Source organism: Dasypus novemcinctus, chromosome 7 (genome assembly GCF_030445035.2).
Source record: "Dasypus novemcinctus isolate mDasNov1 chromosome 7, mDasNov1.1.hap2, whole genome shotgun sequence".
In the NCBI taxonomy this organism is placed as follows: Eukaryota; Metazoa; Chordata; class Mammalia; order Cingulata; family Dasypodidae; genus Dasypus; species Dasypus novemcinctus.
In genome coordinates this window covers 258,395-330,271 of record NC_080679.1, presented here as the reverse complement: position 1 = coordinate 330,271, position 71,877 = coordinate 258,395, and positions in this window count along the sequence as shown.

Sequence of the window (71,877 nt, the reverse complement as noted above, 5' to 3'; positions counted from 1 at the left end):
TAGGACGACAAGCAAAACGAGCGAGTAAGAGCACGGCAGGGAAGGGGACCGGCCTCCAGCGCCAGGCGCTGCCCCATCCTCGCCTGAGACCCCCGCCCAGCTCTGGGCCTCGCCCTCCCAGTGCCGCCTCCTCTGCGTCATGCACTGCGCATGCTCACGCTCCGGAGGGCAGTGGCTTCTCCGCACCCCGGAATGTTCTAGCAGCACTGTTCCTCGTCCCACCTCTCATTCTGCCACCCAGGTGGGCGCCCAGCGCCTCAGGGCAAGGTCTCCTTCCTTCCCTACTCCTCCTGCCCGCCGGCTCCGTTGTGGCTTCAAGCCCTTCCACGCTGGCCCGGTCCTTGTGGCCACCCAGTCGGTGACACTTTTCTGGCCTCCTGCTTCCCCCACCCACAGAAGCAGCCCAAACTCACGCCTCTTGGCCAGCACCCATTTAGAAGGTGACGAGGCCGACGAGACTAGAGAGCCAGCACCTCGGCCGGCGTCTTGGGAGAATGTCTAGGCTGGCGCTGCACCCACGTGATGATGGGGAACCCGTGAGCCCCTGCGAAAGAGTCGGAGGGGGAGGACACCTGCTGGAGCCAGACTGGTCCACCCCGGAGGAACTCCCGAGCGAGCGGTGGGTGGTCAGAAACGGGGGCCGAAGAGGCAACTGTGGTCGATCCCCGCTGGCTGGGAGAGGGGGTCACTGAGGAACCTCCAAAATGCCTCAGGTCTGAATATCTCTACAGCTCGTAGAATTAAACACACCAGGGAAGAACATGCCAAGCTTAGGGGAGGTTATTTATTTTTAGGAATTGTTTTGTGTGTGTTATTTTCCATGTCCCTGGCTGGTGATTCTAAAGACTTATATTTGAATAAGAATTCACTGGTGTTTCCTTTTTGAACAGCTTTGAGAGACCGAAGGAACTACTTAATACTTTAAAACAAAGAAAAAGAAGCTGAGCCTCTGTCGACGTCCCCGGAGCAGGCCTGGCCCTTGGCTGGGACACGCAAACAGGGAGCGAGGGCACAGCACCAGGGTGGTCCCGCCACCGTGTGCTCGGCGACCCGGGTGGGCCAGGGGGGCTGCAGCCGGGGAGCGTCTTTCCATGGGGGGGGCTGCTCCCCTTCTGGCCAGAGTCCTGGTCCCCACCGTGCGTCCTCTGAAGTCCCCGCATTTTCCCTCTCCTCATTCGAGAGCAAACACCAAAGCATATGCTATTATCATCTTTAGCCTGTAGAATATCTCCACCCATAGAAAATAAACTAACCAAAAACTGCAAGAAGCCCCAAGAGGCAAAGTGAACGGAAGGACAGCATCAGGAGTGGAAAGCCGCAATATTGTAATGATGTCAGTTCTCTCCAAATTCATCTGTGGGTTCCCCCCAGCACCCACTGCCAACCAAAACCCCAGCAAGAGTTTTTCCCATAGAAATTGTCAAGCAGAATCTAAAATATATTTGGAAATGAACAGAGACAAGAACAGGCAAGATCATCTTGAAGAATGAAGTTGGGGACTTACAGTCCTGGATATCACCCTTACCGTAGCACTCTGGAGTGTCCAGGCACACAGCACAGCTGAGGGTCCAGAACCATGTAGCAGAGTAGAGCGACCAGAACACCAGCAGAATGGAGGGTCCTGAACACTCAGCAGAATGGAGGGTCAGAACACACAACAGTTGGAGGGTCCAGAACACACAACAGATGGAGGGTCCAGAACACACAACAGGTGGAGGGTCTAGAACACATGACAGATGGACAGTCCAGAACACATGACAGATGGAGGGTCCAGGACACACAACAGCTGAAGGGCCCAGAACACTCAGCAGAATGGAGGGTCCGGAACACACAACAGTTGGAGGATCCAGAACACACAACAGATGGAGGATCCAGAACACTCAGCAGAATGGAGGGTCCAGAACACACAACAGATGGAGGATTTATAACACATGACAGGTGGAAGGTCCAGAACACACAAGAGCTGGAAGGTCCAGAACTCTGTATGTAGCAGAATAGAGGGTCCAGAATCCTCAGCAGCATGGAGGGCCCAGGACCTTTAAAGGCTTGGCAATTCCATGCCAGCCACAACATGCACACGTGTATTTGTTGGAGACCTGTAGATTGGTAGTCATAGTGGCACATTGCCTGATTATAGACCAAACTGGGAATCATTCCTAATATGGATGAAAAGCAGCATGGATCATTAAATTGTGGTATATTTGTTTGCTGGGAGACTATGGAGCAATCAAAAGGAAACGACTGCCACATGTAATGCTATGTCTGAGTCTCACAAAGACAGTGTTCGTAGAGAGCTGCTGGCCATGCCAGGACCCACACGGCAGAGTTCCACCGGTGAGGTTTAAAGGGAGGACCAAGCTGCGGGGGACACAGAGGGACTGTGATGTGGCAGTGGGGTGGAGGTGTCTGGTCCTGGAGTCTTGTTTTCCAGCTTGGGTCCAGCCTGGACCCATGGTGTTTGCCCTGAGATCCTGCACAAACTTTACCTGCACAGCTGTGCAGGTGTAGGGCATTGTCCCAGCCTTGAGACATGGTTTCCCCAAAGCAGAACAGAAGGGAAGTGCTAGGTGTGGTGGTTTCTGTGGTAGGTAATCCATGGAGGGCTTGAGGAACGGGGAGAGGCAGGCAAGGAAGAGAAGAGAAGACGCTGCAGGTGGCGGGCTCGAATCCCAGAGCGCCGGGTCAGCACGGCCCTGGGCTGGCAGCTCCTGTCTGTGGCCCCAGCCTTGCGGGAGAGGTGCCCAGGGGGCCAACTCCTTAAATTCCAGGAGGAGCTTTCCTGTGGGTGGAGAGGCCCAGGGCTTCTGAGACACAAAAGCAGACACACAGAGCCCTCCAGAGGGAGGGCTGTTAGCAAGGCCGACGCCCACTGCAGCCGCCTCTGAAGTCAGAGGGGTAAGTGCTGGCGATGGCATGTGGAGTATCACTTAGGCCCACCTTACATGGCCCGGATCCACTGCTCGTGGGCCTCCTTCACCCGGCTCTGCCCCCTGAGCCTATGAGATGGAGAGGGACCTCCCAGAAGAGGGAAGGGAGGGGGAGGTGAGGGCAGGTGCACGTAGGAGAGGGCAGATGTAGATAGCCTGGGGGGAGAAGGCAGCATCTAGAGCGTGTGCAGGGCTGAGCAAAGTGCTGACAGGTGTGTAGGGTGCAGGCAGGTGTGGGCATGGGAAGGCAGGTAAGAATAGGTGCACACAGGAGAGGGCAGGTGAGGGCAGGTAAGGGCAGGTAAGGACAGATGCACACAGGAGAGTGTAGATGTAGATAGGTGCAGGCAGGTGAGAGCAGGTGAATATAGGTGTGGGCAGGTGAGGGCAAGTATGGACACGTGAGTGCAGGTGCCTGCAGGAGAGGGAGGATGTAGAATATGTGCAGGCAGGTGAGAACATGTGCAGGCAGGTGCTGGGGTGCACACAGTGAAAGCATCTAGTGCAGGCACTGCCACTGCATACGGCTGCAGAGAACAGCAAGTAGAGGGGCAGTTTCTGACAGCTGGGTGTGGACACAGCACACATACTGTCTAGGGGCAGGAATTGCACACTGGGGCTTTGTAGTGCTGTGTTAGGAAGCTTTGCTTTCCTCCTGGAGGTGGAAAGGGAGGGTATCGGCGTTGTCAGGCACTGCGTCTGGGAAGACAGTCATTTAGACGAAGGCTCACTGCCGGCAGAGGGGTGAGGCTGCGGAAGGCAGTTCTGCTGTAAACGCACGGAGGACAGGCAATCCTGCCTCGTGTCACACCTGGACCCCCTGGCCCTCATCATCGTGTCAAGCACGTGCGCTGTGCACGGCCCCGCACGCAGCCCTCTACATCTTTGAAATGCAGTCACAGCTGAAGGTCTCGGTCAGGACTGTGTGCTCGCAAACAGTGGAAACTATGTGACGTGAGCACATAGGGCTTATTGGCGGGAGGATGTTTAGTTCAGATAACTGAAGAAAGGCATAGCAGCCTAGGCTTGCAAAAGACAAGACTGAGCCTTCTCAGAAGCCGTTGGGGTGCTGGCTTTGGAATGACTCATCTCCCACCATCTTACTCAGGTGAACGCCGAGGAGTGGGGTTGCTGAGTCTGGGGACGCATGGTGAGCGGGTCCCTAACTGCATTAGAAGCTTCCCAACCGGTGGTTTGCATTTCTACCAGCAAGAGTCCCAAGGACTCCACAACTGGCAAACTTACTTTTTTTAAGCCATTCTACTAGGGGTGTGATGGTATCCCATGGTGGTTTTAATTTGCATTTTCCTAATGCTGAAGATGAGCAAACTCTCTTGCTCTTATTTGTCAACTGTATATCTTCTTTGTTGAATTGTTCAAATCTTTTCTCATTTCAATTGCATTTTTTGTTTCATTTTTGAAAATTCTTTCAAAACATAGTGGATACTGGGTCTTAGGTGAACAGAATTTTGCTAACACTTTCCCCCAGGCTGTGACTTCCCTTCCTTCCTTTTCTGAATAGTGTTTTTTGAAGAGCAGAAGTTGTTAATGTTGATGAAGTCCCATTTATCTTTTTTTTTTTTTTAGCTTCACACTTTGTCCTAAGAAATCTTTGCCTAGGCCAAGGTAATACATATTCCGCCTATGCGGAGTGCAAAAAGTGAAGCACAATGAAACGAGGTATGCCTGTCATTAAAGTGATCATCTTTGAATCATTAAAATTTTCAATTCCTGAATTTACTGAAGTTTGTTTTATGGGCTTCCTCCAAATAAGAAATCAGCATGTCTCTAATTACAGCTCAACATCCACTGAAATGTTGGTAAAGCAAAGGATATTGCACTCTCCGTAGAAAGTTTGAATTGAATTTGCATATTCAGAATGTAAATCAAAAGATAAGCAATAATAGTGTGAATTCATCTTTAAAAATGTGCTCTTCATGGGGAGCAGATGTAGCTCAAGCCACTGATTGCCCACCTCCCACCTGGGAGGTCTTGGTTTTGGTTCCCGGTGCATCCTCAAGAAGACAAACAAACAACGGGCAGACATTGTGCTAAAGCAAAGAGCAGACATTGAGCAAAAAGCAAAACAAACTGGGAGCGATGTTGCTTGAGTAGTTGAGCACCTGCCTCCCACTCAGGAGGTCCCAGGTTCAGTTCCCGGTACTTTCTAAAGAAAACAGATAACGGCTAAAAAACAAGGAGCAGACAATGAGCAAAAACAAGTAATGAGCGCAAACAATGAACAAGGGAAAAAAACAATGAGCAAACAGATGAGGGAGCCATCTCGGGGGTGGGATGGGGGAAATGTGCTCTGCAGCCAACTTTCGTCTAGACTCAGGAAAGCAAATTTGCATTGTTCATGGTGGCTTCACGAATTCCCCACTGAACCCTGAACCAACAGATACTTAAAAACTAAACCCTCAGCATGGCATGACAGGACCCACTGCCTGCCTCAGGGACTCAGTTTGCAGGAGGCCGGCTAAGGGGCCCAGGTAAGCAGGATGAGCCTGGAGGCAAGAAGAACTCGGCAATGCCCTGTCCCTCGGACACGGTCCTGGGTGGCAGAACTCACCCTGAGGTGGAGTGGACAGAGGTGTGTGGTCCCTTTCCCAGGACGCTCAGTGCCAAGCTGAGTCCCCGACCATCTGACTCATCTGCAGTGTCCAACCCACATGTCCACTCCTTCCTTCCTGAAGCATTGTTTTCTTGAAACCTGAAATATTACATTTTCCTGCTTTTTCTCCTCTTCCTTCATTCCTGGCTGCTCTTTCTGACAGTCATTTTTTAATGGAGAATTTCAATGAGATATCATTTCACACCCACTAGAATGGTTACTATTAAAAAAACAGAAAACTACAAGGGTTGGAGACTGTGCAGAGAAATAGGCACGCTCATTCATTGCTGATGGGAATTCAAAATAGTGCAGCTGCTATGGAAGAGTTTGGGCGCTCCTAAGCTAAGTATAGAATTACCATAAGACCCTGCAATTCTATTTCTAGGTATATACGCCCCAAAGTTGAAAGTAAGAACTCAAACAGAGACTTGCACATCAATGTTCATAGCGGCGCTATTCACAACTGCCAGAAGATGGCAGCAACCCAAGTGTCCATCAGCTGACGACTATAGAAACAATATGTGGCATGTACATGCAAAGGAGTATTAGTCACCTGTGAAAACAGTGATGTCCTGTTGTTCACGTGGCAACATGGATGAACTTTGAAGATGTCATGTTAGGTGAAACAAGCCAGACACAGAAGGACAAATATTGTACGATCTCGCTGATAAGAAATAATTAGAATAAGCAAATGCAGAGTCAGAAACTAGAACGTAAGTTACCAGGGGTTGGGTTGGAGGTGAGGAATTGGGAGTTAATGCTTAAATTTTATAGACTTTCTATTTGGGTCCATTATAAAGTTTTGAAAGTAGATGGTAGTGATCATAGCACAAAATTATGAGTGTAATTAACAGCACTGAATTATGTATGTGAATATGGTTAAAAGGGGAAATTTTAGGTCGTATATGTGTTACCAGAATAAAAATTTAAAAGAAAAAACATAGGACTGTATAACACAGAGAACCCTATTGTAAATGATGGACTACAGTTAATAGTACAATTTTTAAAATGTTCTTTCATGAACTATAACAAATGTACTACACTAATGTAAGTTGTTAATAAAAGGGTGGTATATAGGAACTCTGCATTTTCTGCATTATTTTTTTGTAAACCTACGACTTTTCTAATAAAAAATATTTAAAAATGAAAGAAAATGCGCTCTGCAGTGCTTTCATCTAAGTTATAATAGTGTAGCTCTTAGTAATTGCTTATTTTAACAATCCATCATACTTAGATTGTTTATTCTGATCATCTCTAGGTGTCAAGTCACTGGTTAAAGAAAAGGAGAAGAGGCAACTCTGGATAGACTGGCTCAACCATTCTAATCCCATGTGTGAGTAGTTCTGGAAAGTTTCATGTGACTGTCTCTCAGTTTTCTCCATCATTTATTCATTCATTCACTGAAAAAACATGAATGTGTTATTTTGTATGAGGAGCTGCACTGAGTCCTGCAGGAGAATAAAAAAGTAAAATAAATGGTTGCATCTACATTTAAAAATAGTCTATTTGTGAAATTTCCTTTGAGATCTCTAGAGCTAACACCAGTCATACGAAGGCACTGTTCTCATTTCTACTGAAGAACTCAGTTCAAAGGGCTGTTTATGAAAGTGCTGCTCAAGCTATCTGTGATGACTTTTTTGAGATGCAAAATTTCTTTGCAACTTAACTGAGACCAAAAGAGTAAGCACAGTAAAATGTGTCGTGAAAAATAACATTCTCAGGAAAAGCTCTAATTAGAATAGCTAAGACATATTAACTTTTCAATAAATAGCACAGATTGCCACAGAGGTCAGAACAATTAATTGCTTTTGCTCATCACTAACTGATAATTGCTGGTAATAGTTCTTATAAAAGTTATATACAACTGCAGAATTCTTTCCAACTCTGAACTAATATTTTCGTTTTCCACAGAGTGTAGAAGGATGGAAAATGTGGTTTGGATTTTCAGTGTGAGGTTCCGGTTGTCTGTACAGATGGTATGCAGGAATCTCTGAGATGTGCTCTCACGTGGTGGATCTCAAGAAGGCTTGTTACACAGCTGCCAGTGCTGGGCCACTGTCACCGTGACAGAATGCTGAGTGAAGAAGGGGTGTGAGCGGAGCCCGTCCTAGCCTTGGCATCTAGAGGTCTAACCCACGGCAAGCACACGGGGCATGAAGTTTGGGGTGATCCTCCTCTACCTCCTGTTTTCCTAGGCTGTAAGAACTCAGCTTATTTTGAGCAATGCATCTAGCTACCCAACTTTTTGCCTAAGTCACCACTATTAACTGAATTAGTATCACAATTTATTTTTCAGTTTACACTTCGCAAATAGACCGATGAGAACAACCAAAAGAAAAATTAGAATTTTGTGTTAGAGAAACCCGATCAAGCCGAGTGTGCCTTGACCGTTTGTTCCGGATGACAGGGGCTTTCACACACATTCCAGGAGTCCAGCGCCCCTGCTGTGTGGGGGACGGGACAGCCTGTGATGAGGACGCTCTGGCTTTTGTTGACCTCACATACTGCTGCCGCTTTCCGCTTCTGACTTGAAGGGAAGGATTGGCACATGGCTGATTCTGATTTTTGTTGCATTTTAAACTAATTTTGCCCACTTCAGTGATTCGCCTTTCACCATGCCCAGCAGACATCATCTGGACATCTAAACCGAGACGGTGGCTGAGGACACTGGCCAGGAGCGGGGCCCCAAGCCCTGGCTCCCGCGTGGCTGCGCCTCGGAGCTCGGGCTCCAGCTTCGGGTGTGCGGGGCCACCGCGAGCAGCCGCGTTCCTGGCAGGGGGCGTGGGGGCGCAGGTGCGGGACTGAAGCGTGGCCAGGACCCACGGGCCTTCCCTCCTGGCGGAGAGGACAGGACTGGCAAGCGAAGGAGGGAGAAGCGGAGGCCCGCGTCCCAGGTGGGAGGAGGGCGGGAAGCCCTGGGGAGGGTAGACTGGAAAAAGCAGCGGGGAAAGCCACCGGAGGAGGGGGTCCTGAGCGGGGGCGTGTCCTAGGAGGGGGCGTGTCCTAGACCGTCCTAGGAGCGAGGCGGGTCCTGGGAGGGGGGCGTGTCCTAGGAGCGGGACGCATCTTAGGAAGGGGGCGTGTCCTAGGCTGGGGGGGGGGGCGGCTGTTGGGGGGGGAGGGCTGTCCCTGGGGGGGGGTGAGGGCGCCTCCAGGAGGGGGCGTTGTCCTAGGCGGGGGAGGGCTGTCCTAGGCGGGGGGAGGGCCGTCGGGGGGAGGGCTGTCCTGGGGGGGGAGGGCGCCTCCAGGAGGGGGCGTGTCCTAGGCGGGGGGAGGGCTGTCCTAGGCGGGGGAGGGCTGTCGGGGGGGAGGGCTGTCCTGGGGGGGGGAGGGCGCCTCCATGGAGGGGGCGTGTCCTAGGCGGGGGAGGGCTGTCCTAGGCGGGGGAGGGCGCCTCCAGGAGGGGGGCGTGTCCTAGGCGGGGAGGGCTGTCCTAGGGCGGGGGAGGGCCGTCGGGGGGAGGGCTGTCCTGGGGGGGGTGAGGGCGCCTCCAGGAGGGGGGCGTTGTCCTAGGCGGGGGAGGGCTGTCCTAGGCGGGGGAGGGGCGCCTCCAGGAGGGGGCGTGTCCTAGGCGGGGAGGGCTGTCCTGGGGGGAGGGCGCAGGTAGGACCCAGCCAGCGTGGCCCGCCCCCACTCCCGGGACCGGTGACCCTGTGCGGCCGCCGGGCAAGGGGCTTCGAGGCCCCTAGCCAGCCGACCCCGCAGGGCGGAGGCCTGGGGTTAGCCCCCCGGGGCTCCCAGAGGAGGGGGGCGGCCGCCTGGGCAGGCCTTGGCCGCACGTGGCCCGAGGGGCGCCGGCGCCTGCCCCTCGCGGAGGTCCCAGCCCCGGAGCCCCCGCTCGGCGGCTGGCCTCCAGAGCGGGGTAGGTGTGGCTGCGTTACGCGCCAGGCTCGAGGCCTCTCCTGCAGCTCCAGGCGCCGGCGGGGGTGGAAGGAGGCTCGTGGGAGGACAAAGGCGGCAGGAGGGTGCAATGAAGGAGGGTGCGGCTCAGCCCGGCACCCCAGGCCATCCTGGGCCACGTCCTGGGGGGCAGGAAGGCGTGGGGAGGGGCTGGGCTGGCTTCTGTCCTACTAAGAGGGGAGGGCGGGTGGGGGCGCAGCAGGGGAAAGGAAGGCGGAGCATTAATTTAGAGCAAGAGGGGAATTACTGCAGGTGAATCCAGTATTTAGCCTCGAGCTCCTTTTAGGTTTCTCTGTTTCTCTACTTATTTAAGAAAAATGTGGTGGTAGGAAGTTATTTTTCGCTCAGCCTTCTCTGACACCTAAAAACAAGAGAGAAGGGAAACAGGAGGAGGACTCCAAGTTCACGCAGCCGCATTCCCGGCGCTGAAGGACAAGGCGCAGCTTTGCCGACGCTGGCTGGGGGCAGGGCCGGTGGGGGAGGGGGGGGAGGCCAGGTGGGGGCAGGCGGGCAGGGAGACCCCCGTCCGGCCTGCTGAGAAGCGGCGTCCCCGCTGCCCTGAGCTGCCCGCACGAGCACGTGGGCGCACGGGCGCTGCGCACGCTCCTCTGGGCCCTCTGCACTGATGCGTCCACCCAGCTCCTTTCTTAAAATGCCCTCGGACCTTCCTAGTTCAGATTGAGAAGGTCCTTCTGTAATGTCCAGCCCAGAGAGTACTTCATGAAACAAAATTTACAATTTTAGACCATTTTGAAAATTCGGTTTAATGGAAATGTTTACCGATGCATAAATATAAATACTATGAAGTGGCATCCTAAGGCACAACGCAACTGACGTCAGGTCACAGCTGGCTTTTACGAGTCCTCACTGCTGTCTGAACTTGTCCCGGGGCCTGTGTTAGTCACCTGAGACTGCAGCATCACCCCCCACTTCTCCATCTCTCAGGTGTCTGGGGACACAGGGACCAGAGCCAGGGACGAGGCCGGGCCAGGCCTGGGTGGTGAAGGCTGGGGGTCCCCCTCCTAAGACGCCCCTGGAGAGAAAACTGAGAACAGGCCACCCTGATTTCCCCTTTCCGCGAGTCCAGGAGCCAGGGCCCACGTCATGGGACGGGATGTTTGCTCTTGTGTAGGATAATGGTGGTTATTTTGAAATCTGATTTTTAAAAAGAAAATGAATAAGAACATTTAAATGTTAATCCTAAAAGCTTCTTTTGAACAACCATTTTCTGGCAAAACTGCAACAGAAAAAAGCCCCAAAGTTTTAAAGAAAGAGAACATAAAGCAGGCTCCTCTGGGATTTAAAATTATCACAAGGACCATATAAGTTTTCAAAAATTTTCCACTGGCCTAAGTCCATTTGTGTAATAGAAAAATAGGAAAATGAAACTGAAAAGAGAAAGTAGAGAACTTCAAAATGGAATAAGTATATATTTAATCTGCATACATTCCACTTAATACTTTAGCATTTTGTTCCTTGAAAAGTAGGATAAAATACTGACATGCATATTTTATTCACTTATTAGAGGTCAGCACTGCATGGAGGAAAGTGTCAAAGCACATGTTCTTTATAAATAATGCAAAAATTTAACTCCACACCATGTAGTGGAAATACATAATGAATAAAGCTACATTTTTCTTACATGTCTAATAACCTAAATACATAAAGACTCATTTTTCTTTTATAAAGGTATATATATATTTTCAAATATACTTTTTGAGGCTTTGATGTGGGCTATGGATGGGAGGCTGTTCATCTCTTTGTAGATAACCTAAGCTGTCTGTCCTGACTTGTGGGTGTGGGGCAATGAGAGGCTGCAGTCCTGCCCTTGGTGACCATGGCAACGACTCCGGTCCTGGGAGGCAATTAGCCGTGCAAATTCTATATACATGCCAGTCAGTCCAGGGAAACTCTGCTGGTGGTGATGCCGAAGCTTAAGGGAACTTGGACTTGGCCTCGAATGGGAAATATAATGTAGCCTGTGCATGAATTCAAAATCACCTAATTCTGTATCCAAGTGTGCCTAGTCTCTAGAAATCCAGTTAAGTGATATGGGCTTTGAATGTTCAGAAAGGACGTGAGACTGAATGTGTATTCAAAGTTGCATCCAGACAGAATGTGGGCAAGATGCTAATTCAAGCTCACCTGAGGTGTGGGCGATATGTTAATTCAAAACCTACCTGGTACTCAGGCAAAGACTTAACTAACAAAGAAAGTAGTTTTCTTTGATAAAAGCACCATTTGATTCCCCACCCTGTATAAAAAGAACTTGAAAATCTTGTTCGATGCTCGAGTTTGAAACAAAGCTCCCGAGTCTGACCGGCCGGCAATATGTCATTTTTCCTTCTCAAAATCATTCTTGAGTCCTGGCCTTTCTATACGCAAATAATTGAACTTCTCTCAATTTCTGCGACAGCTTAAGACATTTGCTATTTGAAACTAAGTGCAAGTTTATTAAAATAGAAAATTAAATATATGATCTTTTACAATGAAGTATTTATACTTGAATGTAACAAGAAACAATTTTGAAATGTCTAGAGTGCAGACATTTTACAGCATCCAGCCATAAATAGCTCCATAGCCCAAATAAAACCCACCTTTGAATTCTGTATGATATTTAAATAACTGCTGGAAATTCTCATTTTTCCCAGCTTGAGGACTTTTTTGATTTCTGAATAACTGATATATATGTCTGTGAAGTGCATATATATATAATTCTTGTGTTTCCAATATTAAAAGAAGTATATTACAATGGAAAATCTTGTGTCTAAAAATCATACAGATTTTAATGGAATCCGAAAGCCCACCTGCATTTTAGGTGCCTCGAGGTTGTTTCTAAGGAAGGAGCCTCATCCCTGACCAGGGCTGTGGTTAGGCCTGAGGCAGAGGTAGTAATGGCTGGAAAGGTGGGGGGGGGGTTGTTAAGGCCAGGGTCGGGGTGGGGCGGGAGGGGGCCAAGGTCGGGTGGGGGGGCTGGGCTCTTCTATGACTTGAATCCTTGCCTTAAGCCCCCCTATACATCCTCAAAAACCAGGGGCCAAGTAGCCCTTTTTCAAATTTTTATTCCCACCTCTGTATTTTATTAAATGTTGGCCACGAAGTGTCTTTTGGTTGCTGCTCTGAAGATGACGGACAGGGGGGTCCCTTGGGCCAGCCCCCACCTCACCCGCCTCCTGCTCCCTCCTCCTAATTTTGGGTTCAGAGAAGAGTGGGCGCCTTCTCCAGCCAGAGACCTTGACCCTGGCCCCCTCCCCATCTGGGCCTGCCTCTGACCCTCTGAGCAAGGGCCATCTAGGAACCTAAATGTCACCTTGGCTGGGGGTGGGCCGGGGGTGGGGGGTGGGTGAGGGGGAGGGGGGAAGGGGGCACCATCCCGCGTCCCGCCCACCTGCCTTTCCTGGACAGTAGCCAGTGCGGCACGGCCCTGCTGGGACCCTCCTGCCCCCGCTTCCACTCACGGGGGCCCGGGCAGGCAAGTGGCCTCCTCGCCTGCTTCCCAGGCCCTGCCCGGGCATCCAGGCTGCGCTGCGCTGGGCGCTGTCCCCCGGGGCACTGGCCTCACTCTCCCTCCGGGACCCTCAGGTCAACCCAGCGGGTGTCTCCCGGGGAGGCAGCAGGAGGAAGGGAAGCTGCTCCGGGTGGTCCAGTACGGTGTGGGGAAGCCAGGTGGGGGAAGCCCCTCCTGCCTCCATGCCCCCAGCCCAGGTGAGGGAGCCTCTGTGCCCCCAGGGGCCCGGGCGCAGGGGCCACCACAGGCCCCAAGGTGCCCACCTGGGCGGCTGCCTCTGACCTGCTCCCACACGGTGGTGGATGCTGCCACGTCCCAGAGCTCTCTAATTGCTCCCTGTTTGCACAAAAGCAGGACGTGCCCACGTAAGAGGGACGTGACCTTTCTGGATGGAATAAGCGCGGCTTTGAGGTACACCACCTGGGGAGGCACCTTGGGGCGGGGCCCAGGAGAGGCTCCAGGCAGGCTCCCTCTGGGACTCCCTCCGGCCCCTCGGTTCCTTCCTGGAAATGCGACCCTGTCCCCACCTCCAACAGTTTACTTCCAGGAACACCCCAGGTATTTGGGGCCGAGCACTGCTTGCTCAGAGTAAGGAGGTGCGCCCATCCCTCGAGTAAACACGCGGCGCCTCTCCCCTGACACGCAGCGGCTCGCCCCAGGATCCTCCTCGTGCCCCGGACATGCCCAAGCAGCTGAGAGAAGAAAGCGCATTTCGCGCCCCTGGAGTCCTGTGCAGAGATGAACTGGATGCGGGTGGCGAGGCCTGCGCCCCTTCTGCGACCCCCATGTCCGTGCCGGGCGCCAGTGGTCAGCAGGGAAGGTCCTGGCCCCGACGTGCTGCGGCCAGCTCCCTGCCTGTTACCACGCTGTGGGCTGCGCAAACACGCATTTCCCCCAGGCAGACAAGGGGAGGCCTTCTAAAACGCAAGCAAGGTAACGGCCTCGAGCCAGAGTGGGGCCGTGAAGAAGTAAAGCCGTGGCCGGCTTTTAGGAGGCGCTGGTCCTGGGAGGCAGGGACGCGCCAGCCCTGGGCACGTTGCAGGGTCCTTGCTCGCCCTCTCCCAGTGGAAAGGAGTGGAGCTTGGCGGGAGACAGAAAACCTGGATGGCCCAAGGTCCATTCTGGGCCCTGATTCTAGACACTTCCACCCACATCTCCTCTCCAGGGACCCCCTCTCAGGGGACCCCTCCTTCCCATCCCCACGGGCACTGGAGACACTGGTGTGGTTCGCTCAGGCTGCTGCCGGGCACCGTGTGGGGGGTGTACACGCGTGTCCTCGTGTTTCGGTTTGCATCCGTGTCATGTATGTAAGCTACACGTGGTTGAGCGCTCTAAGCCTCTTCTGCACTGCGGGTTCAGCATACAGTTTTGTAAAGCAGGCATCCCTTCCCGGCTGAATCACTTGCAGGTGGGACTGCCCACCGTGCCCATCCACGGGTGTCCAGGTGAGGTGCTGTCGTGGAGCCACGTGTGGTAGCCCAGTGGCTACACCTGGGTGGGGAGCAGAGCTGCTTCCACACACCGCCCCCCGAAAACAGGTGTCCGAAACTCCCGGCCCTCTGGGGCTCTCCTTTTGCTGCGTGTGCTTCTTTGGGACTGTGCACAGCACAGTTTGGGGAGTCTGAGCGAGTGTTGTGTGAGCACCTGGGACAGCCTGCAAACTGCAAAATGTGGAGCCTTCCATCTGCATGGGAGGTGGTTTTTTTTTCCATTTTTTTTCCTTCATTAAAAAAAATGTTACATTAAGAAAATATGAGGTCCCTATATACCCCCCTCTCACCCCACTCCTCCCACATTAACAACCTCTTTCATCATCGTGGGTTTTCAATGGAGAGACTCGTGAGAGCAGTTTCAGGAGGCGGCGCGGAGGTACATGCTGTGGAGATGACTGGCTGGGGTCGCCTGCCCGTCCTCTGCTCCCCATACAAGCGCCACCTCCAGGCTGGCCTCGGGGAGCAGCGCGGCTGTGGGGAGGATGGCGCCCAGATGGCCTGGCCAGGCGGTGTGGCCTCCAGGAAGGCTGCCTTCTCCTCGTGGAAGTTCGGGGCTCCCAGCCGCCCGCCAGGGCGTGGACACATTGGTCCTCGTGAGGCACCAGCTTGTGACGCCCGCGCTGGGAGCTGGCCGCCTGCGGCCAGGTGGGTGGCCTGCTGAGCTGCGCGTGCCTGTGGAAGCACAGACGGACCCTAACTCGGCTTCCACCAGAACCAGCCAAACAGCAACGATTCCTGCTCCAGCTCCATAAAAGGCTGCTCTTTGATTAAAATACCATATTGTTTTCTAAGACTGAGATGACTAGAATCTTAAATTGTTCTGGTTTACACTCAAGATATGTCTCAGTATAGCTCTCCAAATAGTCAAAATTAGGGAAAAATATAGTGGTCACTTTGTTAGCATCCAACTGTGTGCAGGCCATTTTCCTAACCATTTCACTGCTCACAATAATCTTCTAAAATAGATGAAAACACTGAGACTTGGGGCCTCGGGAACTTGATAAACCCTAAGTGTGGCTGAAGAGGTTTCTGAAAGGGCAGCTGGCCAGCTGGCTTCCAGCCGGGTCTCCAGGGCAGGGGCCGCACTTGCTGCTTCCGGTCTTTGCTGTTCTTTTCTGTTTTCTCCAGGACTAAAAGTAAACCATGATTCTCTGCAGCTCAGCAGGCAGGTTGAGAGGGATGTCATTCTACCTCACCTAGATTTCCAAGGTGTTTTCTATGGTGGGAGAGGGTCTGATCAGGAAACCTGGCCTGCGAGGCGGCAGTTCATAGCTGAGGATGAGGATCAGACGTCTTCATCCGCTGTACCCTCCCAGCCCAGGGGGCTTGCCACCAGCCAGCTTCATTTATCACAGAAAATATTTTCTTTGGTTTGGTTGTTTTTGTTTGCATTTGTTTGATACAGGTACTATTGCAGTAGAAGGTGTGAAGGAAAGATTTTACACAAGATCTGGAGACGCAGGTTCTTTTTACTAAGCAGGTTAGAACAACAATGGTCCAAGAGTGGGAGGGATTCCTCGGTAATCAGGGGGCAGAAGTCCTGGAGGCGCCCAACGCCCCCGGCAGGTGGGGCTGCTGAGGCTGTCCAGGCTTGTGGGCAGCAGCTGCACTGGCCTGATTGGAACCCTGGGAATGCGTGGAGGGATGCAAACAGGGGGCCGGAGCAGGCTCTGCACTGGGAAGGCGTCTGGAGACCAGAGGGCATGAAGTGGGAGGTGGGGCTCCTGCCTCAGCCTGTGGAGATGCACAGGTGCAGCACGGCTCTGTGGCGAGGCTCCTGGCTGTGCACCTTCACCTTCTGCCCTTGGGAACCGAGACTCGGGCATCGGCCAAGCTGCCGCGCCTTCCAGAAGATGCAGGGTGCAGCCTGCCACCCAGTGTTAGCTCAAAGACTAGCCCTGCCCTTCAAACGTAGAATCCCACCGTACTGGTGTTGTGTGAGGCTATAGAAAGTTAGACTCTTTATGAGACTCATTAAAACACAGGTGTCATCTCCAAATCCTTGTTTTCCACTCAGTCCTCCAACAGCCCTTCTCCTTTGCTCTCTTATGTTCCATTTTTAAATTTTTCTCCCCATTCTCTCAACTTTCCCACGGGGCTGTTATTTCATATGTTATATTGTCTTCCTCCTCATTCTTCAAGTATTTATTGAGAGCCCACTGTAACAGCAGAACCTAGAGGGTATTTTCTTGGAAATCATCTGACAAATGATTGAGAAATGTAAATAGAAAGATAAGGAAACAATGAGAAATGTAATATTAATGACGTGGCAAACAGAAATCATCATGTAACAGGAGGAAACTGAGGAAGCGCTGGCGTCTGTCCAGCGGCCAAGCAGGCGAGTGGCTGTGACAAATGCGTCAGTGGGTCAGCGTGGACTGTGCCACGGCCACGGCTCACCGTCTTTGGAGCCCCCGGTGGTGGGGAAGGGGCAGCTGTGTGTAACATGGGCCATGGATTTACACTAGAATTAGAGAAAAGGGAAAATGATGGTGGAAATCCCTTCTGTACAGAAGAAGCCAAACCGTATGCCTCCATAAAGGGCCTCTCAGGGTCGCCCGCTGTTTTCATTCCCCAAATCCAGGGCGGAGACGACCCTTTGGTGACAGTGACACGAAAGCCCGTGACCCTGGGGGACGTCCTGTGCAGGCCACGCTTGAGTGTGCGGTCCAGCTACATGGCGACTGTGGGTGGGGCAGAGAGAGCAGAGACCCCTGCCCTCCCCAAGCCACCCGGAGCTGCCTACGGCTGCGGCCACCACTGTGATCTGCTTTGGGTATGCCGTTTAATTCATTCTGAAATGAAAAAGAAGACAGGCCTGCCAAAATGGAAAGAGGGGTTTGAAAAATGAGCAAACTAGGTCTCGTGAAGGATTTACGAGTTAACGCGCTTTTATTCATTATTTCTCTGTTTTGTATGAGAATCTGCGGTCTTGGCTTGGCTTCTCCCAGTTGTTGCGCGCTCTCTCTCCAACACAGAGCTGCTTGCACAGCAGCTAAGTTTATGGCCAAGCATCCTCATGCCAGAGAGTGCTTTGGAATAACAAAGGCTAAAAGGGAAAATGGACAGCGGCCAGTCCCAAGGGCGTGGCCCCTGGCAGTGAGCCTGGACACAAGCGGGGCATGAACCTGTCAGGAGCAGCTGGCCGGCCCGTCCACCCGCACCCTGCCCCAGCACATGGGGCCGGTGGCCTCTTGGGTCTCGAGAGCTCCTTGGACAACCGTCAGCTCTCATAGCTGTTTCTGATTTGCTTTGCAGGATTAAAAATAAAAAACCTTGTGCTCTGAGTCAGGTGTCCAAATTAGGGGACAATGTGTCAGATACTGAAGAATGGAACTTGGCCTGTTAACCCACAGCCGTTGAGGGCAAGCATGCAAAAGTTTGGCTCTCAGAACTGGCCGCCTCCGAGGTCTGAGGCATGAAATACGCCTCCCTTGGTTGGCCCCTCGGGACGAGGTATGCACCTACGCCTCCCCACAGGGGAAACTCACGCAAGCCCCCTCACACCACCTCCGTCTGGGCCAACCTCAGGGCCTCCTACCTCGTAAAGACACGCCTGCTCTCTTCCACCTCTCAGCGAGCTATCCCGCTCAGCCCTCTCAAATTTACGCTCTCCCTAGTAACTACTGACCAGCCTAGTAGACGAGTTCCGCTTCTATGCCCTTATAAGGTAACAACAGCTAATCTAGCCTATCAGAACCCAATCACCCTCCACCAATCCCCTCTCTTCATACTCTATAAAACTGCTTGTACTTCCTCAGTAAAGCAGACCTGCGCCATCCGCCTCGGCTCCGCAGTTGTCCTTCGAGCCACTGTGTGTCCTCTCATGCCTGCGCCTCCCCACCCTGAGCCCCCTGTCTAGAGAAGCGGGGGCTCCTCACCTCAGCCGTGATGTCACCGGGATGGTGGTGACGTCACCAGCCGTGGAGGCATTTTAGGGAAATGCCCTCATTTTCACAAGGAGCACAATGAGAGGCATTTACAAAGGGGGAGGAGGACCTGGAGCCAGAAATAGCCCTGGGGGCGAGCGGGATAAGGTCGTCTGTCCCTGGCTTGGGAGTGGGTTTGCCCTCCCGGGAGAGCCACGTCAGGCTTCCGTGGACCAGCAGGGAGGCAGCGACCGGGCAGTCCTGCAGAGTTTGCGTGGCCTGAGCGGGCTGCGGCCGTTGTCCTGAGCGCCGGCCAGCTGCTGCCCCCGCTCTCCTCCTCCTGCCGCATCCCAACCCTCACCGCCTCCTTCAGGACATGGCCCCTGCCCGCCCTGCGGCTCCAGCTTTCCGTTCATTTGTTTGTTTTCCCGCTGGGTGCGCTGAGCTCACCGACCTCCGCTGGACTGCGGCTAAGCAGGGGCTGCTTTGGCCAGTTCTTGAGTGTGAGGAACAAGCCGACAGCACAGCTGGAAGCTTCGACTTGGAAGGAACAGTGAGGGGCTAAATTAAGAGAGAAAAGGTAAACCCGACCTGGACAGCAGAGGTACCTCCCAGGGGCTGCTCCTGCCGGCCGCGCTCCTTTGATGACCAGGTTGACTCAAGCCCCCGTTCCCGGCGGTTCTGGTGGCCTGGGAGCTCAGCACGATTGGAGGCGTTCGCTATTTCTGCTCTTAGTTTTACTTGCTTTATTTTTACACATTTGGGCCTAATTAACCTTGCCTCACAGCACACTTGATAGTTTGTTAAGTTTCCACTTATTTCTTCGCCTCATTAGAAGTACAAAGCTCTGGCTGGACGGTCTCCTGTCAGCTGGACAGTGGGCGCTTGGCTCCGGGCTGCCCCCCTCTTTCTCACGATCACCCCGTGCCCAGGTTCACGCTCCGATTCCTTTTCTGTTCCCTCCGGGCTGGTGCGAGGCCAGTTTCCCTGTAACGCCACGCGTCCCTTCGGGGAGCGCATCTCGCCGTGCCGGCGTGGCCCTGTGCCAGTGTCGCCAGCCGGGGTTTCGGGTTCCACTTCCTGTGTGGAGAGCAGTGATGTCTGAGGTGCTTCAACTCTGCAGAAGGACCCTGAATCAAGTGACAAACAAAGGGAACGCATTCGCCCAGGGTCACGCCTCGATTCTAGAAAGTTCACTCGGATTCGAAGGGCAGGCGCCGTTCACTATCCCCTGCAGTGCTTTGGCCGTTTGTAGTACAATACCAGGTCTGCTGTCCCACCTGGTACCCGCGGGAGACCCACAGCCCCTTCCCCGGGACTCGGGTGGCCGCGGGCGGCAGGCGCCGCGCTGGAGGTGGGGCAGGGTCGAGCGTGCCAGAGTCCACACGGCGTGGCCCTGCGCCCTCCGCGGACGCTCGTGTGATGCAGCTGTGGTCAATGCGTCACCAGTCGCCCTCAGCCGCGGGGCTGGGGCGTGCTTGTCACGGCAGCGCAGCCGCCTGCTCTGACGCATATGCCCCCGCCGCCCCTCCAGCACACGCGTGTCCCGGACCCGACACGCACGTGCCAGGTTCCTTCTCGGCACGAGCGCAGCCTCTGGCCCCGGCGCGCCAGGACAGCGTGTCCCCGTCCTCAGACCCCTCGGAGTCACATACTGACCCCGCGGAGCGCCGGCCCACCGGGGCCCCACGGCGCCCGGCGCACCACAGCTGCGTTCTGCTGTGCGCCTATGCGCCCTCTCCCGCACCCGAGGGCGAGGAGCCCGGGAAGGCGCCCTGCCTCCTCCGTTCACGGTTCACTCCCACGTGCGCGGCGCCGGCAGGGCCCTGAGGCCGTCCTGGGAGATGAACAGTGCGTGACGGCGTCTCCTCGGCGGAGGCGAGTCTCGCCGGTACCTCTTTATAAAACCCTAAACCGCTTTCTTTGGCTGACAGTTTTGCCTTCTGAAGTAAGGGAAACATTTAGCCCAGTTTTAATCGCTTTTCTGCTATGGTTCGCCTGTGCGATCAGCCTTTCCAAACCAGAATCTGGAAGGTGAAGCCCGAGGAGCTTCCGGAAGGCGTCGTGGAGCTGCCCGCGGCGGTCCTGGTGACCACGCGCGGCTTCGGTCTCGCACGGAGACCCTGCGGCGCCCAAGCGGCTTCTTGAACGATGGCTGAGCCGTCGCTCCTCGAGACGTTGGCGCGTGAAACCGCAGCCCGACATCAATTCCAGGAGGCTCTCATTTGCTGGGATGTCGTGGGTACTTACTGGCGTCATTAAATCTCACGGGGAAGAACCTGGAGGACCGCGCCGTGGGGCACGAGGGCGCGCCCGCCGCTCTGCCTCCTGAGCAGGTGTTTCTGGGAGAGGGCGAGAATGAGCTCGCATTGCTGGCTCTAACCCAGGCTGCGCGGGCCCGGGGTCCCTGCAGAGAGGGTGCCTGAGTGGGCCCGGGGTCCCCGCAGGGAGGGCGCCTGAGCGGGTCTCGGGTCCCTGCAGAGAAGGCATCTGCACGGGTTTGGGGTCCCCACAGAGAAGGTGCCTGTGCAGGCCTGGGGTCCGTGCGTTGCTCACTCTAGCCCTGGCTGTGTGGGTCTGGGGTTCCTGCAGAGAGGGCGCCTGCGTGGGCCTGGGGTCCGTGCGTTGCTCACTCTAGCCCTGGCTGTGTGGGTCTGGGGTCCCCGCAGAGAAGGCACCTGGGCACCCGCCTGAGCCTGGTGGTCTCGGCCCCTGGATTTTTGTGAGCATCCATTCCCTCTGCTGAGAAAGGACGCAGCTGGAGACGATGAACAAAGAATGGCATCCACTCCAAACCCTCCTGATTCTGCCAATCAAAACTACAGCGAGGTAACACCATTAAAAACACTGAAAATGCCACGTGCTGGCGAGGACGAGAGGACGCGGGCCCTTGTGCGCTGCTGGTGGGTATACAGTGGTGCGGCCTCTGGGGAAAGCAACACGGAGGTTTCTCAAAAAGTTAAATGCTGAATTACACGATCTGGCTCTTCCACTCTTAGGTATTTACACAGAACTGAGAGCAGGGCTCAGACCCGAGCACAGGGTTCAGCAGTGCTGGTCTCAGCAGTGTGGGAGGAAGCAGCCAAGTCGTCCACAGGTGACGGGAAGACGGAGCTGTCTGCACGCTCGGGATACGACTCGGCCGTGAAGAGAACGAGGTCCTGTTCATGCTGCAATGAGGACAAACCCCAGAGACACACATTGAGTGAAATAAATGGACACAAAAGGACAAGTACTGTATGGTCTCACTTACATGAAATATCTGGAAATAGCAAATTTGTAGAGACCGGAAAGTAGATTAGAGGTTACCAGATGAGGGGGGAAGGAGAATGGAGAAGTATTGTTGGGTGGGGGAAATTTTGGGAATTTTTAAATAAAAATTTAAAGGAAAACCCCTGCCCAATTCTGTGCTTTTAGACCCCTGTGCCTGAGAGCTGGACGTTCGAGCTGGACGGCACCCATGAGGTCATCACTTTTCGACTTGTGCCTGTGCAGGGCCCCGTGCCTTCACCCCTAGAGGGCTGGCAGGTGGGTGAGGCTGCCCCCCATATGAGGAAATGGGTGCAGAGAGAGTCCAGATGTCCAGTGACGCCCACTCTGAGGCCGCGTCCAGCTGCGTCCCCAGGGTGCCCGTTTGCCAGCACGTCCGGCTCAGGCCATGCCCGGGGACATGGCCACGTCCTGGCAGGAAGCCCTGGGGCCCCAGGTCAGTGAGCCTGCGGTGTGTGGGTCCCCCCGAGTGGGCACCACAGAGCTGCAGACCAGCACATCTGCCACCCTGAGGACGGCGCTGGTGAACCATCTCGAGCAACTGAAGTTGGAAAAGTTCACTCGATTCAGAGAACAAAAATAGCATTATGCCTTACTTTTAAAATGCAATTCTTAAAGGGGAAATGCTTTAAAATATATGGTACTGCAATTAGGCTTTCCTTAATAATAAGATTTGATCTGAGAAATTTTTAACATGGTACAGAATCCTCAAAATAAATGTTTATTTGACCATCAAACGAGGCGATGCCTCCGTTTACAGCAGCAGAGTCTGCTGGAGCTGGGGCTGACGCTACCACTGAAGCTAGCTCAGGTGAACCTAAAAATGCTGTTTTCCTCATGTCCTGAGCACACTGGAGAGTAAGAGAACTTGAGAGGAAAGTGACCAAGGGAAAATGGGGACCCAGAGGGAAGAGCCAAACACAGAGCAGCAAGGAACCTGGCTAGTCCAGATTCTCAGCTGAGGGATGAAGTCCCAGAAGGAGGCGGCTCGAAGGAGAGAGGAGGAGGCGGCTCACATGCAGACGTGATGAGACTCAGAAGATGGCATAAATACTTCCATATTTCAAAAATGAAAGACGGGGAAAAACTGGGAGGATTGAGCAAATTACTACTAAGATGCCCAAGCATGAAAAATATTTATAAGAAGTCTTAGAGAAAAATGTAATGAACATATAAAAAGCTCAGCGGATGGAGGAACAACAGATTAGCTGCCTAGAAAGGAGCATGACCAGAGGCCAAGGCACAGCCAAGACGGCTGCCACCCGCAAAGGCGCAGGCCCCCCGCAACCGCGCCGTACAGCTTCACGAGGAAATGAAACGGGTTGACGCTCCTTGGTTTAAACTGCTGTAGAATAAACACATACTAGTTTTGCCCTTGTTATTGTTTATTACTGACAGCCTAAGCAAGATTTAATGCCTTAACCCAAAGCTTTCAAAGGCCGCGGAACCATTTTCCCAGCGACCCTGAAGGTCACGGGGTGGGATTGGCGCACGCGGCCATTTGCCCTCTCACACCACCGTGCAGAGCAGCCTCCTGTGTACGCTTTAGCACGGACTCATCACTGTTTTCTGTTGGCAATGCCATAGTATAGCAATTGCCCTTTGGTTTCTTTTTAAAAATGTTAAGTTGAAGCTCTGAAAAAATGCAGTGAATGTATTTCATAGCTGTAAACCACAAAGCACTGAATTTGTAAGCTTTCATTACCTCCTTATTTCACGTCTTACACAGTTAGTCCATAGGTGAAGTCTGTGCTAGACACATGGACAAGAATCCATTTCAGCCTCCTCAGCATCGACCAAGACCGCAGCATCCACTAAGCTTGTTTGAAGCCTGCCTTCGCCGGACACGCAAAGCCCCTCCTGACTGTGGCACTGAGGGGCGGCAGCTCGATCCCACGGCCCGTGTGGCATGTGGGGCCGCCCATCCTCGCTGCTCCTGGGCAGTCTCTGATCTCATCCTCCTCCTCCGTTGGCTCGTCAACTCCACAGGGAAACCAGGGAGAGCTGCCCTATGCGGTGCCTTCCATTTATTTTTCTGGTCCTGTAACAACCATGTAAGTCATTTGTATGAGAATAATTAGAAATAATCCGAGCTACAACTTGGAGAGGCTCACCCCGTGAAGGTGACCTGATGTTTTGTTCATGATTTACCTGAGAATAAGCCTCTTCAGGCAAAACAGTGCCATCGGTTTTGCCGCAAACATGAACTGGACGGTAGAGGAACGTGATGGCAATAAACGTGAGGTTACCACCTACGGCTTTTAGTTTGCATCTTAAGGCACTTGCGGGCCCGCTGAATGCTCTCAGTCGCTTTATGACCCCTGCTCTGGCAGGCTGGCGTGTAGCTTAAACCCGTGGGTGCGTTCACCACCAGGCGAGCCTGGCCCTCCCCCTGGGGTCTGCCTGCAGTTAAGCGGTGGCTTTTCAGGGTGCTTGGGGCAGGCTCCACGCGGCTCATGAGTGACTCAACGGCGGTGACTGAGCTGACCAAGCCTCTCCTGAGAGCCCTGAGGGTCCCAGGGCAGTCAAGGGCTGCTCCCAGCCTGGGCGCCACCCTGCCTGGGGACAGGGACTTGAAGACGGGGCTCGTGCAGGGGGATTAGGTGGACTCTGATCCAGTATGACTGTCCTAAGAAGAGGGAGTCTGGGCGCAGGACAGACGGATGCAGGGAAGATGCCACGTGCAGGTGGAGGCAGAGAAGGGGGTGACGCCCCCAGTCAGGGTGTAGGAAGGCCAGCTGCCACGAGGCTGGAGCCAGGTTGGCCCGTCTTCCCTGGAGACCCTGCGAGAGCATGGCCCTGCTGACCCCCCACCCGGGCCTGCGGCCTCGGGGACTGCGAGACGGCAAACGTCCACTGCTTCAAGCTGCCCGTCGTAGGCCCACCGGGAAGCGAGTGCAGACGGCAGCTGGCCTCGTGGTCGACGAGGCCTTTGTCCTGGTCGCTTCTGAGTTTGCGCGACGGGTCTCAACACACCCGGAGGCCCCGCTGGCAGCAGGAGAGAAACGCGTCCTGCCCAATCCCCCGACTTCCCTGGAATCGCATCTCACGGCTAGACTGGCAGAAGCAGCACGGAAACCCCTGGGCAGGCTTCCATGTTTCATGGCCACGGAGGAGGATGTGTCAAAAGGACAACTCTGGGGAGAGGCCGAGCAACACAGACAAATTTCAAAATAACAAATACTTGAGAATGGGCAGTTTATATTGTTTTTATTTTTTCTTATCAGGTCCATAGACTATATAAGCAGATTTTTAAAAATTATCTTTTTTTAAAAGATACATGGATCACAAAATGTCACATTAAAAAATATAAGAAGTTCCCATACACCCCACTCCCCACACCCCACTCCTCCCTCATCGGCAACGTCTTTCATCATCGTGGTACATTCACTGACTTTGGTGAAACATTCTGGAGCACTGCCTCACCGCATGGACCACAGTTTACATTGTAGTTCATTCTCTCTCCCAGTCCATTCGTGCGTTATGGCAGGATATATGATGTCCTGAATCTATCCCTGCAACATCCTTCAGGACAACTCCAAGTCCTGAAAATGCCCCCACATCACATGTCTTCTTCGCTCTCCCTGCCCTCAGCAACTCCCGTGGCCACTGTCTTCATGTCAATGATACAGTTTCTTCCACTGCTAGAGTCACAATAGTTCTATAGTAGAACACCAGTGAATCCACTCTAATCCATATTGTATTCCTCCATCCTGAAGATCCTGGGATGGCAATGTCCTCTCCACCTCTAAATTGATAGGGGGCTTAGATCCCACATGGCTGATGGATGGGATTCTCCTGCTTGCAGCTATAGACTCTTTGCTCCCTGGTGTGGTGGTTGACCACTCTCACCTTCCTGTTAGCTGACCTGGGTAAGGCCAGCGAACATAATAATCTGAAATTCTGCCAGAATTGAAAGCATCTTCTGTTTCCTCAGGCACACAGTGCTCTTGTGCAGTTGCCCATTGGAACAAACATACAGATGATCAAATGACAAGCAGCAGGGAGCCTCGCCACGCTGTGGCCATGTGTAGGCTCAGTGTCCCATTGGTGCTCAGCTAAGCTCTCAGAGGAAACCGTCATGGGCGGGCCTGGCTGTGCCAGCACAAACCTGGGGACTAGGAGATACAGAGCAGGAGGGTGTGCAGGTAGAGAGCGGGGGGTGGGGGACATCCAGGTAGAGAGCAGGAAGGCATCCAGGTAGAGAGCAGGGGGACATCCAGGTAGAGAGCAGGAGGGGTGTCCAGATATAATCAGGAGGGCGTCCAGGTAGAGAGCAGGGGGGACATCCAGGTACAGAGCAGGAGGGCGTGCAGGTAGAGAGCAGGGGGGGCGTCCAGGCATCAGGGTACCGAGGGGTTAGGAGGGACCCCATGTGTCCCCTGACCAAGGGGTTAGATGGGGTGCCCAGGTGTGCCCTGATGAGGGGCTATAAGGGTGCCCGGGTGTCCCCTGATGAAGGGACTCCACGCCTCTCCTGACCGAGGGGTGTGGGAGGTGGGGGTGGCTGCTGGGTTGACCCCAGCTCTGGTCCCCTCTGTGGCTGTAGACTAGGAGCGCCGGCCGCTGAGCCTGTGGCCTGAGCACTGGTGAGATGACCAGGCCTCGGCCAGGCTCAGGGTCCGGGGAGACGGCGTCAAGCTCGGGGACACCTCGTCACTTAGGGGATGCCCCAGAGCCCCCAGTCAGCAGCCGCTCCGCAGTCTCAGGGCCATGGGGGCTGGCGGCGGGGCGGCCGGGCGCAGGTGCACGTAACGGCCGCTGGCTCCGCTCTAACTCCACGCGGATCCCGACGCAGGGCAGATGCGCTGGCGAACCCGGCCTGTCTTTCCTGAGGCTTGTGGCGGGGGTAGGGAGGGGAAGGGCATTTCCTGTGGGTGGGTGGGCGCACAGGAAGGCACTGCTGGGACGGGCTGAGCTCCGGGAGCACAGGTCGGACAAGGCACTCTGGTCCGCGGGTTGGAGCGGCGCTGGCTGGCTGGGAGGGCAGGTCTCGGGCACCTGTTTGGCGGCGGGTGTTCCCAGGTCTGGGCTCCAGTTCCTCACCCTGGAAACGAGGTGCAGCTTGTGGGACTTTACGTGCAGGGGCCCCACTTCCGGGGGACTCCCCTCCTTCGCTGCTCCCGGGCTCCTGGCTGGCCTTCCGCCTCGCTCAGCACCTCCAGCCATTCCTGCCCTCTGGCGCCCGCCGGGCCTGGCCGTTTTCCCTCTCTCCGTGGGGCTTTTCTGCCCGTGTAGGTCGTCCCCAGGGAGCCCGCCTTCCTGCCGGTGCTGCCCGCAGCGAGTGCGCTTCCCGGCCCGCAGCCCCATGGTCTCCCCTGCACGCCCGCTCCACCCGGGCTGGATGTGGCTCGACCCCCCTGGGGGGCCAGGGCTCGTCCACGCAGGGGAAGCCAGGCTCTGCTGTATCCACGTGACTCAGAGTCTTAGGGGGCCCAGTGGGGTGGGGGTCCCAACCGGCAGGAGCCGGCACGGATCTCCAGCGCTCTTCTCCGTGGGTCTCTGTTTCCTTCACGTCCATGTTGGTGGAGGCTTCTCCAGCCCCTCTTGTCCTGCAGAGGCCCAGGCGGGTGGACCTGCGCGTTCATCAGTTACCTCTGCGGGGACACTCAGCCGGGTGCTCCTGGGGCCCCGTGGGCAGCGCCTCGGAAGGCTTTAACGATATCTTGCTATATATCAGTTTCATCTTCGCTTTCTTTCCTGGGAGAACACGGAGTCCACGCTTCAGGGTGGGGCGGCGCTTACCTGCAAAGGTAAACAGACCGTGCATTGTTGGTGGTGGCTGTAGCGGACCCTCCCAGCCTGGCCAGGGGGGCCCCCAAGCCTGCACCTCGCTGGCTGGCAGGGGGTCCGGGTTGGTGCAAGGCGGCAGGTGGCCGCCAGGTGGGCTCTGCTCACGGTGCAGACCCCAGGGAAGTCCAGCCTCTGCTCTGGGGAGCAGGAGACCCCCACGCTGCAGTTCCCTGAAAACTGCTGTGCGACAGGGTTCCGCTAGCGCAGTTCTGCTGGCCACATGGCTGAGGCGGGGGCTTCGTTGCTTAAAGAAGGCTGGGGGTGGAGTCTTGAAGGTTAGATTAGGCTGGCTCTCCAGATACCATCAGTGAAAACGCTGCGATTAGACTCATGAGTAATAACTGCTTCTGGAAGGGTGGAATTTCTGCAGTGTCTGAGGCATATTACTTAGACACGGGAAATCGTTTTGCTCGTACTCCTTAGACGTCCAGTACAAAAGCCCCGTGTGAAGTGGTCCTGACTTGCCTTCTGGGATGCCCTGGGATGCGGCAGGTCCTACACCCACAGGGCGTTTCCCAGCTAACAGCTGACAGCCAGCGAAGCCCAGAACGAAGCAAATTCAAACAGAAAGTCAACAGTAAGAACGAGAGGCAACGAATATGAAATAAAAGTAAGAGCATAAAAGAGAAAAATGACAAAAGTAGGATTCAAGTGAATTCTTCTCATGTGTAGAAGTTGAAGTCCTAAATACTAAACAATGAAAATGACCTTAGAAGTTAGTGGGGGAAAACAGCACATTCTACTAATACGGGAAAAATCAAATTCCTCCCAGAATTGTATGATATTTAGACTACCATATATACACACACACACTAGAGAGAGAGAGAACAATACTTTTCTGCAGTTTGGCGAGGGGATGGCCTGTTCACAGACCGTAACTCTCCTGGGGACCCCAGGCTTGATGCCGTCGTTGGCCAGAATCGTCTCCAGCTGTGGGCTCAGTCCATCAGCACCCCAACCCTCAGAGGTTATGATTATTTTAAAAATATTTAATTTATTTATTTCCGCCCCCTCATTGTTTGAGCTGGCTGCTCGCTGTGTCTGTCTTCTTCCTCCTCCTCTTTTTTTTTAGGAGGCACCAGAACCAATCCTGGGACCTCCCACGTGGCAGGCGGGTGCCCAGCTGCTTGAGCCACAGCTGCTTCCCCTTGGAGGTTATTTTTACTGTTGTTGTTGTTATTATTATAGAACCATCACCATCACCTTACAGGTGTGGAGTTAGGGTCCAACTATAGAGTCAGTGGGAGGGCCCCCGTGGCTCACCTCTGACCAGCCCATTTCAAATTCGGGGTTCCCACAAACACCTCAGGTTTGATAATGTGCCTGCGCTCAGTGCTGAGTTTTCACCGGTGCCACGACGTGGATGCCAGTGACCGAGCTCGAGGCCTCTCCCTCCCAGGTGCCACGACGTGGACGCCAGTGACCGAGCTCGAGGCCTCTCCCTCCCAGGTGCCACGACGTGGACGCCAGTGACCGAGCTCGAGGCCTCTCCCTCCCAGGTGCCACGACGTGGACGCCAGTGACCGAGCTCGAGGCCTCTCCCTCCCAGGTGCCACGACGTGGACGCCAGTGACCGAGCTCGAGGCCCCTCCCTCCCAGGTGCCACGACGTGGACGCCAGTGACCGAGCTCGAGGCCTCTCCCTCCCAGGTGCCACGACGTGGACGCCAGTGACCGAGCTCGAGGCCCCTCCCTCCCAGGTGCCACGACGTGGACGCCAGTGACCGAGCTCGAGGCCCCTCCCTCCCAGGTGCCACGACATGGACGCCAGTGACCGAGCTCGAGGCCTCTCCCTCCCAGGTGCCACGACGTGGACGCCAGTGACCGAGCTCGAGGCCTCTCCCTCTTAGGTGCCACGACGTGGACGCCAGTGACCGAGCTCGAGGCCTCTCCCTCCCAGGTGCCACGACGTGGATGCCAGTGACTGAGCTCGAGGCCCCCTCCCTCCCCGGGGTCGGCTCCACCCAAGGCGGCTCAGAGCCCCAGGCCCCTGACGGCAGGTGGTCCCTGCAGGCCACCCCTCTGGTCCTAGCAGCACAGGCGCTCAGGCGAGGGGGCAGAGCGGGTGATGGGGCTGACCTCAGAGTGGACCAAGGCCGCACTCTGTTCTACAGAGAAAGCGTGAAGGCAGCGAGCTGGGGGTTCCTGGGCTGGTGGACCGGGGCCGGGGATCTCCACCTGGTCCTGGAGCCATCACCTTTCCTGCCCTCGGGACCACTCCCCACGGGGCAGCGTTAGGCTCCAGCAGCTGCAGCTCCCGACCCTAGAAAACGGCCTCCAGCTCACCCTGCTGGGCTGGCGTCACCATGGCGACAGCTTTGTAACCGCCGCCTCGAGGAGACCCCTTGTTCCCACTGCAGGACGAAATCACAGCTCTTGACCTCCCACCACGGCATTCCCACCTGGTTCACTGTTAGAATTCTGGTGGAACGTGCTTTGCCTTCCACTGTGAACCTGCATCGCAGCCGAGCCTGGGCAGCGCCCTCGGGGACAGTACTCTAGGCTGGCAGTCAGCGTGTGTCAGCGCGTTCCTGCGGGAGGTGTGACATGTGGTGGAGGCCACGGCAGGAAGCCGGACGTGGAAACCCACGGGCCGGTGAGTGACCACTGAGTTCAACATCATACTGCTGGCAAAACTAAAATGCTTAAAGGTGAGAAAATCATGCTTTCTAGCAAAAGCTCTAAACTACATAACCTTTCTACAGATATGTAGCCACTGCAGCATAGCACCTATCAGAAAGAAAAAAGATATTGCCAAAAAGCCATTCATTTTTCAAAGAAAGCTACATTGGATTCAAAAAATGAAAATTCATGTTCTTCCCTGGATTTTTAATATACAACATTTTCACGCCCAAACATATGTTTCAGCAGGGTAAATTAGCAATTTTCTATGCAATTTACTGCTTATAAGTGTAATTGCCCTTTCAATATATGCACTGTAAATTTGTCTGCAGGTGCAATGAATATTCACAGTTTCTTGAATTTTCCCACTGTGAAAATTTACTCACTGCAGTCAAATGATTATGGCATTAGGACTTTGCAAATGTGAATCCAAAGCAGATGCCTGTATTATTCTAATGAGAATTCAAAGAAAGCTATCTATAGAAACAGCCACAAAATTGAAAAAAAAACCCAAAACTCATGAAAGCACATTTGCTAATGAATCATTGTGCAGAAAGAGTGTTGTGCAATCTGTAAATACTAGTTATTCAGGTCTCTGGACAAATATGCAGATAGAATTTCGCTTAGCTGCAGATGTAACAGAAAGCAATCTAATGGCTGACTTCCTGGCGTGTATGAGTGCCTGCGGTGTTTACTTGTGTCTGTGTGTTTGAACAGAAGTGTAGCTTCATGTAAAGAATGGTTATTGCTATAAACCTGTCAGGCACATAGATGAATTTTCTTGTATATACTTCTAGTATGGCTTTCTTTGAAATGTTGATTTAATTCAACACCCCCTTGCAGCTTGTGAATGCACAGTGGCTTGCTCTTTCTTAAATCAGGAAAATTAAGTCAACAAAGTTGGGGGAAATCTTAAGCCAAGGGCTTCTAGAAACAAATGAACCCAACAAATGACCCTCAGTGTGGGAACCCACACTGAAGGGAAAAAGAGGAACAAATCTAACCTTAAGAACACAGCTCTTTGTCTATATGCCCCGATTCTGAAAAAGGAAATTATCAATAAGCCTTGAGGCTTTTTGGTAGATTTGATTTTCTTAGGCATGTGTATACCAATTCTGAAACTGTCAGGTGGGTAATATAGTACTGAGTAAATGAGGAAATATATCAGTCATGCAAGTTAGAAAAGATATAAAAATGTAGAATTTAGAAAGTTGAGAAAGAAACAACCCCTGGGGCTGGGTCAGCTTTGGAGGCATCAACACAAACTTGTGACACCACAGATGTCTTAGATTTTCTATTGAATGGGTCAACAAGCAGTGGCACCCCAGTAGCACTGAGAACACTGCCACCCAGACTTTAGTCTCTAAACACCATTCTCCACCAAAAGAAATAAGGGGTCCTTGGAGAAATGGCTGGTTCTGGAGCTGGGGCAGGAAAATACAAGTAAGTCTGAAGCATCTTGTTGTGCCAGAAAATAAGAAGGTACTCAGTGAATGATGGAGACTTGTCAGAGGGAACAGTAAACAGTATCAAGGGGTCCTTACGGCCGTGGACTTGGTCCAGGGGTTAGGGCATCCGTCTACCACATGGGAGGTCCACGGTTCAAACCCCGGGCCTCCTTGACCCGTGTGGTGAGCTGGCCCATGCGCAGTGCTGATGTGCGCAAGGAGTGCCGTGCCACACAGGGGTGCCCCACGTGCAAGGAGTGCACCCCGTAAGGAGAGCTGCCCAGCGCAAAAGAAAGTGTAGCCTGCCCAGGAATGGCGCCGCACACATGGAGAGCTGACACAACAAGATGACGCAACAAAAAAGAAACACAGATTCCCGTGCTGCTGACAACAACAGAAATGGACAAAGAAGACACAGCTAATAGACACAGAGAACAGACAACTGGGGTGGGGGGGGGGGAAGGGAAGAGAAATAAATAAATCTTTAAAAAAAAAAGGGGAGGGGCCCTTACTGGCTAAATCTGGGAGAATTTGGGCACCAACTTGAATTAGAAGAACTGAGTATTAGCTATAGAAAAAAAAAATTGTTCCTACGTCAATACCAAAATAAGTTAACAACAACAAGGGAAAAAGGAAAGCACTCTCTTGTAGTAGAATGCCAATTAAAATGTAGAAAAATTATGGAGATAGAATATCAACATTTGCAACAAAATTGAAGAAAGAAAATTTTGCTGAGGATCAGGATATGGCCTCAAAGGATCTCCCCACAAATCAATTACTAATTAAAAAAGGAAATAGTAACAGTGGAAGATTGGGCTGACACCACCCTAATCAAGTGAACAAAGATTACATCACCAGTGATTGTTCAAACCAACACAACGTGCCTCTCGATATGGTGCCCTGAGAAAGGCAGAGTCGTTCTGTTTTATTTCTGCCAGCGAAGCATGTATTGATTTTCTAGTGCTGCAGAACAAATGACCACAAACTTAGCTGCTTAAAAGGACACTGACAGTTAGCTCACAGTTCTGTGGCTCTGAGTTTCCAGCCTAGCCCAGCTGTGCTTCTGCCTGGAGGCTGTGGGGACACCCCACTTCCACACTTAAGACTGAGGTCCCATCTGCTGTCGCTGCTCTCAGACCTGGAAGCCGCCCCCACTGTGTGCCACGTGCTCCCTCGGTCTCCAAAGGCCGGCCTGAGTGCTCTCCCTTGTGTGGACGCCTGCCGTGCTCCCACCTCCTCCGCCAGGAAGCGCTCAGCCCCCTCCAGCCCAGCCGGGACTAGCTCCATTCTTAAGCCCGCTGATTTGGGCTCGAGTTGCATTTGCTAAACCCCTTCACAGGAGCACCCAGATCAGCATTTGGCTGAATCACTGGGAAGAATGTTGAAGACTCTTAGAATTATGACTCCCACAGTGCATGACCTGACTCTAATGAGGAGAAACCAGACAAACCCAAGCCAATATAAAATCAATATGTAACAACTGTAGTGTGCTTCTCAAAAATTTCAAGGTCAAGAAAGACAAAGGGGGAAGCAGACTTGGCCCAATGGATAGGATGTCCGCCTACCACATGGGAGGTCCATGGTTCAAACCCCGGGCCTCCTTGACCCGTGTGGAGCTGGCCCACGCATAGTGCTGATGGGTGCAAGGAGTGCCCTGCCACGCAGGGGTGTCCCCCACGTAGGGGAGCCCCACGCACAAGGAGTGCACCCCACAAGGAGAGCTGCCCAGCGCAAAAGAAAGTTCAGCCTGCCCAGGAATGGTGCCGCACACACGGAGAGGTGACACAACAAGATGACACAACAACAAAGAGACACAGATTCCCGGTGCCGCTGACAACAACCGAAGCGGACAAAGAAGAACACACAGCAAATAGACACAGAGAACAGACAACTGGGGTGGGGGGGGAAGGGGAGAAAAATAAATAAATAAATAAATCTTTTTTTTAAAAAAAAAAGAAAGACAAAGGATGAAAACCTGCTCCAATTAAATAAACATGCTGGTTGGCTGCAGTAAATGGTCCTGGATTGGATCCTGAACTGGAAAAATTACAGGTGTAAACACTTTACTGTGACAATTGATTTAATGTCACTAGGGACTGAGGATCAGGCAGATATTGTATAAATATAGACATCGCTGATTTTTATAATTGTACTGTAATTATGTAAGAGAAATTCTTTGTCTTCGAAAAATACATTGAAGTGTCAACTTATTCTCAAATTCCTCAGAAAAAAATAAAATGTGTGTGTGTAGATAGAAAATAAAATGAGAGAATGTAAACAATTGATAAATCTGGGTAAAGAGTCCATGGGCAATCTTTGTATTAGTCTTGCAACACTATTTCAAGTTTTAGGTTATAGAAAATATAAAATAACAAAATTAACATGATTAAAATTCATAAAGCAAAAAGTAACAAAATATAAGAAAATGTAAACTTAAAATTGTTTTAAGAGAATTCAGTTCAATCATTCAAGTAGACTTAAAAATAAATTAGAGTGAATTTAAATAATTCAAAATTTAGTTTTGTCTGTATTTCAAAGTCTATATGTTGCCAACAAAATACACCTTCCTTTTAAAAGTTCATGGAATATTTACAAAAGTGACCCTATATTAAAATAAAGTTAAATCAGCAGTAAAATCCAAAAAGTAGAAATAACACAGGTGAAATTCTTCAAACACAAAGCAATGACACTTGAAATGAATTTAAAAAGAGCAGTTACAGACATACCCTTACCAAATAGAATGCTTTAAGCAATGATGCTCTCATCACAACTCTCGACCCAATGAGGAAATGAAAACTTTATATATATATATATATAAAATTTTTTTTTGTTAGAAAACAGCAACTAAAGCGCTAGTTTTAGATACCAATTGCTTGCCACCAAGGTAGTCTTTGGAGTTACAGTCCGTGTGCGCAGTTGACTGTTGTTGCCAACTCCTCCCTCCTTCGTGGAACGCCGGGTCAGCCATGTTGTAAGGTGTGGTCTGCGTGGAGGCCAGTGATGGCTGAGCTGATTGCGCGGAAGCCACGTGGAAGCTGTCTGTGCACACCGTCTTCCTTCCTGAGACGTCTGAGCAGGTATTAGTTTGGCCACCTGAGCTAATAATTCCTGACACTACAGTACTGAAATCAGAAACCCACTCAGTCTGGGTGCTGTGCTCAACCAGGGAAGTAGCGCGTGGCACCTACGTACCTTCTCCAACCCTCAGTCCAGGGGATGCTTCCGGTGTCTGTGTGTCCAAGGCTCGGCCACAGGGACACAAGCACGTGGCTAGAGCTGACAGCGCCAGCCTCTGGAAGCACACCAGCTGCCGAGCGCTTGAAAGGCCTGCTGCGTGAGCTGGGCTGCGGTGCTTCCAGAGGCCTGTGTTGTCAGGTGTGGGGCCATTTCCTTCGTTCTCTGTTAATATCTCCTCAATGCCAGCTTTCTTCTTTCCTCTGTTGCTCCCTTCTGCGTCTCCAGACATCTAGCTCCCTGGGTTTCGTGGATCCCGCTTCTCCGTTCTGTTTCATCCCGGTGTTTTGTTCTCCTTATGACTGGTGTTGGGGATTGTCCTATTGACTTTTCATCCAGTGTTTGCTATTATTTATGTTTTGTTAAATCTTCAGTAAAATCCTACTACTGAATTTCTATTTTCACAAATAGGATTTTCCCATTCTATTTGTAAATTCCATCATTACTCACCTTTTTATCCATGCTTTGTTAAAGTTGTCCTGTTTTTAAAACCTGCTAATCATGATTCCCTCAAAGTTCTTTAACTAACACCAATATCTGGATCCCCATGGTTGCGATTCTAATATATGTGCAGTTTTCCTTCTGGTTTTAGGGCATCTGATTGTTTCTCTTGGCTTGCCTAATAATTTTTATTTGAATGATGGCTGTGATATGTAAAAGATTGTAAATATTCCAGATGATAATTTTGTCCATCCAGGCACACGTTTCCCTCCACTGGATAAATGGGCGCAGAGCATCTTAATCCCGTGGGGACTCGCTAGCCCTGGAGGCTGGGGTGCAGCTCGCTAAGTCTCATCTCACTTTCATTAACGTTTCTTTATATATACACCGTCTCTGGTTTCTAAAGATGTGGCTTATACCCAGCTCAACATTCCAAAACATTCTAAAACAATGTGTATATGGATAAACATATCTCTAACCGCAGCTGTAATCCGTGAATTTTAAACTTTCTATTATGATTTAGCTTTTAATAAGTTTTACTCACATAGTGATTATTTATGAAATGTTCAAGTCTGTGGGAGGTTTTTTTAGCCATCTTTATTTTTTGTTTGTTTACCTTTATTTACTTTAATTGTGTCCCTTTCTTTACAGGAGGAAGGACACCATCATACTGATTTTTAAACTTTTATACTTTATAGGTATCCGATTATGTGAGCACAGAGTTTAAAAAATAGATTCATATTAATCATCTCTTTCAGCTCCTGGAAACCAAATGGGGTCTCAAATGAGGTCTCAGGATCCATTATGGAAACTGTCACTCAATCCCCCTTTTGCCACGAGGAATCGGATCTCAGTTTTGACAAAAAGTTCATAGATCTTCTATCTTGCTCCTTCCAGTGACCTGACCTGCGATGGTCCCTGAGAAGCAGATGCTCCCGCTGTGAGTATCCGGGGCTTCCAGTGACTTGACCTGCGATGGTCCCTGAGAAGCAGATGCTCCCACTGTGAGTATCCGGGGCTTCCAGTGACTTGACCTGCGATGGTCTCTCAGAAGCAGATGCTCCCGCTGTGAGTATCCGGGGCTTCCAGTGACTTGACCTGCGATGGTCCCTGAGAAGCAGATGCTCCCGCTGTGAGTATCCGGGGCTTCCAGTGACTTGACCTGCGATGGTCCCTGAGAAGCAGATGCTCCCGCTGTGAGTATCCGGGGCTTCCAGTGACTTGACCTGCGATGGCCTCTGAGAAGCAGATGCTCCCGCTGTGAGTGTCCGGGGCTTCCAGTGACCTGACCTGCGATGGCCTCTGAGAAGCAGATGCTCCCGCTGTGAGTATCCGGGGCTTCCAGTGACTTGACCTGCAATGGTCCCTGAGAAGCAGATGCTCCCGCTGTGAGTATCCGGGGCTTCCAGTGACCTGACCTGCGATGGTCTCTGAGAAGCAGATGCTCCCGCTGTGAGTATCCGGGGCTTCCAGTGACCTGACCTGCGATGGTCTCTGAGAAGCAGATGCTCCCGCTGTGAGTATCCGGGGCTTCCAGTGACTTGACCTGCGATGGTCTCTGAGAAGCAGATGCTCCCGCTGTGAGTATCCGGGGCTTCCAGTGACTTGACCTGCGATGGTCCCTGAGGAGCAGATGCTCCTGCTGTGAGTGTCCGGGGCTTCCAGTGACTTGACCTATGATTGTCTCTGAGAAGCAGATGCTCCCGCTGTCAGTGTCCGGGGCTTCCAGTGACTTGACCTATGATTGTCTCTGAGAAGCAGATGCTCCCGCTGTCAGTGTCCGGGGCTTCCAGTGACTTGACCTGCGATGGTCTCTGAGAAGCAGATGCTCCTGCTGTGAGTATCCGGGGCTTCGAGGGCTTCTCCGGGACTTTGAGCACTTCCCTTCCTCTCTCTCTTCCTCCTGCAGGTGGCTGGGGTCAGTAGCAGCTATTCTCAAAAGCTGAGGAAAACAACACACTACAGATTGAAAATCACTGAGTGGAAGCAGGAAAACAGGGCAAGAGCTCTTTAAAGTGGTGGAATTAAAAACAAACCTGTCAACCCAGAATTCCCCAGTCAGAAAAAAATATAGTTCTAAGTGAGACAAACTAAAGCTGATTTGGATAAAGGAATAGCAGATTATAACCATCAGACTCACAATTATAAGAAATGACAAATGGAGATGATACCAGATATGAAATCAGTTCCTCAGAGATGAATCAGGATCATGGAAATGGTACATACTGGAACAATGCAAAATAGTAATTTTTATTTTATTTATTTCCTTCCTCCCTCTTGATTTCTTTATAGCATGCTTAATTAAAGCAAAAACATGAATTATATTGGGAATTAGACTATAAGTAAAGCATATAAAAACTATAGAACATTTTACCTGAAGAGATACAATATTACTTTGAATGTATTGAGAACAGTTAGAGATGCATTTTTTAAAATAACTGGAGCAAATGCTAAAAACAATGGTAAGTAATGTGGAAAACAAACAGAAAAATTAACACAAACCTCTAAAAATATGCAAATAATCATTTTTTAAAGATATGACAGGAGAAACAGAAAATCAGAGGGGTAAATATAAAACAATTAATGATTATGTTAACATTGACTAAACACTATGTGGTTAACGATGCAAGACCCAACTACATGTAGTGCAAAGTAGATGCATTTCAATTATAAAGGTATAGAAAACTGAAGTAAATGGACAGAAAACGATATACTAGAAGTCATAAGAGGTCCAAAGTGGCTCTGTTAAAAGAGAAAATTAACTTCAAGACAAAGACAATTTCAGAGGGGAGAGGGGAAATTTCATAATAATCAGAGGGTCAATTAGGAATACACACCAATCATAACTGTGTATGTGCCTAGTATCAGAGCTTCCAAAAGGGAAGTAAAATATACGAAATTAAAAGACATAGACAATTCCATCTTAATATTTGTGAATAAATTGATAAAGCGACTAAACCCAATCATTGAAGACAGAGGTTGTGAGTGACGCTCGGCGCTGTCTCTGCCTGATCAGAGGATGGGACAGTCCTCCAGCACTGCAGTATGTATGTTCTCTTGACATGCTCGTGGCACAATCATAAGGATGGCCCATATCCTGGGTCATAAAACAAATCTCAATAAATTTTAAAAAATGAAGTCATACTAGCATTGCCCTCTGAAGACAATGGAATATAAAATGGAAATTAATAACAATAAGATAACCAGGAGCCCCCTTCCAAAATACGTGACTCTTAAACAATATACTTGTAAAAGAAGCCATGAGACAAATAATAAACATCAAGGGAAAAATGAAAACAATGTATCTGTATGTGAATTAGAATACAACATATGAAAAATTATGGAATGTAGCAAAAGCAGAACTTAGAGAAAAGTTTAGAACCCTAAATTATTATATTAGGTAAGAAGATAGGTCTAAAATAAATGGTGCAAATGCCAACTTTAAAATTTAGAATGTGAAAAGCAAATTTAACATTACGTAGAAGAAATAAAGTAAAAATCAATGTAATAAAAATATCCAAAAAAACATACAGAATCAGTGAAATTAACAAAGATCAATAAAATTGATAAAACTAAAGCCTAAGTGATAAAAATTAAAAGACACCAATTACAAATATCAGAAATGAATGGATATCCCTGCAGAACCTACAGATATTAAAAGCATAACAAACGGTATGAAAAATTTTGTTCCAAAAAATTTGACATTGTAGATGAAATGAGTTCCTTGAAAAACCTTAATTATCAAAACTGACCCCAAAATAAATAGAGAACTTGAGTGACCTTATATCAATTAACATATAAGAGTAATAATTGAAAACTTTCCCACAAGGAAACTCTAGGCCTCAATGGCTTCAACAGTGAATTCTATCAGATATTTAAGGAAGAAATAATATCAATTCTACAGAAGCTCAGAAAATAGAGGTGGAGGGAACCCTTCCCAATTAAAATCAATCAATTTACCATACTGGGAGAATAAAGGAGAAAATAAACAATCCTTTCAGTGGATTCAGAAGGACCATTTGGCAGTATTTAGCAATCATTTACAATGAAAACTCTCAGCAAACTAGAAATAGAAAGGATACCCTTATCCTGATGAGGTTCATTAACAAAATATCTACAGCTTATATTATAGTTTATGGTGACAAGTTCGATGTTTTCTACCAAGGTCAGCAACAAAGAAGGATACCTGTGTGTATTCTTTTTATTCAATATTTTACTGCTGATCCGCACCAATAAAAAGGCAAAAATAAAATAAAAGGCTTAAAGATCAGAAAGGAAGAGTTAGAACTATTTTATTTGTAACTAAATGATTGTGTATATAAAATCCTAAAGAATCTGGAAAAGATTTGCAAGGAACTAATTAGTGAATTTAGCAAGGTCAAAGTACATGAATCAATTGTATTTATGTATACTAGCAATAAACCATAGAAAATAAAATTACAAGAAAAACAGCCCAGTTATAATATCATCAAGAAAAGAAATAAAGGACTTAGGAATAGCTTTAATAAAAGATATGCAAGACCTTTGCAGTAAAAGCCATAAAACACGAAAAGGAAAATAAAAGAAGTCCTAAATAAATGGAAAGATAAGCTGTGCTACTGTATTAGAAAACTTCCTATTATTAAGATTTTAATTCTCAAGTGCTTCTATAGATTCCATGTAGATAGATATATTTTCTCAAGTCTATAGATTGAACAAATATACTTGCATGGATTTGAATCTTTAGATTTTGGTTTTGATTGCCTGGAAAGGAGAATCCTGGACTTTCTGAGATTATGGACAGATTCTGTATCTTAATTGAGATAAGACATTTGTACATTTGCCAAAATGAAAGCAGTTGTGTATTTAAGACCCCTACACGTCACTGTATTTAAATTATACCCTGTGGTAGATTTTCACAAAATGTCCCTCAAGGACTGGTGCCAATTTCAAGCCCTGTGCAGTGACCTGAACTTAAGAGTTGAATTCTGTCAACAACCAGAATGCTCTTGGAAGCAGGTTTCACACCAGAGCCTGCACGTAAATGCCCGGGCAGGGGATTTCTGATTTCAGCCTTTTGGACTCAGTTGAGCTTGCAAGGACTTTGGCCTTCAGAGCCACTAGCTCCTAAATGGGTGTTGTTTCAAACTGTGATGTTTGTGATCATCTGTTATTCGGTAATAGAAAACGGATGCACATACGATCATAGGAGATTGTCAGGTATTTGGCTGAGAGTATAATGCTGAGAAAACTTTTTCAAAAATATAATAAGGAAGGTTACCTGTTGAAGATGCTTAAAGGGGATAATCTGATGCAGGACAGGCTTCTTGGGAGTGTGTGAGTGCTCATTTTGCCATACTGGATTATATCATTGGACAGAGACCATATAATGAGAGTGAAGGTAGGCTCACATCCTGGGGAGGACTGATGTTCTCAAATAGAGGGAACTGTATCTCTCAAGAGAAATGGTGGCTCCCAGTGCATTAGGGCAGTTGAGCATGTCAAGCCCTCAGCACTGTTGCAAGTATCTCTGAACATGGCCCTTCAAGCAATGAAGATTGACTGTCACTGTGGGCCCTGAGGGGAGGGGAAAGAGGTATTGAATAGATGGAATCGATGTAACTGTGTGGGCAATAGAAGTGTTCACAAGAGTATGCAAGGATGGATATAAGACATGTTAAATTACACCAAAAATGTGTAGGGGCTGATAGGCTAACATGTAAATCATAATGTAAAACATAAGATAACTAAAACTTTAGAAAATTGTCTAGTCTAAAATATAAACCACAATGTAAACCCAAATGTTACCTTGTTTGAAAGCTATTGTCTCAATATCTATAATCAGTTTCAGTAAATACAGTATGAACATGTAAAAAGAAAAAAAATGAATGCAGTGGTTATTAGACGGTGATTTTGTACTTTCTCATTCCTTCTAGCTCTACTAGCCTGCATTTTTCTGCAAAAAAATAGCTGTCTCATTTCCCCTCTTTCCTCCTGTTTTTCCCCCCCATTACTATGGATTCACAGGCTTTCAATACTGCTTTAACACGTTACTGTGACTATTTGAAGTGTTGAATAAATTGCCCCAAATTTAGCCACTGGGAATGCATTTAATCTGGTACTCACTACCTTTTAACATGGCTCCATCTAAAAGTTGTACTCACATTCACCCAATTCTCTATTCTATACCTGGAATTATCCATCACCTATAGGTTTGTTACAGATCAGCAATATTGACCAGACTCAGGCTTTGAATATAGTTCCAACTGAGAGCATTATTAGCTGGGCGGCGACTGTCTCATCCTCTGCAGAGGAGAGAGCAGCCCCGAGATTCAGGGAAGGGGTGGTTTTATATCTTTTTAGGAAGGGGGGCGTTTACTAATAAGCGAGCAAGCAAGCAGGCACAGAAGCGGAACACTGCGGTTAGCTGAAGATAATGTATCTATGTTTTTTCTTTTTGAAAGGCTTCTTCTTGTAAGCAGTCCCATATTATTTATTGGCACTCTCCTTACAGGCCGTCCTAAGTTATTTATTGGCAATCTCCTTACAGGCTGTCCTAAGTTATTTATTGGCACTCTCCTTGGAGGCTGCCTTAAGTCATTTATCTATCTGAAGGCGCCTGCAATTCCCACCTCCCAATGTAGTTCTATTCCTATTTTCCCAATGTGGCCTTACCCGTAGATGTTCATACTCTTATGTCCAATCCAGTCAGTTACTACAAGGCCCTTAAATTCCTTTCTCTGTCCCATATTTACTTTTCCCCATAATGGAAACCCTGGCTCCCAAATTATCAATATTCAGTTGTTTTTTGCTATTCACAGTAGTGATGTTCTGTAAAGTCCCTGTGGAAACTTCATTAGTGAATGCTGAACATTGCCCCTAGGGGAAGTACAGGGTTAAGTTCCTGTGAGCCTCTGGTTCTATTTCCTTAACTGGTCAAGTAATAATCTTGTTTTTCATGTACTCTTTTTAAAGACACATTCTGTCTTTTTCTTCCTCCTCACATGAGTCGGTTCCCTAGCAAGTGCTCTGTTTCACAGCCTTTCTTAAAAGGCTGCCCCCACTTAACCCCACCTAGAAACAGTATCTTTGACTTGAAGGTTTAGCGCAACGTTGAAGCCCCGTTTACAGCCTCAGCGCTGGAGGAGGAGGCAGAGCGCAGCTGGCTGCTCCCGCAAGTCTGGGGTAACGAGATCGCTGTATCCACTTGTTTGCTCATTGCTTAAATGTGTGCAAAGTAGTTCCAGAATCCTGCACCAAGATCTAGGAGCAAGCCTGCCATGCGAAGCCCAAGATTGCCGCGGGGCTGTGTCATTCCCCTGAGGAGGGAGGCCGGCGCCTCACCTTCGAATCCGCGCAGCGCTCACACTGGCATCCCCCCTGCGGTCAGGGGCAGGCTGGGGGGCGGCAGAGGGGGCGCCTCCTGCTGCCGTGGGGCTCCCGGGAGCAGCCCTTGCCGAGGGGCCCCCACCGCCTGCCCGAAGCTTCCTCAGGGGCGACCATCAGCCCCGGCGTCCGCCTACTTCCCGCTCCCTCCTTCCCTCCCGCCTATCACACGCATCAGATGGCCTCGTGGCGTTCCATCCTCGGGCCTGCGCCTGGTCCCTCTCCCCATCACCCTTCAGACCTTTCCCTGATGAGGTTCCTGAGTGCTAGTTCCATCTGGGCACCTTCCTTTTGGATGGCCCGACCTGCGTCAGGTGCAGCTGCAGGAGCTTCAGGCCTTCCCTGCACCCGCAGGAGCTTCATGGTGATCCCTGCCCCCGCAGGAGCTTCACGGCCTTCCCTGCACCCGCAGGAGCTTCATGGCCTTCCCCGCACCCGCAGGAGCTTCAGGCCTTCCCTGCACCCGCGGGAGCTTCACCGCGATCCCTGCACCCGCAGGAGCTTCAGGCCTTCCCCGCAGCTGCAGGATCTTCACCGCGATCCCTGCACCCGCGGGAGCTTCAGGCCTTCCCTGCACCCACAGGAGCTTCACGGCCTTCCCTGCACCCACGGGAGCTTCAGGCCTTCCCTGCACCCGCAGGAGCTTCACGGCCTTCCCTGCACCCGCAGGAGCTTCAGGCCTTCCCTGCACCCGCAGGAGCTTCACGGCCTTCCCTGCACCCGCAGGAGCTTCAGGCCTTCCCTGCACCCGCAGGAGCTTCAGGTCTTCCCCGCACCCGCGGGAGCTTCAGGCCTTCCCTGCACCCGCAGGAGCTTCACGGCCTTCCCTGCACTCGCGGGAGCTTCACAGCCTTCCCTGCACCCACAGGAGCTTCACGGCCTTCCCTGCACCCACAGGAGCTTCACGGCCTTCCCTGCACCCGCAGGAGCTTCACGGCCTTCCCTGCACCCACAGGAGCTTCACGGCCTTCCCCGCACCCGCAGGAGCTTCAGGTCTTCCCCGCACCCGCGGGAGCTTCAGGCCTTCCCCGCACCCGCAGGAGCTTCAGGCCTTCCCCGCACCCGCAGGAGCTTCAGGTCTTCCCCGCACCCGCGGGAGCTTCAGGCCTTCCCTGCACCCGCAGGAGCTTCACGGCCTTCCCTGCACCCGCAGGAGCTTCACGGCCTTCCCTGCACCCGCGGGAGCTTCACAGCCTTCCCTGCACCCACAGGAGCTTCACGGCCTTCCCTGCACCCACAGGAGCTTCAGGCCTTCCCTGCACCCGCGGGAGCATCACAGCCTTCCCTGCACCCGCAGGAGCTTCAAGCCTTCCCTGCACCCGCAGGAGCTTCACGGCCTTCCCTGCACCCGCGGGAGCTTCAGGCCTTCCCTGCACCCACAGGAGCTTCACGGCCTTCCCCGCACCCGCAGGAGCTTCAGGCCTTCCCTGCACCCGCAGGAGCTTCAAGCCTTCCCTGCACCCGCGGGAGCTTCAGGCCTTCCCTGCACCTGCAGGAGCTTCAGGCCTTCCCTGCACCTGCGGGAGCTTCACCGGGATCCCTGCACCCGCGGGAGCTTCAAGCCTTCCCCGCACCCGCAGGAGCTTCAGGCCTTCCCCGCACCCGCGGGAGCTTCAGGTCTTCCCCGCACCCGCGGGGGCTTCAGGCCTTCCCCGCACCTGCAGGAGCTTCAAGCCTTCCCGCACCGGCAGGAGCTTCAGGCCTTCCCCACACCTGCAGGAGCTTCACGGCCTTCCCTGCACCCACAGGAGCTTCAGGCCTTCCCCGCACCTGCGGGAGCTTCAGGCCTTCCCTGCACCACCCCAGTCCCCAGGAGATAACCATTTTCACCATTTTTTCTGCACCCTGCCTGTGCATATTCTTCCCTCCCCGTATTTTGTACGAATCCCCACCTGCTCCACAGCCCACTGCACCTTGCCGTTTAACTTCAGTGGGAACCCCGGCAATCCCTCTCCTCTCTCAGTGGCACAGATGCGATTGCCTGGCTCATCAAGTATCTGGGGAGTTTCCACTGTTTCCTGTTGTGAATATTGCAGTGATAAAGAACACTATAGGCATTCTCTTCATGTGCTGCAGGTGGTGATTTCAGCGTGAGAGTCGTGTCAAAGAGCAACACACGTTGGTGGACCCTGCAGCTTCTGCTCCACTGGGTTGTCCTCCGTGAACCCTGCACGCACCCAAGAAGAGGGGCCCTCCCCCACCCGCGCCAAACGAGCGGCTGTGAGGCTTTTGGATTTTTGCTAATCCAGTAGGTGAGAATGGTGTCACAATGCAACTTAAATATGCATTACTTGTGGCAGGCGAAGCTGAGGCTCTTTTCCCACTTAAGGGCATTTGTATTATCTTTGGGAACTCTGTGCATGGGCTTACCCCCTACTCCCAGCTATTCTCTTTTTAATTTGGAAAACTTCTTCATGTCCTCATAACTAAACTGCCTGATTTATGCTGCAAATGCTTTCTCCCACACGACAATTGTCTTTCTTTTGTTTTGTTTTCCAGTAAAAGTTTTCATGACATTGAATTTTTCAGTTTTTTTTTTTTTGTAGTTGCATCATAGTAAGAAAAGCCTTTCTCTGTACTCATGTAACAAAGAAATACATCATGTTTTCTTTAAGGACTTCTATGGCTTTTGCATGTATGTGTGTCTAGATCCCTTATTGATTTAGAGTTTATTCTTTTTTTCTTATTTTTTTATTCTTTTGTCTACTTATTTTTTTAATGTTACATTAAAAAAATATGAGGTCCCCACATACCCTCCACCCCCCTCACCCCATTCCTCCCCCCATAACAACAACCTCCTCCATCATCATGAGATATTCATTGCATTTGGTGAATACATCTCTGAGCACTGCTGCACCTCATGGTCAATGGTCCACACCACAGCCCACACTCTCCCACGTTCCATCCAGTGGGCCATGGGAGGACATACAGTGTCCGGTAACTGTCCCCGCAGCACCACCCAGGATAACTCCAAGTCCCGAAAACACCCCCACATCACATCTCTTCCTCCCACTCCCTACCCCCAGCAGCCACCATGGCCACTTTCTCCACACCAATGCCACATTTTCTTCGATTACTAATCACAAAAGTTCATGAATAGAGTATCACTAAGTCCACTGTAATCCATACTCTATTCCTCCATCCTGTGGACCTTGGATTGGTTGTGTCCACTCCACATCTATGTTAAGAGGGTGCTTAGATTCCACATGGATGCTGGATGCAATCCTCCTGCTTTCAGTTGTAGCCACTCTTGGCTCCATGGTGTGGTGGTTGACCTTCTTCTTATGTATGGTATGATGTATGAAACCAATTTAATCCTTTAAAATACTGGCCAGCATGTTGTCTTGAATTTATTAAAAAGGTTATATTTTCCAGTGATTTCTTAGGCCATAGGTATCATATAGAAATTCCAAAATGAACTGGGGTTTATTTTAGATCATGTAATTTTTCCCACTTTCAGTTGCCCTGCCTAGCTGTGCTTTGCTTCCTGCTGTGGTTTAACAAGTAACCGCCACACTGGTGGCCTAGAGCCACGTTTTTATTTTCGTGCAGTTCTGGCGGTGGAGGCCCTGCGGGTCTCGCAGGCCTGGGCGCTGGCAGGCTGCTCCTTCTGGGGGCTCCAGGGCGGCCCCCTCCACCTTCAGACCAGGAGGCTGCACCTCGCGGCCCCCGGGGGCCCGTCTTCCCTCCCCGCAGCCGGTCGCCCCCGTGGGGCCGGACGCTCGGCAGGCATCGCGGGCACCGCCCACCCCGGGGCCTCGCCCTCCTTCCCGGGGCCTCGCCCGCCCTCCCCGGGACCCTGCCCGCCCACCCCCCGGGGCCTCGCCCGCCCTCCCCCCCGGGACCCTGCCCGCCCTCCCCCCCGGGACCCTGCCCGCCCTCCCCCCCGGGACCCTGCCCGCCCTCCCCCCCGGGACCCTGCCCGCCCTCCCCCCCGGGGCCTCGCCCGCCCACCCCCCGGGGCCTCGCCCGCCCTCCCAGGGTCCCTTGGGCCGCGGTGGGTTCTGGGATGGCGGCGGGCCGTCTGTCCGCCTACGGCGCATGCGCTGGGGCCGCGGCGCACTGAATGTCGGGGATTTCAGCGGTATTGCTATCTGGACCGGGCAGTTAACATGTTATTTTTCTTTCTCAAAACTTTCCTAGCTATTTTTTTTTTTAATATTTAAAATCGACTCATCTGGCTCCAGAAAAACAACTTGCTGGCAATTTATTGGGACTGCTTAAATTTATATCTTAATCGGGGAAGAACTGACATCTTTATGATATTGAGGCGTTGTACCTAAGAATAAATAACCTTCCATGTGTTTCAAGTTAGGCAGGTGTTTTTCAGATGGGCATTAAAGTTTTCCTCAAATTTCATACGTTTCTTGTTTAATGCTATAAATTTTATTTAGTTATCGTAATGATTTCTCTTATGTCATTTATTCATTATTCTTATGTAAAGACTATTACTCTTATTTTTTAGGAGGTACTGGGGAATGAACCCAGGACCTCATACATGGGAAGAAGGTGCTCAACCACTGAGTCACATCTACTCCCCAAGGCTATTATTTTTTGGCCTATTTCCATGAGGTATGTATCAGTTATTATTGGTGAGTAAAGAACAGCCATAGAAACTAACAGCTTAAAGATCAACCATCTTATTTGCTCATAAAACTGGGTTTGAAGGTCAGGGCTTAGCTGTGTGGCTCCCCTGCTCCACTGGGTAAGTTTTGACTAATTCATGTGTCTGGGCTTTGGGCTGGAGGACGCAAAGTGGCTTTGCTCACAGGTCCCCTGGCTGGGACAACTGCACACAGTGACCACTGTCCCCTCATCTGCCCTTTTCCAGGGCTTCTCTGCACATGGCCCCCCGTCAGGAATGCTGTGTGCTCTTGTAGGTTGACTCAGCCCCGAGAGGCCAGTGGCCACGGCACAAAGCACCCTGGAGCACACGCAGCCACGCCGTCACCAGGAGATCTCAGCGCGAAGCATGGGCTGGGTCCTCATGGCTTCGGGTCCTCATGGGCTCGTGCCTCGTGGTCACCCCACCTCTTAAACCAGCCATCGTCATCAAGTCCCTCTTGTCCTTTGAATCTCCTTGACTTCTCATTCCGCCTTCCTCTTCTGATTTAAAGGCTCATGTGCTGAAATTGGGTCTTCTGTATAATCCAGGGAAATCTCTTTATCTTAAAAGTAGCAGATTAGTAACCCTAATTACATCTGCAAAGTCTCTTTTCCATGGAATGTAATATAGTCTCGGGATCAACACCAGGGGGCAGGGGTCACATGTGCTGAAATTCTTCCTACCACAACCATCAAGGAGGGATGCAGGAAAGCGCCGTACCGGGATGCCGAAGCCACTGGGAGGGCACGCTTTGAGGAGGGGTCTTTTCACACCAACTCAATATATTTTCTCACTGGGAAAGGTTACCATGGCAACAGAGAAATTAGATTTCTCCATTCGCTCACCTTTATTTTTAAGGAATAAGCAGTTTGGCAATGAGTTGAATACTATTGAATTGTAAAATGCAGGATACAGTAATTATTAATAATATATGCCAATTTGTACAGTGCAGATGTAATTACAGAAGCCTCATGCTAAGAAACCTTATTTAATAGTGCTTTTTAAATTTCAGATTCTCCTTTTGAAACAAAAGCAAAACCCAATAGACTTAATTATTTTACTTCATTCAGAAATCAAAAGCAATTTTACTCAATGTCACTCTTTTTTGCCGTGCTTCATTTTCCTCAAACAAGATCTGCTATACTGAGCTCTGGTCCTGGAAAAGGCAATTCATTTACTAATTTAATTCTGATTTGCAATAAAAACAAATTAATTACATCATCTATTGCTGAAAGTAGTAAATAATCTATCCAATAATCTTCCTGATATTTGCAAAAGAAAACTGAATTTCCCTCTAAAATTGTGTATCAGTTTTAATATCTTCATATCAATTTATAAGCACATCAATCATCCAAGTTCTGTTCTAAAAAGTTTTACACAAAAGCAGGACGTGAACAGGATCCACATGGCTGCTCTGTGTCCGTTCATTTTACTGTCCTCCATCATCGTCACCGACATCAGTACTTCCCTTTCTTTCCAGCACATTAGAGAACGGGGCACGGCGTCCACTTTGGGATAAGAGCAGCAGGCTGGAACTCAGACCTTGAAAAGAATTTCCAAGGATCAAGTTGAAGAAGGACAATTGAACTCAAGGGCGGAAGGCTTCGAGGGGATCCCACGTGACTACATCTCTGGAAAGAGGCTCACCCTTCTCGGACGACACCCACGGGGCTTGGGGAGAAAGGGCTCCAGGTTCCGTTGTTTCCACACGTCCCTCAAGAAGAGGCTCTGCCTGTCAGGGAGGCTGTCACAGTGGGCAGCTCGGGTGGGTGGGGACTGTCCCCGCCTGCCGGCTTATGGTCCAGCCTGACAGCCAGCCTCTGCCTCGGGAGTGAAGAGCAGGCGCCTCCTGCCTCCACAGCAGACTTGGATTTCCAAGCTCAGGCTCGCTCCCCTGAAATGCAGCCTGTGTGTCAGGGTTCACTCGGTCCTCTAGTCATAACCTGTGGGAATTTGAGGCCCAAGGACCTGGCTCACGAGGATTCTGGTCTTGCCACAGCCGTCATGAGGAGCGCGCTGCCCTGTGTCTCTGACTCAGGAATCTTCTGTCTTCTTCGTGTCAGGCTAAATTGTCAGCTTCCGAGTCGGGCAACAACTCAGACCCTTCTCCGTTTCTGACACCAGGATGGCTGGAGCAAATGAGAGAGACATGCCCCAGTGCTGCCAAGCCTGTCAGGGCGCTGTTGGGCAGGGGCGCGCGCCACGGCTGATCCGCAGAGGCCAGGCCCACACGCTCCCCGACTCTAGAAGGCTTTAGGAGAAGGTTCGCAGCAACACTCCCTCCACAGCGGCGTCCACAGTGCTGATCCCAAAGACGAGGCAAATGCCTTACTAGGACCAGGTCGCGGGCGCGGGGAGCAGGCGTCTCCTCTTGCTCTGGGGCTGCCTCGTGGGGTGCTCGCCTTGCGAAAATTCTTAACACGTGCATCCGTCAGCTGCGCTCGTTTCTCTATAAATGCGATGCCTCGATACAGAAGGTGCATTGGAGTATTTTCCAATAAGTAATGGATGTTTAGCGATGGATTTACCAGAGACTTCGGGGCTTTGACTATGGCCAGGGGATTGGGCTCGGCTGTGGTTACAGGACCTGAAGGGAACAGCTGGGGCCACAGTAAGGTGGGTGCAAATTAGGATTGCGACCCGAGGCGCCCACAGGCCGCGGGTGGAGAGCTTTGGGGAGCCGACCCACAGGTCAGGCCTGGGGGAGATGAGCCAGGACGGGAGCTCCAGAGTTGGAATCATTTACACGAAAGAGGTCCTCGAGAATTTTCCTGCGTGTTTTATAGAGGTCTGTGCACATGTTGTTTATTTACTTCAGTTCAGAAAGGGTTTGATGCAGCATAAAACTATAAAGAGCAACATCCCAACCCGTGCACAAGAACAGAAGGCAGACAGCACAGGAGCAAGGGGGGCTTTGCTGAAACTGCCCAGGAGCCGGCGCTGAGCCGCGCCCCTCCCCTGTCGGCCCACGTGGTGGCAAGGCCGGCGGCGGCAGGCGGTGGTCAGTGGTGGAACGCCAAGTCCTCGGTGTGCCAGCTGCCGGGGAGGAGGGTGCGGAGACGCCCCCAGGACCTGGCCTCCCTTTCGGGGGGCCCTTCCCAGATTCCACGTGGAGCACCTGCTGGCTCCTGCCTAGGTGAGCGCGGGGTCTGCCGAGGCCCCAGGTGAGGCTGGCCACAGGCACACGGCGCACCCGAGGATCACCGCGTTCTCTCCATGACTCTCCCAAGACCCGCTGTTGTCCTTGCCCTGGCGCGGCGCAGCTTCCACACCCCTCCCGGCGGCCCTCGGGCTGAGCTGCCACGGCCCCCTCCTCTTCTGCTCATCCTTGACAGGTGAGCTCTGGCTCCCGTCAGACTCGCCCTCTGCCAGTGGGTTCCTGCCTGGGCCCAGAGGAGTCCCCAGCCCTGCTCCCTCCAGCCGGGTTCCCCGGACGGCCGGGCTCAGGACCTGGCGGGGAGCTGCCTTCCTTGCGCAGAGCTGGGCTTTTCCTCCTCTCATCTCAGTCCCGGGTTCCTAGAATTCACTTTACAGGTCACATCTGGACCTCTGGCTGCATCGCTGCTTCAATGGGGACAGGGATTTACACAGTGTTTCGGTTTGTGCGTCTTTGGTGGTGTTTGAAGGAAACAAGAGGGTGCATAAAACTCAATTCTTTTTAAACTAGAGACTCATTCGTATGATTCTTTCGTTAGCCATATATTTGAAACTTGGAAGCTGTAAGTGAATTTTCTGATACTTCAGAGGTCAACATCACAAATGTTTTCAATTTCTAAAGGCTGTTGTTGTCTGACCCTCTACCAGGTGCTGCAAATAAACAGCCAAGCTGTGAAGAAGATTCTATGGCCAGCTTCATCTGTATTTAGCACGACAGCAGATGCACTGCATTTCTATTCAAAAACAAAATAGAAGTTTAAAAGTAGTATAATTGATATACTAAGAGAAGAGAAAATGGAATCATATAAAATGCTCAATTAAAACCAGATAAGGCAGAAAATGAATAGAAGACAAAAAAGAAAGAACAAGGGCAATGAATAGAAAACACTTAAAAACATGGTAGGTATTAATCCAACTATATCAGCACTTTAAAGTTGAATGGTCTAAAAATACACTAATTAAGAGACAGAGGCTGCCAGAAGGGTTGTAAAAACAAGACTGACTATATGTTGTATATAAGAAACTCACTTTAATTATAAGTTGTAGTCACCACATTAAGTTCAGGTAAAGCAGACATCCATGTGGTGGAATACTACTCAGTGATAAGAAGGAATGAGCTGCCCAGCTGTGAAAAGAGGAACCTTCAGTGCATGCGGCAAGTGGACGCAGCCAGGCTGCAGAGGCCACAGGCTGTGTGAGTCCAGCACTACGACACTCTGGAAAAGGCAAAACTACAGCGACAGTAGGACCAGTGGGGGCCAGGGGCTTGGGGGAAGGGGGCGGGCTGCACAGGGGGCACCTGGGGCATTTTTAGGGCGGGAAAACTATTGTTTGAGACAGTAATGGTGGGTGCATGACATCATGCATTTGTCAAAAACCCTTGAATGGCACAACACAAAGAGTGAACCCCAAGGTAAACTATGGACTTAAGTTGATACAATGTATCAGTGTTGGGTCAGGGATTGCACGGCATGCACAGCAGGAATGCGAACTTCCGGTCACATGGGGAACTGTGCGGGGAGTGGGAGGTGGGGGAGCAGGTCTAAGGGAATTTTTGTACTTCGTACGTGTTTATCTTGTCAACCAAAAAATGCTCTAAAAATAAAATCTATTATAATAATAAAAACATTAAGAACTTGAGGAACTGAAGGTTAGCTAAAATTTTGATAGGGAAACGGACTTGGCCCAGCGGTTACGGCGTCTGTCTACCACATGGGAGGTCCATGGTTCAAACCCCGGGCCTCCTTGACCCGTGTGGAGCTGGCCATGTGCAGTGCTGATGCACGCAAGGAGTGCCCTGCCATGCAGGGGTGTCCCCCATGTAGGGGAGCCCCACGCACAAGGAGTGCGCCCCGTAAGGAGAGCTGTCCAGTGTGAAAGAAAGTGCAACCTGCCCAGGAATGGTGCCGCCCACACTTCCCGTGCCCCTGACGACAACAGAAGTGGACAAAGAAACAAGACGCAGCAAAGAGACACAGAGAACAGACAACCGGGGGCGGGGGGGGGGGGGGGCGTGGAATTAAATAAATAAATCTTTAAAAAAAATTTTTTTTTACATTTTCCTACACATTTTGCAGATAAATAGCAGCATATTTATATTATGAAAATCTACCAAAATTGAAAAAGATTTTGTCATGATGAGACCAAGTCCAGAGCACTCTGGTTTTACTTCCTGCATTAAGGAGATTTAGTCTCATTTTAAGGCTTTCTGAGCAACATTATTTAATTAAGTTGCAGATTTCTCCCTTCTCACTCTTCTCAGCCAAAGAAATATTCATCTGTCTCCGCGTGTGCCTGAGTGCGTGTGTACATGAGTTTGTTCACGAGTGTGACTGCACTGGGCATGCACGTGCCTGTGTCTCTGTGTGTATTTTTCTGTCTGGTGCGTCTGTGTGTCAGTGTGTGTCCCTGTGTATTTCTGTGGCTTCATGAGTGTAGACACTTGGTGTAGACAGCTCAGGTGTGGACAGCTCAGGTGTAGATGCTCATGGATGGACAGCTCAGGTGTGGATGCTCAGGGGTGAATGCTCAGGTGTGGGCTCTCAGGTGTGGACAGCTCAGGTGTGGACTCTCAGGTGTGGATGCTCAGGTGTGGACGCTCAGGTGTGGATGCTCGGGATAGACAGCTCCCCGGCACACCTGTGGACATTTCTACAGCTCTCGTGCCTCCGTGACTCAGCGAGCTCCCCCCGGGGCACGCTCTCTACATCATTTCAGCCCCTCCCGCCATACCTCCCCGCCCTCTCCCTCGCCAAGCCACCTCAGCACCTTCCCCTGGTTGTCTGTCTTCTCCTGCTGTCAGCGGTGACGTGGGTGCTGTTTACCTGTTGGCGTCACCTGCGATCCTTGGCTGGTGCGCCAACCAAGTCACGTGACAGATGCGTGTGTGCATTCACGAGAGTCACGGGAAGGAGCAGGGCCGTGAAGGCCGGCGGGGATTCACACACACCCTGGAAATTAGAGGGAGATTGGCGGGAACGCGGGAGCACAGGCAGGACCCGCAAAGCCGGAGGAGGCGCAGGGGTTTCCAGCGGGAAAACCTGGGTAACTGGGAAGACGGGTTGTCCACCCTTAGTTTTTCAATAAGATTTTTCATTAACCAGGTCCAGTTCTTCAATAACCTGCAATAACTCCCCATTCCGAATAAGAGTTTAAGCCCAGGGTCTGTCCCAGCCTGCCCCCAGGGAGGTGCTCCGAATCTGCGGTCGTGTTACCCCGAGCCCTGAGCCGGCTGGAGGCAAGTGTGCGGCCCTCGCTGGCCTCCCCACACCCCGTCTTCTCCCGAGAGACCACCCCTCCCAAATCTGCTCGGCGCCTGTCACCTTCTCCACAGGCCCTTCCCCTGATGGAAACCACGATGAAGAAGGTCTCCCACCACCTCTAACGCATGTGCCCCGGGGTCCCTCCCAGCCAGCGGGTGCCTCCAAGAAGCCCCCGGGGTGGGCAGGTCTCCTCTGAGCCTCAGTTTACAAAGCGGGGACGGGTGGCCCTGCCCAGCTCCTGCTGATGTGAAGAACCTGTGCAGTTATTGAATGTGCTGTGAAAATTTGCAATGACTAGTTGCTCGCAGACCAGAGACAGGGTTCCTCTACATCTCTACATGCTGTTAAACAGAAAGCCAAATGTGCATTTTGCTGTCAGGTTAAATAACTCCTTTATTCTGACTACACTTAAGAATGTGAGAAAAGCAGTTTGACAAGAGCACCAAAAATCAAACCATTAGCTTTCCAGACGCTTGAATGTAAATTTTCAAAAGTTTTTAAAATCTGCCCAGTCTGTGTGGGCTGATGAGAAAGGCGGATGGAGTTTTGGAGGCGACAGTGACTGGACGTGGACTGGGCTCTGGGCAGCCCCAATGTTCTCCAGCAGCGGCCCCTCCTGCGGCCTGCTCTGCGCCTCTTTATTTGTGAGCAGAATTATTCCCACACCTGTCCAATGGCTTCCCAGAATTTAAAAGTGCACCTTAGCACTCAGCCTCCTAAGCGCTTGGAACCAGGAGCAGGGCCTCGATGCGTGCCCAGAATTGCTTCTGCTTCGTCGCGGTCTCAGCAGGTGCCCTGGGCTGGTGAGCACCAGGTGCCGGCAGGAGTCACGTCGCCAATGTCAGTTCCTGGGTCCTTTAAAATGGGGGGAGGGGGGGCTTGCAAATTGGTAGGCATATGAAACAGAAATTAGACATTCGACTGTGCATTAGAAGTACCGTTTATGGCCGTATTTACAGATGGAGAGCTGCCGTTTGCACCGGCCACTGCCGGGTCTGGGTCCCTCCCTGCCCTGGATGGCGTTCGGGGTGCTTCCAGGGTCTGTGCCTCCACTTCTCGTCAGTAAAATGGTGATGTCGCCTGCCTGCAGCTGCTGGGGGCTGTTTGGCCTCCCTGGCTCGGCTCTTCTGAGCCTCTGAGCTGGCGCACACCTGCAGACACTGGCCCGCCCGGCCCCCTGCTCACCTGTGCTCCTCCGGCCCTCACCCCGCGCCCAGATGCAGGCCAGCGGCCTTCCGGAGAGCCCGCCCCCAGGCTTGTGCGCAAGGGAGGCCCCCCGGGAAGAGGGGTGATTTAGGTGGGGCGGTGACCCGCTCTGCCCACCAGGAGCGGGCCGGGGGAGGGGTCCTCCCGTTCTGTGCCCGTGACACAGCCAGCAGTGCCCCACATCTTTAAAGGAGCTCTGTGTCCTCACCAGAGACCCGCGTGGGGCGCCTGCTTTGAGCCAGGGGGCGCTCGGCCCAAGGCCGGGGGCCCTTGTGGCTGATGGGGAGGGGGTGCGTCCCGGGGCCGCTGTGGGGGATTCCAACCCATCAGCCTCATTCTTTTGATCAGATTTGGAAAGTTCAACAAATCGTTACTTGCTAAGAACTTCCCCTAGTTTGTTCTTGAATTCGTAAGGGAATTCAAATGCACATTTACTTTTTGGATGTGACAGGTTAACACTGAAATTTTGAAATCGCAAAACTGGTTGTCTTGAAGTAAGTGCAAAGCACCTTAAGTTAAATCGAAAATAAAGGATGAATTTGGGAGTTATCTCCTCTTCACTTCCTGAGTGTTACTTTTAATAAGGGAAATAATTATTCTTTGATATAAAAGTGAAACATAGATAAATGTGAGAGAACAGTAAGACTGGCTAAAAGCCTGTTGCTGATATTTCTATAGCTGTTCATTGAAAAAAATAGTCTTGTGGAATTTAGAGATGTCTCTTCTGGTGGAGTGTAATTATATCTGGATAAGCACAATATAAAACTATTTTATGGTTCCATTACAGAGTCTCCAAACTTTGGCAGAGACCTGATTTTTAATTTAATGAGACAATTTAATTGTCAGGCAAAATGTTTTACAATGACACACACGTGCGTCGGTATGCCAAATGCCCTGCCTTTTAAGAAGGAGAATGACACCCGGTCCCTGGACACAGTGGGGGAGCTTTTACCGCCAGCTGTGGGGTGTCTGTAGCCACGCACTGCATCTGCTTGGGGTTTTACACCGCGCAGCTCAGGCAGAGGCGCGCCAGCTTGGTTTGTGGGCAGGAAGCCGGAGAGTCTCCCCCAGGCTGCTGACGTGTCTTGGAACAAGGTGTGCTCCGGCTCTGCCTCGCGGGAGTCCAAGCAGCGCTCCCGTGGGAGCTTCGTTTTGCATGCGGGAAGGGGGGTCTCCTGCTCAGAAAGGAGCCCGAGGGGGTGGGCACCGGAGCTACCTTTGCTGGCTGCGCAAACGTCAGCAGTTCTTAACCACCTGAGCCTGGCTCCCACACCTGCAAGCAGCTCTGCCACAGGTGGGCGGTTTAGGTAGAACTGTCCCTGCGAAGTGCCGAGTGGGACTTTGTTGTAATTCTCCCTGGCGTTCACAAACAGGTAGAAAGAAGGGTGCCAAATAGCTGTCCTACCATCTGAAATAACGTGGGGTTACAAAGCGAACAGAAGCACTGGGCAAAATGGGGTAAAATCCCCACCACCTCCTTCCTTTGTCCTCATCAACTCAGAATTCCGAGGGAAGGATCTTTACATCTGCTCACACAAGAGCCTTTCCTGAGTACGCCGTATGCACATATATGTAATTTGCTATTCCTTTCACAAGTGAAAAGATTTGCTACACCAATGAATACCAGTACTGGAAAAGTGCATACTACTCCAATAATAAAATACTTTATTTTAATGCTCATCTATTTATATTTTTCCAGCGTGTTTACATATGCAGCCAAAATTTAAGATCAATTAAGTAGTGTGCTTCAATTAATTAAATATTCTTAATCATCATTAAGCCTAAAATACCATGCAAATCCACTCTGACTATTAAGAAACCATGATAAATTACTCCACGCTACCATCCAGATATTTGAAAATTGTAAAAATGGTAGCTTGATTAATATTTTTTAGAAAAGTACACATTCCATTTTTATGACAATATTTAACAGGATTTTTACTCCTAGGTATTTACAAAGGGACTGTAAGATGATAGTCATGAACTTAAAAAAAGTCATGCCAACCAAGTATATATGGCACATTATTAAAAAACTTAAATATCTTTTAAAAAGCAAAATGCTAGAAAACTCCACAGATAATATCACACTTTATGGGAAAGACTGAGTACTTTCCATCTAAGACCAGGAAAAAACTTTACAAAAATTAACTCAAAATAAATAATACAAGATACAGTCCAAAACTATAGATCATATGGAAGGAAAATAGGAGAAAAACTTTGTGAACATGGTTAGGCAAAATTTTCTGCAATACAAACACCAAAGAATGGTTTCCCACAAAAACATGTGGAGCAGGTGTAGCTCAGTGGTTGAGCAGCTGTAGCTCAGTGGTTGAGCGCCTGCTTCACAAGGTCCTGGTACCTAAAAAAAAAAAAAAAAGAATGATCCATAAAAGAAAAAGTGATAAACAGGACTTTGTCAAAAATAAGAGCTCCTGCTCTTCAAAAGACACTGTAAAATGGATGCAAAGACACACCACGGGCTAGGAAGAAATATGTGCAAATCCCATATCTGGTAAAGGACTTGTACCCCAAAGCTCTAAATAATTCTCAAAACTCAAGAATAATAAGAAAAAAACAACCCCCCAAAATTGAGCAAAACTGGGCAAAAAATTAACAGATTCTTCACCAAAGAAGACAGGTGGATGGCAAAAAAGCACACTAAAAGATAAACAGATTGGTTGGTCATAAGGGAAATTTAAATTAGAACTATGATATGATACCACTGCACACTTTTAAAAAAAGCTGACAAGGCCAAGAGCTGGTGAGATGAGGAGTAAATGGCACCCTCCGCCCCACTGGTGGGCGTGAACGTGGTCCACCCGCTGGTGGGAGTGAACGTGGTCCACCCGCTGGTGGGAGTGAACCTGGTCCACCCGCTGGTGGGAGTGAACGTGGTCCACCCTCTGGTGGGCGTGAACGTGGTCCACCCGCTGGTGGGAGTGAACCTGGTCCACCCGCTGGTGGGCGTGAACGTGGTCCACCCGCTGGTGGGCGTGAACGTGGTCCACCCGCTGGTGGGAGTGAACGTGGTCCACCCTCTGGTGGGAGTGAACCTGGTCCACCCGCTGGTGGGCGTGAACGTGGTCCACCCGCTGGTGGGAGTGAACGTGGCCCACCCGCTGGTGGGAGTGAACGTGATCCATCCGCTGGTGGGCGTGAACGTGGTCCACCCTCTGGTGGGAGTGAACCTGATCCACCCACTGGTGGGAGTGAACGTGGTCCACCCGCTGGTGGGCGTGAACGTGGTCCACCCGCTGGTGGGCATGAACGTGGTCCACCCGCTGGTGGGAGTGAACGTGGTCCACCCGCTGGTGGGCGTGAACGTGGTCCACCCGCTGGTGGGAGTGAACCTGGTCCACCCGCTGGTGGGCGTGAACGTGGTCCACCCGCTGGTGGGAGTGAACGTGGCCCACCCGCTGGTGGGAGTGAACGTGATCCATCCGCTGGTGGGCGTGAACGTGGTCCACCCTCTGGTGGGAGTGAACCTGATCCACCCACTGGTGGGAGTGAACGTGGTCCACCCGCTGGTGGGCGTGAACGTGGTCCACCCGCTGGTGGGCATGAACGTGGTCCACCCGCTGGTGGGAGTGAACGTGGTCCACCCGCTGGTGGGCGTGAACGTGGTCCACCCGCTGGTGGGAGTGAACGTGGTCCACCCTCTGGTGGGCGTGAACGTGGTCCACCCGCTGGTGGGAGTGAACGTGGTCCACCCGCTGGTGGGCGTGAACGTGGTCCACCCGCTGGTGGGAGTGCACATGGTCTGCTTATAGGGGGAAACATTTTGGCAGTTTCCTAAAATGTTGAGCACATTCTTTTTGGGATCCAGCCAGCCACCCCTAGCTCTCCACCCAAACAAAAACATGCATTCACACAAAAATCTTGTGTGCATGTGTTTTTGGTGGTTTTATTAGAAACCACCAGAAAGAGTAGTGAATACACAATGAGGCACTCACGCAGAAGACACCAGCCATCAGTAATCGCAGGGTTGATGCACATGGGTGGACCTAAAGTGTGTTCTGCTCGAGGAAAAAGCAGGTCAAAGGCCACATAATGATAGCTCCACTGATGTGCCCCTCTGCAAGAGGAAAAACTACAGGGACGTCAAGCCAATCTGTGGCTGTGAGAAGCTGTGGGCTGGGGAGGAATTCTCTGCAAAACAGCATGGGTGGGAGGTTGGGGGCAACGGGTCTGTGCTATGCCTGGATTTTGGTTGTGTGACTGCATGCACTTTCCAGAAGCCTCAGAACTTGGCACCAAAAAGGTCTGTCTCCCCATCTGTCTGTTCATGATCTATTTCTACCCATTTTACATCTATCATCTATCATTTATATATGTAATTTATCTATATCTACCTATCTATCCATCACCTATGTATCTTTTCTATCCATCCATCCATCATCCATCCATCATCTCTCTCTGTCTATCAAATCTAATCTATCAATCCATCATCTACCTCTTTCTCTCTCTCTTGCTCTCTCTGTCTCATCTATCTTTCTATCATGCTTTTCCATCTATTTAGTAGTTCAATAAACCTGACTTCTTAAAGCACAAAACTAAATGAACCATGTTCCATGTCCAAGTTCTCCCCCAGAAGCTGTGCCTGTCACCTTGTTTGGACAAAGGGTTTTGCAGATGTAGTGAACTCTAGAATCTCATGATGAGATTTAGGGTGGGCCCTAAACCAATGGCAGGTGTGCTCATGTGAGAGAAGAAGGAGATCTGATGCCCAGAAGCGCACTGAGGAGGGCGCCCAGTGGAGGTGGAGCGGGGACCGGAGCTCGGGGCTGCAGGCCGAGGGGTTCCTGGGGCTGCCGGCAGCTGGAGGAGGCGGGAAGGCAGGGCAGCCAGCCCAGAGCCTCGGAGCCAGCAAGGTCCTGCCCACTCCTTGGTCTTGGACCTCTAACCCAGTTTGTCATAATTCTGTTAGGGCAACCCCAGAAAACAAAGTCATTAGGATGGTTACACTTTTGCAAAGGGCTTTCGTTCCATGAGTTTTTGGTGACGTGGAAATGCTTTAGTTCAATCGTCCATGGGAGGAGTGTGTTCTCTGCCGACAGGTGCTGACCTGCACTAAGCCCTGTAACTTTCCCGGCAGGGAGGGGCCCGTGGCCCCCAGGGCTTCATGCAGCTCTTCTGCTCTTTCCCCCACACGTCCGCAGCACCCACAGGGCCTGGAGGGCACTGAGCAGTGTGTGATGAAAGCACCTTGAGAATAAAGCACCACAATTGTAGTATCAACACTCGTGTGAACAACGTCTTAAGTAGCCCGCCAGACCTTCAATAAAGCACTTTACATTAAAAATATAAACAGCAGTGGGATTGCTGGATCATATGGCAGTTCTATAGTTAGCTTCCTGAGGAACTGCCCTCCACAAGGGCTGCACCATCCTACTTCCCTCCAGCAGGGGATGAGCGTTCCCATTCCTCCACAGCCTCTCCAACAGTTGCAGTCCTGTTTTTTTAATAGCCATCAGTTTAATGGGTGTAAAATACCATTGTAGTTTTGATTTGCATTTCCCTATTAGCTAGTGTTTTGTATTATTTCAATTTAAAATTTTCTTTTTTATTTTATTTGGTATTTTAAAAACCATTATTATTTCATTTTCTTATTAATTTTATTTGGTTATTTTGCTGGTTTCATTTTTGGAGAGGTTCTGGATCACAGAAGGGTCACAACTGCGCAGGGGAGGATCGTTGGCGCAGGGTGTTGGTGATGGGGGATGAGTGGGGAGGGGTGCGCCTGGGGCATGCCTCCAAGGCATGTGGATGTGCTCAAGTGTTCCTGGGGCATTGTCTCCGTGTGTGTGTGGAGACCCACACAATAACCCAAAGAGGAGACCCACACAATAATCGAAAGAATATCCAGTTACCATCCTGGGGAGTCCTGCTACATTCTCTAATAGAACAGCAAGAATTCCCTGAGTACAAGGGCAGAGCCTAGTGAAGGAAGGCAGCCCCTTACCCCAGGCTCTTGATATTGATGATTGTACTTAGGAGCCTTTCCTTGTGAAATTGAAACTTAGCCTAGTATTATATATTGCCTAAGAGTCACCTCTTGAAAGCCCCCTTGTTGCTCATATGTGGTCTCTCTCTAAGCCAAACTCAGCATATAAATGTACTACCTTCCCCCCAGTAAGGGACATGACTTCTGGGGATGAGCCTCCCTGGCACTGAGGGATTATTACCAAGTGCCAACTAGCAATGCATCTGAAAAAAGATCTTGACCAAAACAGGGAAATTTTCAATACAAATTAGTTTCTATGGCTATGAGATTTCAAAAGTGAGTTGGGAGGTCATTCCAGAGGTTACGCTTATGCAGATCTCATTGATTGTAACAAATATACCATGCTGAGGGATGTTGTTCATGTGAGAAAGTGTGTGTGTGTGGGGGGGGACATATAGGAATACCCTATATTTTTTTATGGAACAATTATGTAATCCAAAGCTTCTTTAAAAAAAAAAAAAGACACAGTCAAGAAAATAAAAAGAAAACCTACAGAATGGGACAAAATATTTGCAAATTATGTATCTGGTAAGAGTTTAGTACCTGAATATATAAAGAGCTCATAACTCAATAATAAAAAGGCAAATAATACAATTTTTAAAATGAAAAAATAAAACACGGAATCAATAATGAAAATGCTTCATATGTATATTTGCATTTTTGCAAGCTTTTGAAAATCCTTATTACAAAATAAATCAACATGCTTAACTGGTTCTTTGCAACAATTTCAAAATTCTTTGTGATACCACCAAAGCCCAATGTTTTGTGATTTTTATCACTCAGGTTATGAAAAGGGAAGATATTTTGTATCACTTAATTTGAACAACAAAAATGAGAGGGAAGAAAAGGGACCCTCAGTGACCCTCCAACTAAATTTTCAAATCTGTGCTGTTGAGGGCCAGCTAGGATGAGTGGTGCAGGCGGGAGGATGGAGCACACGATTGCGGTGTCCTCCAAGCAGCCTTGGGCGCAGAGAGGGTGCTCTAGGTTGTCCTGCAGTCTGGAGTCTCCGGGGCGTCCTCAGCCTCGGAGGGAGGAGGTTGAGGCAGACGCTGCACGGGAGGCGGAGACCTCGGGAGCGCTGGCACCGCCTCGGGTGCAAGAAGAGCCGCTCCTCCAAGGCCAAGGGGGCTCAGGGTGCGGGGTAATTCTCCAATGTGCCAACCCCAATACCCCTGTTCACACTCACCGTCAGGGTCTCCTGCGTCCTGGGCCCCGGCCCTCTCTGCGGGCTGAGCATTGTCACTGCTGCACCCAGTCCTCGCACTCCAGGGCTCTCCAAGCTGGTCGTTGCAGGTGCCAGGGAGCCCAGAGCCCCCAAGGTTCTCCATCCCCATGGCTGGCTGATCGTCACCTCGCCAAGGCACAGTGACCCCAGGGTGTGGACAGAGAGCTGGAGTTGCTCTTGGGAAGCCTGTTGGGTGACATCCATCACCAACACGGAGCAGCAGAGGGCAAGGCAGGACTGGACCCTGGAGCAAAGGGCCAGGGGCTGCACAGACTTCTGCAAGCTCTCCCAGGGCTGGTCCTGGGGCAGGGAGGTTCTGAAAGAGCCCCTCCCCTGGATCTTCTGGGAAGATGGCTTTTTGTTTTGTTTAATTTGGGGGAAAGGTTGCACTGCTTGTTTTTTCAGTGTCGATGACCCTGATGTTTTGCTAGTCGGTGAAACACAGCAGAAACTGGCTGAAAAGACAAACCCTCTTCTCAACACTGCCCCCAGGAAACGGACGGTGTGCACTGCAAATCTTGTTCAACACCACTGAGTTCTAGAGCACAGGGCTGGATTGCAATTTCCTGAGAGCCTTTTTTTTCTTTATGAGTTGATTTAATCTTCTCTGTCATCCAGTGAAGTAGAGCAAAGAGGGCAGACCAGTGGAATGGGCAGTTGCTGTGTTCTTCAGATTGTCCAGTAAGCATGCAGGTTGGTTTCAGAAATCAGGCGTAAACCCCAAGAAGCTGCTATGGTTGGCAGGATGCCAGCACCTTTCTGTGTGCAAAGGTTTCAGGGCAGAGTTCAATACTGGCTAAGATGTTGGAAAATGCAGAGAGAATAAGATTGTATGTTGTGTAAGCAGGAAGCATTGCATTTATCTGGTGCTTCATAAAGAGAATATATCATTCTGTGTTTCCTATATTTACAACTCGTGTCATAGTCAGTAAGATGTTAATGAAAAGAAAAACCCTGCGATTATATTGTTTGCAACCTGCTGGATGTATATGTAGCCTCCACGGACCCTCTCCCTGCTCAGCCAAAGCAAAGCACCAGCCAAGAGTTCAAGGAGATAAAAGAAAGGCAGATGCCAACTGTAGCAGTTTCATTTGGTTATGAATTCCAAAAATAGCTGTTGGATGATGTTTGTAATCTGGTCTGTACCTGGGTGTGATTAAGTTATGATTAGGGCTTTGATTGGGCCATGTCATAGGGTGTTGAGTCCCCACCCACCAAGGGCAGAGTTGAGGGTTTTCGATGTTGGTGTTTCGATGTTGGAGTTTGATGCTGAAGCCTTAAGCTGGAGCCCAAGGAAGGAAGCTCACAGAAGGAGGGAGAAGCCAACCCTGGGAAGAGAGGAACCCCGAACCCAGAGAGAAGCAAGACCCTGGAAGGAGGAACCTAGGAAGCCTGAACCCTTACAGACATCGGCAGCCATCTTGCTCCAACATGTGGAAATAGACTTTGGTGAGGGAAGTAACTTATGCTTTATGGCCTGGTATCTGTAACCTCCTACACCAAAAAAATACCTTTTATAAAAACCAACCAATTTCTGATGTTTTGCATCAGCACCCCTTTGGCTGACTAATCCACTGTCTGATCCCACCTCTGCTTAACTCAACCAAGGTCATTTGAATGAAAGAACCAAAGATCCTGCTATGCCACAGCTATTCAGTGTTGTTGTTAACCCTTGGAGCAACCATTTAGAGCTGGCATTTTAGCTTTCTATGCTCACCTGGACTTACAGGGGTTAAGGTGCGTGGCCCCCTGAGTGACAGACCCCAGCCCACTCCAGCAGGGCTAACTGCTTCTGGGCTTGATCGACAGCCGTGCCTGCCCATGTCTGTGCCATCCAAGCAGTTATTCAGCCGCGCGTACGTGTCGGCCAGTCAGACCTCTGGGTACACACCAAATGGCATCTATCCCCTGAGCTCTCAGTAGCAGTCACTGAAGAGTCACAACCTCAAGTCCCCTGTCTGTCTCTACATTACCTGCCTCTTGTGTTTGCATAGTGGAGGCAGATTCTTAGAAGCGGAATTTCTGGATCAATGGACAAATGCCCAAGTAACTTATCTAGATGGCATCATATTCCCTTTCATAGAGGTTGTCTCATTTGGATTGCCACCAACGTCTATGGAAGATGATGTCCAAGGCTTAGATTTTGCAAATCTAATGGGGGAGAAATTGTATCACAGTGTGGTTTCAATTTGCATTTCTCTTATCAACTGTGAGATTAGCATCTTTATTTTATAATCAAATTGCATTTGTGATTGGACCTATTTCTGGATTTTCCATTTTGTTCCACTGCTGCAATTATCCATGTGCAAATACCAATCTATTTTAATTAAGTGACTTTATAGTGAGCTTTAGTATCTGATAAGTCTAGCCAGTTGCTTTATTCTTTTGTTCAAGATTCCATGGCTGTTCTGTGTGTGTGTGTGTGTTGCTCTCCCGAGTGGACTTTATAATTGACCTGTCCAGCCCCATCGACAAATCTCATATAATAAGTACTTCTTCACAGTAACTGTAGAGGGAACTGGCACTATGAATACGTTTTCCTTTTCCCATGTCTAATTTTGCACCTTCAGGCATGTTTTAAGTTTTACTCATATAGTTTTGGCCCATTCTTTCATGTTTACAGGTAAGTAACTTATTTTCTTTTTTGCAGTTGTAAGAGGGTGTTCTCGCTGGCCCTGTTTTCCATCTGGTCTTTGCTTGAGAGTCTGTGCACACCGTCCGTCCAAAGACGTCCTGCTCCTTTCACAGCTACAGGGCACTTCATTGGGTGCTCATATACATGTATGTACACAAAATCTGACTCTGATATTTTTATTTACATTTACTTTATGCATACTTCACACAAGTAAAATTCACAAATCTGAGGTGCACAGCTCAAAGGGATGAGGCACATGTCCAAGCCGGTGCACGTCTAAAACGAGGCGTGGGAGCACTGCCCCCTCCCCGGAGTTCCCCGAAGGCTGCCACCCACAACGCTGCCCCCACTATCTGACTTTCAACCTCATGGTTGGATCCCCTTGCTCTCCGATTCCGTGTAAATAGAATCCATCAGCGCAGCGTGTACGCTCTGTATATCGCTTTATTACTAACACAAGTTCTTAGAGATTTATTCTGAGACTTGCATGTGTCACTATTTCATTCGTTTTGTTGTATTCCATTAATTCCTGCCTCCATTGTGAGTTCGTTCTCCCAGTGGTGGACTCTTGGTTGCTTCCCACGTGTGGCTGCTATGAAGAGGTCATCTGGGATGGCCTGGGAATACCTATGGTCAGCAGTCCAGCATCTGTAACAAGGGCTGGACTCAGCACAGCACACGAGCTGGCCTCGCCAGCACCCCTGCCCCCACCTCTGTCCATCCACAATGGTGGCCCGCAGAGAGAGGAGGCGGTGGGCTTGGCTTTCCCCTTCGGTCCCACGTCACCTGGTCCAGAAGGGGGTTCAACAGCAGGCAGCACCGGCTTTCCTGGCATGTGGGGTAGAAGCTGGTGGAGCAGAATGCATGCCCACACACACATGCTCGCCCATGCCCACACATGCACACAAACGCCCCCCACATGCACGTCCATGCCCACACGTGCACACGCCCACATGTGCACATGCATGCTCCCCACATGCACATCCACACCCACACATGCACATGCCTGCGCGTGCGGAATGCATGCCCATATGTGCACACACATGCCCACACCCCCACACACCCATGCCCACACATACGCACGTCCACACATGCACAGGCGTACATGCCTGCACATGCACACGCGCCCACATGCACATGTGCACACAGTCCGTCCTCATTGTTTGCAGATTCCATATGTGCAAATTGTCCTATTTGAGATTTATTTGTAACCCCCAAATCAATGCTTGGGGCACCCTTGCTGTCAGTCGCAGGCATGCGTGGGGAAATACGAGTCCTGATGTGTGCATTCCCAGCTGGGGTCAAGCAAGGCAGCCCCCTGCCTCTGGCTTCAGCTCTCAGACTGTAAGCAAGTGTCCTTTCTGCTGTATATTTAGTGTCACTTTCTGTGCTTTATTTCATGATTTTGCTGTTGAAATAGTCTCCAGGGATAGTGCTGCAGCGCAGTCTGGAGCTCCGAAGTGCAGGCTGGGATGTGCCTCGTGCCATGTGTTAAACGCGTTTCTTTCAGGTGTGAGCTAACCTGCCGCTGGCCCTGAGGTCAGTGCTAATAAATCAGCAATATCCATTGAATAAAGAGTCTTTAAATGAAGTACACATGAAAGTTGTGTATTGATTGGTTGAGAAAAATGTTGTGACAAAGGCTTACAGGAACCTGACTGTGTTTCCCCCAGGAGCAATGGTTCAATATTTGCTTATCGGGTGCTCATGGAGGCGTCACCTCGGAACATAACTAATGCAAATAATGAAAATCAGCTGTAAGTGTGCATTTTCTCTCATTATTAACAGGATTCCAGAAACCAGGCTGAGCCTGTCTGTGTTCGTGGATGGTGGGTGGGTGTGTCACAGCCTACCCTGGGGGCCTGGAGCTCCCCTTTCATTGCTGTAGAATGGATAAAATGACATGGCAAAGGAAGCATCCATCATTTTGTCAGGTGCTGGAATGCTTCATTCTTTTAAGAAGGGTGTTTAAATATCCATTTGTGAGGTTGCATTGTAATATTTCATAAGAATTGTTTGTCATCAGAAAAAGGATTTAAACATCAAGACTGCTGTTTTGTTATTTAGTTTTTGTTTATTACTTTACTTTGAGACCTGGGTTGGTTATTCCCACATCCCCATGAAAAATCAGTTCATTAAAATCTAATGGTCTTGCTCTTATTTGGAGCAGTGTTAAGAGAGCCACACATCACAGTCCGCAACTCACATGTTTCTCTATCAATAGACATATTTTAAAGGGACAAACATTTGTCCCCTATATTTGTCATCACAAAGGGTAGGATGCAAAATATTTTTGGCGTGATATTGCTCTGCACTATTTCTAGTGTTATTTTAAGAAATCACGATTTAAAGGTACCTTAGAGAAAGGTCAGTAAATGTCAAACTCCCACCTTCAGAGTGCCACCCACAGAGCCCTGTTTTGCAGTCCCTGCAGAGTGATGCTGAAATAAAGCCATAGCTCTACTGACTAATGCCAACCCTGCCAGCCACAAGTGACTGGCACAGCAGCCACTTCCTGCGGCCAGTGCCTCTCTCTGTCCTTTTCTTTTGTGATTTTTCCTGGCCCTGCCCGTCCCTCGGGTGCTCCAGCTCCAGGCCAGCCAGCACTTCCTGCTCTGCTCTGCTGGGTGACCACTCGCATTTGATTTGCCCGTCTTTGCATTTCCATGGACAGAATCTAGTTACCCCTGGACTGTGCAATTCTGGCCATTCAACACTCTGCCTTGGTTCTCCCACTGTTTCTCCTTAGCTGAGAACATCTTCTTCCTCTGTCTCACTCGACCCAGGCCATTAGCACAAGATTAATATCCAGGACAGGACTTCCCATTGTGCCCACAGCTCCCTGCGAGCTCAGAGAGAAGTCCCCTTGATTAAGATGTAGCCCCTCCTTCCCTGCCTCAACTAATTCTTCTCCAGCTGACTTTATACAAGTCTGGATGGAAAGCCTTGTTTTCAATCTCTGTTCAAGTTCCAATTCAGATTTAATTTGACTCAGCCCCCATCGTCTAGGTTTTTCTTGACTTTTGTAGGATTTAGAAGACTTTAGGGGAAATAAATTTGGAAGAGCTGGGAAGAGTTCTCTCATTAAAATGCTAAAGGCTCCTAGAAAGAATGTACTCAGGGCAAAATTTGTAGTGAGTTACATGCTTAGCTTGGTAAATGCTGAGAAAGGAAAGTTTTGTTTTTTAGACCAGCAATTCTTCAAGACATAAGATCTCAAAAATCACAATGAAACAACCTTGTGTAAATTCTCCCTAGGATATATATAATATGAACTAAAGGAAACTATAGGTTAGGAAGTGTGTCTGCTTAATATTTATGGACTGAACCTGGAATTAAAAGATTTTTCTTTTCTATCATGTGACATATAGAAAGCTGTAAAAAGGAATTCTGAAGGTACATTTATTTTTCACAGGAAGTGTATCAAATAGTAGGTATGGTGGATTCAGAAGTCACTGAGTTATATCACATCTGCTCTATGGAACATGGGTTCCATGGAATATTTTTAAAGGTGTTGGAATGAAAACATGCTCCAGAGATGCACAAATCTTTGTGTATTCACTTCCATAAAAATTTAGCTGTAAGAAATGAGGGAGAATCTGCCAGGATGCTGACTACGGGGAAACGGATGCATGCGTGACCTAGGTGCCGGTCCACCTCTGCCTGGGAGGCGCCGTCCTCCTGCTCGCTGGCATCAGCTGTGCTGCAGGTCAGCCCCGGGGGAGCACCACGCTCGCTGTTGACCAACATCTGAGGTGAGATGGAGATTTACTCTTTTGCTTAAGTTCTGTGGTCCTTTTTCTGAATATTAATTCTCCCAAGAAGCACCCGCCTTGAACTGTCTGAAGTGCATCCAGTGACCCCAGGAGTATGGAGCAAGAAAGAAATGTGCATTTTCTATGGCAAGCAATGTGAACTCTACATTTGTGTTTTAAATACTCACATGGCATAATATGGAGTATAGATACACAAGAGTTATGACGAATGCCTCACTGCTGCTTCAGTTTACTTTTAGAGATGCCCAGGGTGTGTGTTCCCTCTCCTCTGCTGCAGGGGTGCCAGGGGAAATGTGGGGGTGCAGGAGGAGGTGGGGCATCGCTTGTGGGAGGGTCCTAATAACTGGACTACAGCCCCAATTCCTGACAGCTGGGCTACAGTTCCAGAGGTTTATGTGATGGAATACTTTACAGCCGTGAACACAAGAGACGCGTGGTTGTCAAATCCACACAATTGATTTAGAAAACATAATATGTGTATTACTCAGCCAAAGTGGTGCTGATGCAAAGTCCCAGAACTCTGTTGGCTTTCATAAAGGGTATTTATCTGGGGTAGAAGCTTACAGTCACAAGGCCCTAAGGAGTCCAACTCAAGGTCCCATAAGAGGTACTTCCTCACCCAGAGGCATTGGCCCCGTGTTGGAGCGAGATGGCAGGCACATCTGTGAGGGCCCAGCCTTCCTCCTTCCTCTTGAGCTCCATGGTCCCAGCTTTTTCCAATAGCACCTGTAGGCTGGGATAAGTCTCGTCTCTCTCCTGGGGCTCGTTTCTCTCCAGGCTTAGCCTTTCAGGGCTCTGGTCTCTGCAGCTCAAACTGTCAGGCGAACAGCTCACCTCTCTGTCCAGGGCCACAGGCTCCCGTCTAAAGAACTGTCTGTCTCCCTGTGGGATCTCCTGCTGTTGCTTCCTGGGGCTCCATCATCCTCTGCCTCTGTTGTTTTCTCTGTGAGCCCCACCCACCAAGGAGGCGGAGACGCAACATCCTACTGATGTGGCCCAGTCAAAGCCCTAATTTAAATTTAATCAAGCAAAAGTGAAACTTCTGAATTTAATATAATCATAGGGAATACGCCCAGCAGAATAGATCGATTTACAAATACAATACAATATCTATTTAAGGAATTCATAAACAATGCCAAACTGCTACAATAGGGGTGGAGAGAGTGAGAGAGACAGGTCACAGGAAAATGCTAGAAAGTTACCCTTTATATAACTCTCCCAAATCAAACAATGGGGAACAACGTTTCGAGAGTCACACAGCTGTGCATTAAAATGGCCGCAGCTGCGAGGGCTGGTGTAAGCGCAGTGGAAGCTGGTATGCCCTGGGCCGAGGGGGGTGCACTGTGGAAGGGACTTCCAGAGCTCCCACTGCAGGTCACGCTCAGGGCGGGAGGGGCCTGAGCTTTTCAAGTTCATGTGCAGACGAAATGTGTATTCTTTAGCATGTGCCAGCGTGCTCATAAGAAGACAATTGAAAATGAATTCAATTAGAGTGGTAATAATGAATTTCCTATTACACCAACTGTATTAGTCAGCCAAAGGGGTGCTGATACAAAATACCAGAACTCTGTTGGCTTTTATAGAGGGTATTTATTTGGGGTAGAAGCTTATATTTACCAGGCCATAAAGTGTAAGTTGCTTCCCTCATCAAAGTGTGTTGCCACGTGTTGGAGCAAATGGCTGCCGCCGTCTGCCGCCGTTCAGGCTTCCTGGGCTCCTCTCTTCCCGGGGCTTGTGTCTGTTCAGGCTCAGCTTCTCTGCTTTCTCCACAAGACCAGCTGTAGACTCAGGTGAACAGCTCATCTCTCTTCCTGAGGCCTCTGCCTGTGTCTAAGGAGCCTTGTCTCCTTCCTCACATACCTGCTTCTCCGTGTGTTTGCTTCCTGGGCTCCAGGATCAGCCTCCAGCCTCCCTTCTCTGCGGTGCGGTTTCTCTGTGAGTCTCCACCCACCAAGGGGGCAGGGACTCAACATCCTAATGATGTGGCCCAATCAAAGCCTTAATCATTATTTAATCAGGTAAAAGTGAAACCTCTGTACCCAATCCAATCTAATATGCCCAGAGGAACAGCAGTTCACAAACATAATCCAATATCTATTTTTGGAATTCATAAGTAATATCAAACTGCTACATTGACACCCTGGCAGATATCATATCAGACTAACGGTTTAAGTGTCAAAATACACCTGTGAAACGTAGGTGTGGAAAACACATTAAGTCACTGCACCCCAGGGATCATCTCTCCAGCAGAGTCTGGGGAATGTTTCTCTACCTGAATCAAGAGTGCAGGGTGTCTCCACCACTTTTCTTAGCTGGACTAATTCATGAGAACCTCACAGTGACACACGGAACAGACGATCTTCTTATCCCCCTCAGGACCGAGAGACTTTGGAGCAGGGAGTGTGGCATCCCCTGGAGGAGGTGCTGAGTCCCTCCCAGGCACACAGTCTGACTCGCAGCCTTGGGTTGTCCTCTCCTGAGGTGGGATAGAGCTGCATGGAAAGAGGAGGTTCAGTGGGTGCCAGGGGCAGAGGGAGAGGACAACAGAGTCCTCCCAGGGCCACGCCATCCAGCCTCATACTGCTGTGTCCCTTTATAGTATAACAAAGGGAAAACTGCTGAGACCACTTCTATGTAGGAGGCCCTTTGGATATTGAGCCTCTTGGGCTGTGTCACCAGGGCAGTCCTGGAGCCCACAGAGCTGAGCATCTTCCCCATGACCTCAGGAAAACAATCACATGGTCCTGGACAGGTGAGCATCCTGTGATTGTGGGCAGGTGAGCATCCTATGGCTATGAGCAGGTGAGCACCTGTGGTTGTGGCAGGTGACCATCCTGTGGTTGTGAGCAGGTGAGCACCTGTGGTTGTGGCAGGTGAGCATCCTGTGGTTGTGAGCAGGTGAGCACCTGTGGTTGTGGCAGGTGAGCATCCTGTGGCTGTGGACAGGTGCGAATCTCGTGATTGTGGTCAGGTGAGCATCCTGTGGCTGTGAGCAGGTGAGTATCTGTGGTTGTGGCAGGTGGGCATCCTGTGGCTGTGAGCAGGTGAGTATCTGTGGTTGTGGCAGGTGGGCATCCTGTGGCTGTGAGCAGGTGAGCATCTGTGGTTGTGGCAGGTTGTATTCTGGCAGGTTGTGGCTGCGGGCAGGTGAGCACAGAGGCTTGCTTGGATGTGTGTTGAGGAAGAGGGGAAGAAGGTCCTCACTGGCCATGTCATGAAGGTTCTGCTTACCTGGAGTTGCCCCTCCAGGTGGTGGCAGCCCGAGAGGATGTTGGCGAGGGCTGGCAGGCAGGGGAGGAGCTGCCCGTACCTGCAGACAAGGACAGGAAGTGCACCTTGTCTGTTCCACTGCTTTTCTGATGTCACCTCCTTCTTCATTTTCCGTGTTGTCTTCATGGCCTTCGGTCCCAAACAAGTCTTCTGGGTTGAATCCTGTATACCTTCTCCTTTACAGAAAAAAATAAACAAAAACAAAACATAGCCCAGTCTCTTTTTAAAGGTCATTCCTGGTGCTTCTCAG